We start from the raw sequence: 72089 nt of genomic DNA, 5'->3' as shown, positions 1-72089 counted from the left end.
TTCATGTCTTTAATATTTGACTTAAACAACATGTTTCTTGTAGTACTAGGCTTGAAGGATCTTTTATTATTCGTATACTCTAACTTTATTTTCTAGTGGATCGATTACCGCTTGGAGAGCGGCGAAGAGGTTTTTTACTGAGTTCTTCGGTTTCCTCTTCGATAACAAATCTCGGTGTTATCTAGTATTTGCATTTCTCTTCCCTACTCTTAAGCTTTACTTTATATTGTTGATAATGGATGAATATGGCTTAGGGTAGTGTTATTGGTTGTTTGCGCTCATTTACTCTTATTCCGTACTTAGTCTAAGTTAGGAGTAAAAGCAACCGAGCTGTAATTTTTATTTGAGGTCTAAACAAGCACTTGTGTTTATACACAAATCCAAGCTTTCAACACAAAATAAAGGGAAAATAAAGAAATACTACAATGTCAATTACAGGTGACCAAAATGGGAATATCGGCATAATAACTAGATTTTTTTTTTTTTAAATAATAATGTAGGGAGCTACTAGCAAGTTTCTGGGGGTACTGATCACCCACAAGGAATCGAGGTCGATCCTGACCAAATCAAGGCTATTCATAATCTAAGCCTCCGCAAAACCCCAAGGAAGTCCAAAAGCTTACCGGAATGATCGCGACCCTGAATCGATTTATTTCCAGGTCGGTTGACAGGTGCAGGCCCTTCTACCTCCTAATCAACAAGTGGAAGGGATTTGAGTGGTCCGAGGACTGTGTTGTAGCCTCTCAGCAACTCAAGGAGTACCTATCTCGGCCGCCTATCATGTCTAATTCTGAGGCCGACGAGGTCCTATACGCATACATCGTCGTAGCCCTCCATGTTGTGAGCCTGGTGCTAATACGGGACGACGATGGCATTCAAAAGCCGGTCTACTACATTAGCAAGTCGCTGCATAAAGCCGAGGTCAAATACATGCCCTTCGAGAAAGCCATACTGGCTATGGTCCACGCTACACAAAAGCTCTCCTATTACTTCCAGGCTCACATAGTGGTTGTCCTAACCTGATTACCCTTGAAGTCTGTGCTCCGAACCGTTGATTACACAGGAAGGATCGCCAAATAGAACACAATTCTAGGGGCTTTCGATGTGAAATACATGCCTCGGACCTCTATAAAAAGCTAGGTTCTGGCCGATTTGATGGCCGAGTTCGCTGAACCAACGGTAGAGGTGGCAGCCGAGGAGAGAAGCCTTCATGAAAAATCAGTCAGGGCAGTCTCTATCCTGGGGTCACCATGTTGGAAGGTATACGTTGATGGCGCGGCAAATCAAAAGGGGTCTGGAGTGGGGCTAGTCTTAGTATCCCCTGAATAGAATATCATTGAAAAATCCCTAAGGCTAGGGTTCTTGGCCACAAACAACAAAGCCAAGTACGAAGCATTACTGCAAGGGATGGTCACGGTATAGAAGTTGGGAGGAAAGTCGGTGGATATGTTCTCGGATTCGAGATTGGTGGTAGGCTAAGTAGAGGGAGAGCTGGAGGCCAGAGATTCAAGAATGCAAGAGTACCTGAGCTAGGTCAGGCGATTGCAGTCGGAATTTGACCTTTTCAGCTTGTCTCATATCCCCAGAAGTGGAAACACCCATGCCGATTCATTAGCCACACTCGCCACATCCTCGGCAGGGGATCTGCCTCGAACCATACTTGTAGAGCATCTGGAAAAAGTGAGTGAGGTGGCAAGGGACGCGGTCCACATCCATCAAGTTGGGGTGGGTCCCAACTAGATGGACCCATAGTGAGGTTCCTCAAAGATGATGTTTTGCCCGAAGAGAGGTCAGAGGCTGAAAAGATACAAACCTGAGTACTAGTTGTCTGAGGACCACAAGTTGTATAGGAGCTCCTACTCTGGACCATACCTTCTGTGTGTTCACCCCGAAGCAGTAGAGTTACCACTCGAGGAGTTGCACGAGGGAATCTGTGGGAGCCACACAGGAGGAAGATCCCTGTCCTATCGAGCCGTCACACAAGGATATTGGTGGCCGAGAATGCAAAAGGAGGCCCTGGAATATGTTAAGAAATGCGACCAGTGCCAAAGGTTCGCCCCAAATATTCATCAGCCTAGGGGGGTCCTCAACCCTTTGTCCAGCCCATAGTCGTTTGCCCAGTGGGGCTTGGACATTATAGACCATTTCCCCAAAGCACCAGGGAATAAGAGGTATCTGTTAGTTGCCACGGACTACTTCACCAAGTGGGTCGAAGCCGAGCCATTGGCCAACATCAGAGATGTGGATGCAAAGAAATTTCTTTGGAGAAATATTGTCACACGATTCGGGGTCCCTCACACCCTCATTTCAGATAATGGACTCCAATTCGACAGCAAGGCCTTCAGAAGATACTGTTGTGAACTTGGGATCACAAACAGGTACTCAACCCCAGCCTACCCTCAGGGAAATGGACAGGCCGAGGCTGTCAACAAGACCATCGTCAATGGCTTAAGAAGAGGCTGGATGACGCCAAGGAAAGATGGGTAGAGGAGCTGCCACACATTTTGTGGACATACCGGAGCACACCACGGCAGTCAACGGGGGAGACACCTTTTGCCATGACTTACAGGGTCGAGGCTGTTATCCCCCTGCAGATGAACTTCCCAACACTAAGGACGAGCGTTTTCACTTCAGGCAGTAATGATGAACTGCTGGGGAAAAGTCTAGATCTGATTGATGAACGAAGGGAACGAGCAATGATCCAGCTGGCCTATTACCACCTAAAGCTCAAACAGGGATACAATGCTAATGTGAGGCTCAGACCTCTAGCACTGGGGACCTCGTGCTGAGGAAAGTTGTAGGGGCTGCCAAGAACCCTTCCTGGGGAAAGCTGGGGCCCAACTGGGAGGGACCATATCGAATTACCTCGATAGCGGGGATAGGCGCGTACTACTTGGAAGACCTAGATGAAAAACCTGTACCTCGTCCGTGGAATGTAAACAACTTGAGGAGGTATTATTATTAATAAAAGCATCTTTTTCCTTGTGATTCAAATTTCAAATCTATTATGATTATATATCTTATGTTTTGGCGACTGCCTAAAGTACAAGACCTAACCACTTCAAGACAAACTTGAGTACTAGACTGAACTAAGGTCTTGCATGATCCTCAAACTCAAACCTATGGGGAAACTAACCACTTCAAGACAAACCTGAGTACTAGACTAAACCAAGGTCTTGCATAGTCCACGGACTCAAACCTATAGGGAAACTAGCTACTTACAAGGAAATCTAAGTGTTAGGCAAAACCAAGGTCTTGTACGATCCTCGGACTCAAACCTATGGGGAAGCTAGTTACTTACAGAGGAATCTAAGTGTTAGACAGAGTCAAGGTCTGGCCTGGTCCTCGGACTCAGGCCTCTGACAAAACGGGCTGCCCTCGGCAAAGGCATAAACAAACACGAGCCCATGAGCATCGCTTAAAGCGTTCTGAGGCACATTAGAACCTAACCCCTTATCACAGCCAGTAATTAATGGCTCCCTTAAGAATTTTTTACTATTACAGTATCTAATTCATGTGACGTAGAACCAATATGGTATAGTTATTCCCTCAGTACTCAACCTGATAAAGGTAGGACCTGGAATTAAGATGGTCCAACTATTGACCGAGGCCTAAGTGAAAACTAGCACTATGGCCTTTACATTTTCTTTTTGGCTACCAATTCAGAGTGGAAAGCATGTTAAGCTTCTAAGGTTGTGAAATTAATAGTTAGAGCCCAAGTTGTGTCAGCAGTAAAACTCATCACAATGATAATTAACGCATAAAGTAAAAAAGAGATGATTCATACATTCAACTTCGAAGTAGCANGAATCTTTCTAAAGAAGAGCCCTTTGAAATTGCCTCTAGCTATGAGCAATTGACCCCACTCATCAAAATCAGTTGCCGGGTAATCCATGGGCATTCACCCTTGACAGGCTAAGTAGTTTATGCTCATGCCCAAGAACACATGGCATAATAATTGGAACTCAACGGTCCCAAACAATCTCAAACAGTGACACCAATTCTATTACATCTCTTAGGATTATCAACAAAGCACTCATGAACAATGACACCCATGACCTTATCTGTTGATTATTGATTATATGGGTTCCAAATCAATAAAAAAAGATTCTTTTCTCTTTTGGAAAATGAGATAATCAATAAAAAAATTTCGTTTTCTTTACAATTATTGTTCTTTTGCTTTTCGAAAATTCTAGCTTTACAATGGGGGTCTTTTGAATTATTAGTGAAATGGCAAATGCTGATGGAGACGAGACCATGGCTACCACATATACATACAAATATATATATATATATATATATATATAAATTCTTTATTGAAAGCAAAAAAAAAAAAAAAAATTCTTTATTTCTCCCACTGTTGTCCGCCTTGTTTAGCCCTTCCTCTATAAATATTATGAGTCTAAAATAAAATTTATTTCTGTTTGAGATTTATAATTCTTCCAGTTTATTGGATGGAGTTTCAATGAATTCATTTATTTGAATCACCATTTTATAAAATATTTTAAATATTATTCAAATTCTATTTCTAATTTTATACATATATATATATATATATATATAATTAAATTCTAACCCATATATAAAATAAAACTTTTCAAATACATATCATTATTATTTTCTCTTTAGAATTATAATCTAAATATCTATGAAAATCTCGCAATACAACAGATTAGCAATCCAATGCATGGAAAAAAAAATTGAAATTAAAGTTGGGTTAAATAAATGAGCAGTGCTATGTCCACAACATAGCACAAATGGATTATATATATATATATGTGTGTGTGTGGGGGGGGGGGGCCCTAATAATCTGACAACCTCGGCCCATCTTATATCCAGCCCAAGGCCCATGCCGAGGATCATGAAATGTCCGAGAAGGAACACAGGTAGCCCAGCTGCCAGGAAACATCGCCGAGGACAACGTTGCCCTTGGCCAACCGAGATCGATTGAAGGAAGAAGTAATGAGCCACCAGAAGCAGCCTTCCTAAGCATCCTAAGAGAAAGGGCAAGCACAACGTGTCAGCCATGGAAGCATGGTGGAGGAGCAAGTCCAGGATGAACTGTCACCTCCACATTAAATGCCCACAACTAACGTCCTAGCCGCATTAATGAAGAGATGACCCTCGAACAGCGTTGCCTTGGTTGCCGCAACCCACATGAAGGATGGAAAGGTGACTGATGGGACAAGCACTCAAGTAGTGGCCTGGTTGATCAACAATTGTAGGGCTAAGATCAGTTGAGGGGGATATATAATGTAAAGAATCCTTCTAAAAAGAGAGAGGAAAAAAGAAGGACGAGAGCAACCTGTATCTTCCCAGAAACTCTTGTAACCAATCACGAAGGAAGTAATAAGAACCGCAAGCTCCCGAGAGAAGGGCCGAGGAGCACCATTGCCCATTTTAACCCATGTTCGTGCTATTCAATCCATTTGCAAGCATGCCTGGCCGTTGCTTCCCTCGCTAGGGCCTAGTTCTTGAACCCGCTCTCTACAAATTCATTGTACTGGGCTAACTGGGCTTGAGTCCACTCTCTCAACAGTAGAAGTGCTCAAACCCGATCCCTACAATTGGCGCTGTCTATAGGAAGAACTTATGCATTAGTAAGGGTAACGATCAAGCATGGTAGGATCCGGCCCTCACCAAGTAGGCCTCCATCAGCCTGAACCAGTCAAGCCCCCGCACTAGGGTAACTTCGCCAACCCTGAGCACGACCGAAATGAAGAGAATGGGAGATTCTGAGAAGGAAGTGTACAGACCACTCAAACCAGCAGCAGCTACTCGCGCGGGGACAGTCATGTGCCACAGAGACAAAACAACAACCGGGTCATACGACCAAAGAAGGCGGGGAGCCACATAACCCAAGGGCAGAACGATGAACAGGCCATGCAACGAGAGATAGATGATTTGAAAAGGAGGCTATTCCATGCGCAATGGAGGCGACCTCAACTTAGCCCTGACCTACCCTCTGACAATGAAAGTGATGGTGATTATCGGCAAAGATCAAGAACCCCTCCAAGCGAGACCTTCTCTCATGAAGAGGAGCACTATCGAAAGCGCAAGCGTAAAAGCCCATCCCCTAGGGGCTTGGGGTACGATGCCATGAGCAAGGCATTGGATCAACTGTCTAAATCACCATTCACATGCCATATAGAAGGGGCTGCACTTCCTCGGCAGTTCCAGCAGCCAATCTTCTCCATCTATAACGGCAAACGGACCCCGTAAAGCATGTGAGCCAGTTAAACCAGAGGATAGCCGTCCATTCTAAGAACGAAGCGTTGATGTACAAGGTTTTCCCTTTAGCTTGGGTCCAGTGGCGATGAGGTGGTTCAATGGCTTGAAGGCGGACTCCATAAGCTCGTATAGACTAGGAATGGCAACGGGTCGGGTTCGGGCCGAGTTTTTCTATACCTGGACTTGACCCGTGGCCAAGACCCGTGGCCCGAACCTGACCCGTTTACTAAGCGGATTTTTTTCCTAGGGCCCGAACCCGCCCTTACCGGGCCCCGTTAAGGATTGGGCCCAATTCGTGGCCAACCAAAAAAAAAAAAATTTTTGAAGCCTAATCAATTAAAAAAAAATTTGTTTTCCTGAGAAAAAAGAATCACAGCAACAGTGCAGCACAATCAACAAATCCAAATGAATCTCAAATCAAATCCACCATACCCATCCAAAATCACAAACATAGAAATCATTGAATACACATGTTTAAATAAAAATAATTACAACATTTTCTGGGCCATTTTCTTGCCATCCAAACAGATCCAAGATCTAGTAGACCAACCCACACAACATCTCAACCAAAATTGAATCACAAAAACAAATTACAACGAGACACTTTGCAGCAGCGATTTACGCTGCGACTCTTGTAGAACATCGCGAAGCTCTCTTTGTAAATGGTCGAAGAGAGTAGGATAGTGAGTGCTAGCTTTCAAGCAAACGGCTTCGAGGCCAACAGGCATAGGATTGCATTTTGATAAGGCTGATTTTGAATCACGAAAGTGAGTCCAGGCTCCATTCTTTGCCTCACCCCCATGAACTCTCCTTGAAGCTCCGCCAACGCAAAATCCGACGCCATGGCTTTCATTCCTTGGCCTATACAATTCACTACGCTCTTACCAAGGTCCCTTCGCCCCAACGGATCCCCATTCTGATACAAACCGCGCACGCTCTTCCCCATTCTGAGATGTTGCCATCGCTAGTGTACGGGTTTTCTGAGCTTGGTTAGGGCTGTCGTGGTGAGAAGAGAGGAGAGTGAGTGAGGATTGGTTGTGGCTGTGGTGGTTAGAGGAGAGGAGAGTGAGTGAGTGAGAGTGGGAGAGGAGAATGAGAGAGAGGGAGAGGAAAGTGAGGCAGTGAGGACTGAGGGAGGTGTGACTGAAGAAATGAGGGATTTAGTGATTTAGGGTTAGATTATTGCTATATATATATGGGGGTATTTTGTAATTTCAAGAAAACTGGGTTTTATCCTGGCCGGGTTTCGGGTCTTGTTTCGGATTTTTTGATAAAACCCAGACCCGCTTCGAGTTTTTTTTAAAAAACTCATACCCGACCGTATTCCTAATCAGACCGGGTAAAACCCGGCCCATTAGGGTTGGACCGGGCCGAGTACTCGTGGGTTGGGCAAATATTGCCATCCCTAGTATAGACAACTGACTAGGCCTTTGGCTCCCGCTTCGTTACAAATAGCATAGAGCCTCGGCCTTTGTGCGCACTACTGTCTTTGACCATGCATGACGGAGAAACTCTAAAGGCCTACTCGGGCCGATACTGGGAGGTGTATAATCAGCTGGAAGGCAATTTCGATGACGTCACCATCAGCACCTTTTAAAATGGTCTCCCAGCCGGACATGGCCCGAGGAAGTCCCTGACAGGCAAGCCTGCAACTAGTGTGCACCAACTAATGGATCGGATCAACAAGTACAAACGAATGGAGGAAGACCAGCTGTAGGATAGAAGAAAGGAGAAGGCCGCCCCTCAGGAGAGGAGGGACCCCAGCCGAACCGATATAATAGCACCCGCCCGAGAAGGGACTTTGCAGGGAAATCTAGAGCGGCCGACACACAGGCCGTCCATGCCGCATTCTGAGAGCCAGTACACAGGTGTTGGAGAAAATCGAGAACGAGCCATACTTCAATGCGCAGAGATGGGGAGAAATCCATAGTGCAACCAAACCTTTATTGCCAATACCATACGGACCATCGCATGCAGAATGCGGGCCTATCTGGAACACGATGCTGAGGATCATGAAAGGTGAAAAGCACCTTCTACATTCCCAACCATTAAGGTCAGGCCCGAGCGAGAAAGCGCATACGCCCTGCGACCAGGGAACTTGGCTGCACTAGGAAAGGGCACGCGCCTTTCACAAGTGTTGTCTATAGCCCAGCTGCCGGCGAGGAGTCCCAACCAAAGCCGAAAAGGACCAGGAAATTTTCACCCGACTTTGAGCTTCTCGGAGGGAGACAAGGTTGGACCCAGCACCCATGATGACGCCTTAGGATCACACTCAGAATTGGGGACTACGATGTGAGAAGGGAGATGGATGGTGGCAACGTGGCCGAGGTCATGTACCCAGACCTCTATAAGCTGGGCTAAAGCTGAAGACTGAGCTTTTTATGCTCTTTTCTGCCTCTATAGTCTTTGTCATCTTGGAATCTATCTAAGTGCACATCATACATTCAACTTCGAAGTAGCAGTACAATGCTTTAAAAAAAAAAAAAAAAAAAAAAAAGGAGAGAAAAGAGAAGCATCGACAACAAAAGCATGGAACAAAAGATGAAAGCTAGCTAAGGCAGCCCAATTCTTCAACTTGAGCTTTACTCCCCCTTGGGAGGCTGTCCGAAGGTGTCCTCGGGGTCCTCAGAGCTTTGACCTAGGGGAACTACTTGTAGAGGCATCACCGCGAGAGCTGTCTCCTTGGCTGGAGGGGCAACTCTAGGAAGGTCTCCTCAGTAGGAAGAGCCGGGGAGTCAGCAGCAGGGAGTTGAGGGCCAACAGGGGGCGCTTCCAAATCACCGGTTTGCCCTTCCTCTGGCGCCCTCTGATGCTCAGCCCCCTCGGCAGGCCTGTCAATGGAAGTGGGGTCCTCAGTGGCGCCGACCTAGCCCCTGTCTGCCATCTCGGGCCCTGTGTCGGCTTCAGAGGTGGTGGAGGTAACCTCTCAAATAGCGGGAGGATAGTACACCCTCTCGGCCCTCCTAAGGTTAGACGAGGCCTCGACCCCTGCTTGGTTGAGGGCTTCTTCCGAGAAGCTTTATTGGAGTAGGAGCTTGGAGGGCTTAGGTACATCGGGTAGATTAGGCTTGGAGGGTTTCTTGCTAACCCATGTATCCCAACTAATTGTCTAGTGGATCGATTACCACTTGGAGGGCGGCGGAGAGGTTTTTCGCCGAGTTCTTTGGTTTCCTCTTCGATAACACATCGGCGTGTTATCTTATGTTTTCATCTTTCTTCCTTACTCTTTTACTTTCCTTTTTACTACTGTGTTGCTTTAATTATGGATTAGAGTAGTTTTTTTGTTTATTCGCTCACTTTTACATTATTCCGCACTTAGTATTAAGTTAGTGTAAAATCAATCGAGCCGTAACTTTTAATTAGGGGTCCAAACAACTCTTGTGTTTTCAACACTTTTTTGAGCTTTCAGATCTAAACACAAAAGTGGCATAAAACCCTAAGCATGTAGATCGGGACAAATAAACATGTGAGCAAGCATAAAAGAACACAGATCTAAGCTAAGGACATGCTAGAAACAAGATAAAGCAAGAAACATGTCAAAAAAAGCAACAAGGCATATTATCATGGCAAAAAGAGCAAGAACATGCTAGCAAAAAGATTTAGAAGGTTAAGGGTGTGGATGATATCTAAAAACCTACATCAACACCCCTAAACCCCAAATCCAAAGTGTAGAACCAAGGAAAAGAAGATTAGGTAAAAAATCAATACCTTGTGTTCTTGGTAAAGATGTAAGAATCAAGATACTTTGATGTGTTTTTTGGAGTGTTTTTGGGTGTGTTTTGGTGTTTGGAAGAGAGAAAAAATGTAGAGACCAGCTGGGTAGAAGGAAAATTTCATAAAAATGTCTGTCCTCCCTATCTGAGGCATGTCTGGGGCGTGCCTGGGGCTATTTATAGCCCCAAGCGCGAAAATTGAGGTGGTGGCCATTGTAAGGCTGGCGGCGGCCTTTCAATGGCTGCCATCCTCAATCCTCCTCTGGTCGGGCAGATCTTAACTCCTTTGGATAGATCTTGATTTTTAGTTTCTAAAAAGGTATGGAACTCAAAAATCCAATGGCCGGATCAAAAGTTATGGCTCTCGAAAGTTTCGGTGCGTCATTCCAATTTTCGTGATATCTCGACCGTTCTAACTCCAATTTCAACCCATGAATAGTCTTTGGAACGAGAATTCAATAATCTTTGCAGTGGTGTTGATTTCAAACCATTCCAACAGCCAAATCAAAATTAGGGCCTTTAGGCTCACTAAGGATCGACTTTGGGTTAAACTTAGTCAAAGTTGTTTAAAAATCTCCAAGAAGCTCGGATTTGGTGTAAAGCTATGAAAAACATTGTTTTGTGGAAGTTTGGATCTCGTTTGACCTTTGGTCAACCCTAGGGCCGACCAGGGGCATTTTGGTCATTTTGACTGAAAAAGGCACTTTGGGTGCTCCAGTGTCCAATCAGGTTACGTCACGTCATTCTAGATGTTCTCATGGTCTTGTAGAGAGAAAATGATATTTTTGGATTTTTCGAGGTCCGGCACGCAAATCGAGGGCAGACAAAATACGATATCAACACTTCTTCAAGATTTAGGTTATGTTAAAAACCAAAACTGAAGGAAGATCGATACCAATCATAATGAACAAGATTGTTTTTGTACTAGAGGTTTTTATTTGAGAAATTAGTAAGAATCATGTTGGAGTAGTAGTAGTTGTTTTCTCAGCACTATACAAAAGAAATGTTCTTTGTTCCATCTAAAACGGCCCAAGCCTAGCCGCTTTTGTTTTTGTTTCAAAGAACCCTAGAACTTTTTGTTGGGTTAAGATAGCTTGACCTTGGTTAATTCATTAAATTATCCATGTTGATTAATTAAGTTCAATTGTATGCAAATTATGAAGGCACCAACAAATCACCAAAAACACTAAGTGCAGCGGGAAATAAATTAGACACAGTGATTTGTTAACAAATGGGGAAAACCTCGCAAGGCAAAAACCTCACCGGATGATTTTATGGCCACCACTCACAAAAATCCACTAATCAACAATCAAGCAGTTACAAGTATAAAGAATCTTACAAACTACCTTTTGCATGGATTACAGTACGTAACTAACTCCAGCAACTTGAACAGATGTTGTTGGTTGCAAAGTTCTTTACTTCATCAACAATGAAGATCAGGAAGCACTTGGTTACAAAACCCTATGGCGTACAAATGCAGTAGCTTCACACAGAAAACATAAGTTTCTTGGTATCCATATCCGTGTGTGACGGCTCTTAAAAATAAGCCTTATATATGTCTAGAGTTGTGAGAAAAGAAACCCTAAACAAATACACAAGCTTGGGCCAAATTTCAGACTTGGAAATACTAAAATTGTAATTCTTGATAGATAAAGCTACCGTCAAGCTATCTATCGAGTTTCACATTAAGTCTCAATAGCAGGCTTCTGTTGAGCTATCTATCGAGACTTAATAAACAGCTTTTCTTCACTTATTTCTTGAACCAATCTTCATGTCTTTAATACTTGACTTGAACAACATGTTTCTTGAAGTACTAAACCCATCTTAGATATACCCAATTACAAGTAAAGTTCATTATGTCAAAGAATTAGCCAATTACAATAAAATATAACCCTAACAATCCCCCTTTTGGCAATCCGTGACAAAATCACAAAAAGCAATTATGAGAGAAGATTGAAAATTACTTTTTATTTTTTTTCAACTCTCAATCTCAACCATTGAAAGATATCTTCGTCCGATGACCTTGATGCACTTATGGTGTCATATTTTTATCTAACTTCCAGTTGTCTTTCTATTGTTTTTGGATGATCTAATGATGTCTATAATTTAAATTATGTTAGTTTGCTGACATTGTAGTCCGGACTTAATAATTTTCCAATGAAAAAGGAAAACATGACTCTAATGAATTTGTAAAGCGTGCACATAAGTGAGTGAACCTCTGATATTCTCATTCGAAAGAAAAAGTACCACTAAAAAAAAAAAAAATAGTAATAAAGCTATTGGCTGGTGCTGGTTTCTGATCAGAAGTTATGATGGCTATCAAATAAGGGCCCCCATTAAAACAAACCTTAAATGTAACTTTCAATCTAGCGTGAAAGGAATCGAATATTTTATCAAAAAAGGAGGGGAAACTGGAACATGCTTTCGTGATCATGAAACATCTTCTAAACGTGTCCACATAATTTTCTGATGAATAAACAGGTCCACATAAATGACAGGCCACAAGCTGAGGTGGTGTATATGTGGCAGTATTGTTGCTGACATATATAGGAACGTAAAGCTATAAGAGTATTCACAACAAAAATGTTAAGAAATATAATTTTTTATAATTTAAAAAATTATTTTATCTATTTTAACAATTTACTTTTAAATACACCAAAAAGGTTTAAGATTTGAAGAATTTACTTGTGTACACATTAATCCTTTGGGGCGAATATGGAATTTACCAAAGAGATTGAAAGTTACATATAAAGTTTATTTTAATGGGGGCCCTTATTTTATAGCCAGCATAACGTTTAATCAGAAACCAGCACCATCACAAGCACCAGCCAATAGCTTTATTACTTTTTATTTTATTTTTTAGTGGTACTTTTTCTTACGAATGAGAATATTTGAGGTTAAATCACTTATGCCGTGAACTATTTTCTTGCAAAAATTTTTAAGAGTTTGTAGTAGGGATAGATTTTGTAATACAACAAGTGGTTATGAGTTTAGTGATTTCAGACTTATCTCATGATTATTTGTTTTGTTGTGGTTTTGTCACGGATTGCCAAATTAGAAGATTGTTAGGGACATATTTTATGTAATTGGTTAATCCTTTGACAAAATGCACTTTACTTATAATTGGGTGGATTTATGATGAGTTTAAGACTTCAAGAAACATTTTGTTCAAGTCAAGTGTTAAAGCCATGAAGATCTGACAAAGAAACAAGTGAAGAAAAACTGTTCATTAAAGCTTGACAGATACCTCGGCAGAAATAGTATTTATCGAGATTTAAGAACAAAGCTTGATAGAAGCTAAATTTGTCAAGATCTACGAAATCAGAATTTCCAGATTTAATTTTTGGCCCTGTCTGACATGTATGTGTAGGGTTTCTTTTCTCACAACCCTAGTCATATATAAAGCTTATTTTAAAGGCTGTTATATGAGGAGAACACATGCAGAAAGTGACCTAGTTCATTATTTTCTCTGAAGAAGCTACTGCATCTTTATGCTAAGAGTTTTGTAACCAAGAAACTTCCTGATCTTTATCATTGATGAACTGAAGAACTTTGCAGCCAACATGTTCTTCAAATTGTTGGTGTCAGTCACGTACTTGGATCCGTGCATCATTAGTTAGTCTAGGATTCGTGCATTGAACTGAAAGATTGCCACTATAATACAAGTTCAATTGGGTATTGGGGTAAGGGTTCAACTGTAGATTGGTATTTCAGGATAGGACAAAGGGTTTGGTAAGATTCCTTATACTTGTAACCGCTTGTGATTGATTAGTGGATTCTTGGGAGTAGTGACTTTAAATTCACCCGGTGGAGTTTTGCCTCGGTAGTTTTCCTCATTCGTAAACAAATCACCTGTGTCAAATTTATTATCTGCTGCATTTAGTATAATTGGTGATTTGTTTGTGCTACCACGCTATTGCATGTAATAGAACCTAATTAATTAACTTGGGTAATTAATTAATTTGCAAGGTATCAATTCATTGTAACCCAACAACTTATGTGCAGGGTAACGAGTATGATAGATTATCAAAATTATCTTAATTTTGTAATAAGTTTATTAGTGCTTCTCTTGTTTGTTTTTGTTTGGGGGATGATTTTGAGAGAGAGTGAGTGAGCAGGGAAATAATAGTGTTTTTGAGGTTGTCAAAGAGATGATATTTTTTCATTCTTATTTGGGACTTGTGTAAGTATTCTTTATTTGGGAATATTTTATCCAATTTTTTGTTGAAAGTACTATAAATAAAAGATAAAAATTAAATAAAATAAGCTGATTTTTTTTTTAATTATTGCTAAAAATACATAGCAAAAAATTTTAGGAAAAAAATAAAGTAAGACTCACAATAAGAAAAAATGTCAGAAAAAACATAAATTAAGATATGCAAACAATAGCTTTTTGACCAAAAACAGTAATTGGCCCTAGCTTTATTTTTTCTTTTTCTTTCTTTTTTTTTAATACCAAAAACAATATCAGTCCCGTGAAGAATAAGGTAAAAATAAGGTTCTTTGCCGCAAATTGACAATGACATGCATCTTGTAGGTGCAACTTTATCTTTACAGCACTTTGAGTAGGGCTTAAGTACTTCTACCTAGGGGTGTCCACGGGTCGGGTTTGTGCCCAACCCAGACCCGACCCGAATTATTCAGGTGAAAGAAAATATGGCCCGAAACCGACCTAGTGATTTGGTCGAATTTTTAGGTTCGGGTCTCGTCGGTTTTGAGTTGTATCGGTCCGAGTATCGGGTTTCATCGCTGGGAACAATTTTTGGACGGATCTGGCGAGATTTGGCCGAAATCTGGCAGATCCGTTAAGATCTGGCCTAAATCTAGTCGGAGCCGTCGAGATGTAGCCTAGATTTCGTTGAATAACGGCAATATCTCGTCGAATTTGGTTTGGGATGCTTAATATTTTGCCGGAAACATTAAAGGTATCGGAGATTTGGTTTGCGATGCTTAATATTTCGCCGGAAACATTAAAGGTATTGGTTTGGGTGGGGCTTCACGAGTTTTGAAATGCAAAACTGACAACCGACCCGCTGGGGTCGGGTTTGACACCGCCAGAGTCATCGGATCGGGTGGTAGCGAGTCGGACTCGGGCGGGTTGGCTGAGTTGAGTAGTTCAAGGTATCAATTCGGGTGGGGCTACACGAGTTTTGAAATGCAAAACCGACAACCGACCAACTGGGGTCGGGTTTAACAGTTCGGAACCCGCGTCCGACCGTCGGAGTCATCGGATCGGGTGATGGCAGGTCGGACTCGGGCAGGTTGGCTGAGTTGAGTAGTTCGGCGGGTCTCCACCCTACTTCTACCCAACTACAAGTAATCTCCAAAATTATATGAAAATTGAATATAAATTACAAGAAAATTTGCATGGAATTAAGCCAACAAAAAACAACAATCTAACATGTTATTTTGTTCTCATATTTTTTGAGATTGGCAAGTACATTGGTTTACTCTCTTTACATGAATGAGACAGTGCCTCATGTTTCTACGTATAAGACCCTGCTTATAGGCCAACTTCTAGATGAGAAGTCTTCCAACAACACTCTATAAGATTTTCAAAGTATAATGAACCCAAGAAACCTAATGGCCCGTTTGGATTGATGGCGAGAGAGGGAGAATAGAGTAGAGTAGAATTTGTCCAAAATTAACCTATTTTTAGCCAACTCTACTCTACTCTCCTCTGCTCTCCCTCCATTCTCTCTCAATCTAAACAGGCCCTAAGGATACATTAAGATTGGAGGGAAATGTGAGGAGATGAGGGAAAAGGCAATGTAACCAAAATTTACTTAATTAGAGTTCAAATGATTTTCTTTTATTCTTTTGTTTGTTATTTATATTTTTGAGAATGAAGTAAATTTGTTCTCTTTGGAATTACTGACCAGTTGCCAAGTAGTTATGTATTAACTTTCTATACATAAATTTTCAAACAATGGTTTTAGAGTGGAACATAAATCAAATTGGTTTTTGCATAACAAGCCTAAGAAATCTTGCACCATTATAGATTTATCAATATATGAACTCCATTTACGTAAGGTTCCAAGCTCCAACATAAATAGTTGGACTTCAAGATTTAGGTTATATTAAAAATCAAAATTGAATGGTAGATTGATACTAATCATAGTGATACTAAGGGTCCATTTAGATACAACTTATTGTTGCTGAAAATACGGTAGCAAAATAATTTTTAAATGTGTAAATAATACCGTGGGACCCATTTTTAATATTTTTTTAATGTATGAACAGTGCTACTACAATACGTGAACAGTGATAAATGTCTCTGCATAGTGTTTTTACTGTTCATGCATTGAAAAAAAGAAAAAAAAAAGTTCCGAAACGTGAAATTGGAAACGCACAACAACTTTGAGTGTTATCCAAACACATACTAAATCATTATGTGAACAAGATTTTTTTTTTTTTTCACTAGAGCTTTTTATTTGAGAAATCAGTAAGAATCACACCAGAGCAGTAGCTGGTATTTTTTCTAGCAGTTTTTTTTTTTTTTCAAGGGAACCTTAAAGCTTACATTTTTCACTTTATTTTTATAATTTTAAATTCACGTGGGCTCCAAAAATATTTGAGAACAACTGGCTAGGCCATTACTTTTTGGATTGAGATCCTCTCTCTTTCCTCTCACATCATTTTTCATTTTACGATTTCACTTTTTAATCATTATTTTTTTTATTCAATAATTAAAATTAATTTTTTTTAACTTTCAATCTCATTCAACAATGACATCAATTACAATACCCCTTATCTCCATTTAGTAGTATTATTTGGACAGCGAGCATTTTTATCTAGGGTCCGGTTAATGTGTGCCCCTAAAATCCTTTTCTCTAACTTCTTGTTGTCTTTCTATTGTTTTGAACTGATATCTAATGACGTCAGCATGATGATGTTAGCAAGCAGACGTTGTAATCCGGACCTAATAATTTTTCCAATGAATAAAGAAAACATGGCTCTACTATATTGGATGCTGTCAATGGCATGCACGTGGAAATGTTTCTTCTACCACATGAAAAAAAGAGGTCTGTAAAAAAAAAAAAACACTCAGGTCTTTATTATTAATTTTCTGGGCCAGAAATGCGCAGAAAGAGCATTCCTATAAGTCTATGTATAACAAAAAAATGTATAAAATTTACCTAAAACACTACACATCAATTATCTAAATTTACAAGTTTATTATAGTAATTGTGTAAATTTACACTGACACTATTTATTTTATATTTAGTTTTTTTTTTCTTTACTTATTTTGAGGACGAAGGAGAAAAGCATATTCTAGTTGTTATGGGTGAAAAAGAAAAACAATTAAAAAAAATAAAATTGATATTTTAATAAAATGTAGTATAAAATAGATAATATGTGTAGGGACTCGGTTTAGGAAAGTTCCCCAACAATACATTTTTAAAGAGTGGGTCGAAGGGTTAGGCCCTCACAGACTAACAACGGAGCACAAGCCACCTTTTTCCATTGAAGGGGAGTGAGCCCAACTTACAACTAAGGGCAGCTCCTTGGCCCTCGTCCGAGGAGGTTCCCCCCCTGAAACCAACATGACCTCCGAGTCATTCTATGTCCTCCTCTTGAGTAATGAAAAATCCCCCCCTAAACTGCTTTGCTCGCCTTTCTTATATGGTTCTCTCCCTCCTATCCTCTTCTTCCTTCTGTTGATCATCCATTGGCCTTCCCTCTGACCGTCCATCCTATCAGAGGCCTCATCCGTACTCGAGTGGCTCACAATAATCAATGTTACCCTGTCAAGGGGTTACATCCCCATTAATGCGGCCAGGGGAGTTAGATCAGCGCATTCAATGCAGAGGTGACAGCTCGCCTAAGGCTTGCTCCTTCGCCGTGCTCCCGGCACCAACGCGTGGCACTGGACCCTCTCCTCCTCGGATATTCAAGAAGTTCCCTCTTTGGCGGGGTGGTGCTCGTGTTCTTCCGAGGTCTCGGATGTCCAAGGACGGGGCCATCCTCAGATATGCTCCTCAGGGGTCGGTCCTCATGCTTCCATCCTCGGACCCCTCATGCATCCTCGGAGCGGGCCCTTGGGCCTAGCCTGGAGTGGGCCAAGGCTATTTGATTTTCTGGCCCTACAATAGCCCCTCAAAATCTTGCTACACGCATCCTCGGGTGGGGAGAAGGATTTTGACATCCTCGGGCTCGTTCCGTGCCCAGTCAAGCCTTACCCCCCATCAGCACTAGGGTCTATTCATCTGCCTAAGGCACGTTGCTGACGTTTCGGAGCGCATAACGTGCCCATCATTAAATTCAAGCGGCTCTGTGCTCCCCACGTCTAACGAGGCATTACCAATCCAACGGTGGAGGTTTGTCTCGCATTTATGGGCGGAAAAACCCGCATGGCTCTTCGATTTGGGGTATAAATACCCATACGAACCGCTTATTCCTGTTCTTTATTTGCAATCAAGAATTCTCGCGCGTCCTTCCTGAATTCAGCCACACTCTCACTTACATCTCCAACACAAAAAGCCTGTTCGAGGAGCTCCTCCTCTTCCCAGTAAGTCGCTTTATCCCTCTCTGAGCTCTCTCCCTCTTTACCCCTTCTTCTCCTTCACCTGTTCTTTCTTAGTTCCTTTAGGCGTCAACTGGGATGGGTAGGTTTAAGAAATACGTCTACACTGAGGAGGCGATGGAGAAATTCATCGCCGACTATAGAATTCCCAACAATGTAGGTCTGAGATATTGTGAGGATGGGGATTGGCTCTTACAAAGACGGGAGGGCGAAGTGGCAATTCCCATTGTCGCCTTCCTCGAAGGGGGGATGAGGATCCCTATTGGGCCGGTGATGAGGGACTACCTCACGCACTTTCGGTTGGCCCCTACCCAGTGTGGAATAAACGTCTTTAGGATTTTAGGCTGTGTGGACGCCCTGAACGAGAAGATGGGGCTAAGGTTGACCCACCATGACGTGAACTGGTGCTACAACCTTCAGCTCCTTAAGGGCAAGTCTTATTAGCTGAAGACGAGGGATGACAGGGTGCGGCTCATCTAGTGCCTCCCTGAGTCCAGCAAGGGGCTAAACGAGGATTTCCTCATCGTGTCCGGGGAGTGGCACGATGGCCTTCACTACCTAACAACGGAGGGAATACCAAGTGGGGCAGTGGGAGTAGGAGGGGTTTCAAGTTCTCTTGTCTCTTTTCTTCCCCCCTCCCCCCCTTTTTTTTAATGTGGTGGTGTTTCCCCTTGCAAACCCGCACGCTTTTGAGCGCTACTTCCACTTGGTCAACCGGGAAGATTTACAGAAGGTGCTGAAGGCGTCGGTTTATATAAACGAGGACAACAATCAAGTTAGGGCTGCCCACAAAATCTTGGGGTATACTCCTGTCCAGAAATCATTCCCGGTTCCAAAGCATGTGATCCGAGCCAATGATCCTCGGCTTCAGAAAATTATTGTGATCGAGGACGGATTTCAGTACCCCGAGGGGCTCTCCGAACCAGAAGTTGTTACTGTAGCCGTCCCTTCTTCTTCCCAAGTATTCGCCGAGGCTGTCGAGGAGGATCCAGGGAGGGAGGAGGACACGTTCGACATTTTCGCCCAGCTTGATCAGTCAAGGCTTATGAAGGATAAGCCAGAGTCCTCGCAGGAGGAGGACAACACTCTGCGGCCGTCCAAGTAGCTTAAGATAGGCGGCAAAAGTCAGGACAGGCAGGTCGACACCACCTCGTCCGAGGCCCATGCCTGGCTCCCAGCCCCAATGCTCCATAGGGAGCCCTTGAAGGATGATGCCTCCCTTAGGGACTTCAACGAGGGCGAAGGCGCGTATGTGGCCGACGCACTGGAGAGTTGCCTGCTGCTCCCAGAGGACATGGCCGAGCTGGACTCTATAAGGAGTAAGCAGGTCTTCCTCAGCCTTAAGCGGTATCTGGGGATGGTAAGGACTAGAACTTCTACTCTCTTTCCTTTCCTCTCATTTTCCCTTTTTTCTTTTGAGTTGGGCTCATAGTGCATTGGCTACCCTTGCAGGCTATCCAGGCCGTCTATAGGTTGGAGGGGGCGGCCAACGACCAGGGGAAGGCCCTCGACCAGGAGCGTAATAGGCAGTTTCAGGCTACCCAGACCCTGAAGAACTCCGAGGCTGACCTTGCCAAGGCCCTAGAGGACTTGAAGGCGATGACCAGGGCTCGGGACAGTGCAGTGTCTGGCCTTGAGGGTGCCCAGAACCAGGCCAAGGAGCAGACGAGGCGCCTGGGCGAGGCAGAGGAGCAGCTGGGGATCGCGAGGGAGCTGATTGCCGATCTTCAAGCTAAGGTGGCCATGGCTAAGGGGGCCCAGAGGGAGGCAGAGTGGGCCAGAGAAGAGGCTCGGCGGGCTAAGGTCGAGGCGGATTTTGGCAAGGAGATGGCCCTGACTGCCAAGGAGGAGGCCGAGACTGCAGCCTATGCTGATGGGGTGGCTGAGGTAGAGGCTCTCTATAAAGCTCAAGTTCCGGGGGTATGTAGGCGATACTGCTCCCAGGTCTGGGCTGAGGCCCTCAAACGAGCTGGGGTGGAGGCCACATCCGACCTGTGGAAGGCGGAGAGCGTGTACTACCCCCCTGCTATCCGTGAGGCCGCCCGTTGCGCCTGTCAGTGCACTAATCCTTCCCACAGACGGCGCCAATTATAGGGACTCGGTTTAGGAAGGTTCCCCAACAATACATTTTTAGAGAGTGGGTCGAAGGGTTAGGCCCTCACAGACTAATAACGGAGCACAAGCCACCTTTTTCCATTGAAGGGAAGTGAGCCCAACTTACAACTAAGGGCAGCTCTTCGGCCTTCGTCCAAGGAGGTTCCCCCCCTGAAACCAACATGACCTCCGAGTCATTCTATGTCCTCCTCTTGAGTAATGAAAAATCCCCCCCTAAACTACTTTGCTCGCCTTTCTTATATGGTTCTCTCCCTCCTATCCCCTTCTTCCTTCTGTTGATCATCCATTGGCCTTCCCTCTGACCGTCCGTCCCGTCAGAGGCCTTATCCATACTCGAGTGGCTCACAATAATCAATGTTACCCTGTCAAGGGGTTACATCCCTATTAATGCGGCCAGGGGGGTTAGATCAGCGCATTCAATGTAGAGGTGACAGCTCGCCTAAGGCTTGCTCCTTCGCCGTGCTCCCGGCACCGATGTATGGCACTGGACCCTTTCCTCCTCGGATATTCAAGAAGTTCCCTCTTTGGCGGGGCGGTGCTCGTGTTCTTCCGAGGTCTCGGATGTCTGAGGACGGGGCCATCCTCGGATATGCTCCTCAGGGGTTGGTCCTCACGCTTCCATCCTCGGACCCCTCATGCATCCTCGGAGCGGGCCCTTGGGCCTGGCCTGGAGTGGGCCAAGGCTATCTGATTTTCTGGCCCCACAATATGATATGAGGTGTTTTGAAAAGAAAGTATGTAAAATAGAAAAAACAGATTCTTATACTAAAATAGACTAAAATTTTCACATGAATGAATGTGAATGCTCTAACAACCAAGGAAAACCTAAAAAACAAAAAACAAAGAAAGTTTCATATATGCCCTACCCAAGTTGGAATTGTGTCTAGTGCATCAATTACACCAGACACATTAAAATACGGACACATGTCCAAAATCTATATACCAACATTTTCACTGCACTGCCCTTTATCTATATCACTTTTTAATTATTATTTAATATTATCATTTAATATGTGTGGCTAGAGAATAATATGATGCTAAAAAGTAAAAACACAAGCTTGGAAGAAGTAATGAAACTATGGACCATTAATATGTCTTTTGCAATCATAATTCTTTGCATTAATGACATAATAAAGATGTCATTTTATTTATTTTTATTTCTTCCCAGATACCAATAATCTAAGGTGCTATTTCTTAGATTTCTCTTTTAAAATTCAGTCATGTGACTTTTTTCTCATGGGATGAAAGTGTACTTTTAGTTAAGTACTACCAAGGCCCTAAGGCCCTACCACCAAAAAAAAAAAAAAATGGTAAAAGGCTCCTCTTGCACTGTCAAATGCCCAAAATTTTATAAAAGTATATGTGTATGTGTAACTATATATATATATATATATATATTAGTGTTTGTGCACTTAAAAAAAAAATAGTGATATAAAGAATACCACAAATTTTATTATAAGCTTACAAATTGGCATGTTACGGATCACAAAAAAAGTAATTTAAACATTCATTAATTTAAACATAAACTTTGTTACATCATATTGTGAACATTTTGTAATGCTTTTATTGCATTTTTCCTTTTCATTTCTATTAAGACTCCCAAAATACGAGGCCAATAGAAACCTAACCCAATTGAAATCCTAAAATGTTTCAAGAAAATATTGCAAATGTATTAAATTATCAATTATATATTAATCTCTCATATTAGGTTGAGACTTTAATTTTTGTGAACTTATATCCTACAAAGCCATAAACCAAATAACATCTATTTCTCTCTCTTCAAAACAAGATATAAAATTAAAAATTAGATTACAACTTTATTAATTATGCATTGTCATAAATCCAAAATAAAGTATTTTTTAATCATAATATATTTTTATTTCTTTTTTTAAAAATTTATGGTTCAACTATGATATTCAATTCTCTATATGACATTAACATTAGTTTAATTGGTATTATTTATCAATATATATCAAATTAACCTTGATTTAATTGGTATTAAAATTTTTTGTTTAATTAGTAATTACATATAATAGGACCCACATAAAATTTTTGTCTTAGGTCCCAAATTATGTTAGGCCACTCCTGAGTACTGTCACATGGTTGAATTTTGCCTAAGTTTATTTATTTATTTTGAGAAAGAATTGCTAATCCAAATTCCAAATGCACTATTCATATTGGCGTATACCTTATGCGTTTGGAAATGATTGAAAATATTTTTTGTTCTTTACTTTTTGTCTCAACTTTTTTTTGCCAATAAATTTTTATTTTTATTTTTAAATAAACTATTTTTTTTTTCTAACATGTTTAACATACCGTGTCATGCTTACTTCTTTTGGCAATATAAAATTAACTCAGTCAGAGCACTAGCATTAAGGTGTGAAAACCCCCTAATTACTATTTTAGCCACCAAAACCCAAGAAAGAGCTCCATCCGGGGATGGGAATCCGAAATTGTTAAGCATCCGTGAACAGTGAGTTTTCATATTTACAACTAACTGTTCATCAAACTGCAAACAAATGTAATATATTTTATTCTTTTTCTTTTTCTCTTACTTTTTATCTCTCTCTCTTATTAGTTCTCTGCGCTCTCTCTCCCTTCTCCTTTCTCTCTTCTCCCTCAGCCCCTCTCACTGATTGAATCTCTCCTCTCTCAGCTCGCCTCCCCTGTAAATCATTTTGCTCACTGTAATAGAAAACGGTTCGGTTGTGGTTGTTTTTTGGTGGGTTTGGGTCGGCATTTGGGTCGGATTTGGGTTGCATTTGGGTGGTGTTTGGGTCAGCATTTGGGTGGAGATTGGGTGGTTGGATTTAGGTTCGGTGGTTGTGATTTGTTCCGATGGTTTGGGGGATTTATTCCGATGGGTTTGGTGGTGGGTTTTGGTGTTTGCTGGGTCTGTTTGGTGGTGAGTTTCGATGCTTACTGCGGTGAAGAAGATGATGAGGTAGAGTTGGTGCGAGCAAAGAGGTTTGGGAAGCTTGAACTCCAAGCCAGCGTAGTTGAGACGTCCGAGTCTAACTCGGTCGGAAGAGCTTTCTCCGAGGTGGGTGGCGGAGCGGTTCAGCTTGGGTTTGGATATTGGGTTTGAGAGAGGAGAGAGAGAGAGAGAGAGAGAGAGAGAGAGAGAGAGAGAGAGAGAGAGAGAGAGAGAGAGAGAGAGAGAGAGAGAGAGAGAGAGAGAGAGAGAGAGAGAGTTAAGGATTTGTCATTGTCAGTAGACTCAATATAAAATGAAGGAGAAAGTATACCATGTTTCGGTAATACCAACTTAGTATCTGTTTTGGTATTTCCTACCTAATAAATGAATGACATCTATTTCAAAAAATCATATTAGAATACTCCAATAAATGATTAATTTATCTTCCCAGTAGTTTTGTCAGTGTCATTATCATTTATTGAAGTAGTCTGAGGTGATTCTTTGAAACAGGTGTCACTCATTTATTGAGTAAGAAATACCAAACAAATGCTAAGTTGGTATTACCGAAACATGATATACTTTCTCAAAATGAAGAGGGAAGATGGACATGCCTTTTTTGCCAAATAGTATAATTTTAGGAAAAAAATTAGAAAAAAGCACAAGGTCAAACTTATTTAGTTATGTTAACATGTTTTTTGGAACTTGAATTTGTCAAACTCGAGTTCCAATGAAACTCGAGTTTATCAAACCCAAGTTCAAGCATTATGGCAATTTGATCAAACATATATAATACTTGGAACTTGAGTTTGAAAACATGCTACATAACTAAATAAGTTTGACCATGTGCTATTTAGCAAATTTTTCTAAACAAACATGTAAAAGATAGGAAAGAAGCATTTAGTGGCATTCTTGGCTATAGAAAATTAGTATACGTGTGTAAACACTTCCCATTACTTAAATGGCTCAAAGCAGTATCCGGCTTAATTCATATTCCCACCAACACACTGTTGAAACTTGAAAATGAGATAAGATTTTTTTTTTTTTTTGAGCAAAAAAAGAAAAAAGGAAAAAGAAAATGAGATAACATGCTTTGGCAGTGGGTTGCTAACGAGTGTACCTATGGCACTAGTTAAAAATATAATTAAAAAAATTTTATATAATTTTTATGAAAAATAAAAAATATGTTAAAATATTAATTTTTTTTTTTATAAAAACTTTTTTAAAGTGAACTGTTTACCAGTGCTCTAAAGACGCTCGTTAACATAATCATTTATTAAAATAATATAATTACACAATAAAACAATATAAAAATAAAATAATATTCTCAAACTTCCTCTCAACTAATTTTGGTCTCTCTTCCTATCTCTCTCTTAGCCACCCACTGCCACCACCCATAACCACCGCCGAGCAATTCAAACTCAATACCAATACCCAGTACCCAAACAAAAGCCAATACCCAAACCCAAACTCAAACTCAAAACCCAAACCATCCGGTATTGTCACCATAGATCAACCCACTGCCACCACCCACAACCACCATTGATCAACCAAATCGTACCACCCACCACCGCCGAGCAATTCAAACTCAATACCAATACCCAAAAAAAAGCCAATACGCAAACTCAAACCCAAACTTAAACCCAAAACCCAAACCACCCACTGCCAGAGCAACCCACTGCCACCACCGATCAACCAAATTGCACCACCCACCACCGCCGAGCAATTCAAACCCAACAAAAACCCAATATCCAAACCCAAGCTNAGAACCTTCCAATTTCTATGTTCGTACATTATGCTGATAATTATTATTATTTTGGAATTTGTTTGTACTGCTTTTAATAAAGTGAAATCTTATTTTCATTTTTTTTTTTTTTTTGCTAACTTTTCAAGGTAAATAAATATGAAGGTGACTTTTCCTGCAATCTCCATTTTAATTGTTTATTTGTCAGAGCATGATAAACTGGAATGTAATTCTATGAAATGCGTGATGACTATACACATACAAAGATACATGCACGTACTATACATAAAGTTTTTCGATAACATAATTTAACATATGTTATCTTATTATATATAATAAAAATATTAATATCAAATTAATTAAGTTTTATATAATTCAAAATATTTTTTCTCATCTAGTCAATTTTGTAAGCTGTGAATTATCTTTTAAATCATATTGATCACAATTAACATTTTTTAACGTTTAAACATTTTAGAACAATATTTTTTGTTAAATGATTTAGGTATTATATGGTTAAAGTTTACTAATATTTTTAAAAGTTATGAAACATATACAGAAACTAATTTATGTTAAATAATTTCGATAATAAATCTCACTTTATGTATCTCTAAATTTATTCAAGTTAATATAAGAAAGGAAGAAAGATATATATATATATATATATATATATATTTTTTTTTCTTTTTTCGTAGATGACAAATACAATAAAGATCTCTAATTCTTATCCATAAAATTCACAATTGTTTACTCCTTTCTTTTTTTTTTTGGTATTGTGGGGCCAGAAAATCAGATGGCCTTGGCCCACTCCAAGCCAGGCCCAAGGGCCCGCTCCGAGGATGCATGAGGGGTCCGAGGATGGAAGCTGAGGACCCCTGAGGAGCATATCCGAGGATGGCCCATCCATGGACATCTGAGACCTCGGAAGACCACGAGCACCGCCCCGCCAAAGAGGGAACTTCTTGAATATTCGAGGAGGAGAGGGTCCAGTGCCACGCGTCGGTGCCGGGAGCACGGCGAAGGAGCAAGCCTTAGGCGAGCTGTCACCTCTGCATTGAATGCGCTTATCTAACCCCCTGGCCGCATTAATGGGGGTGTAACCCCTTGACAGGGTAACATTGATTATTGTGAGCCACTTGAGTACGGGTGAGGCCTCTGATGGGACGGACGGTCAGAGGGAAGGCCAATAGATGATCAACAGAAGGAAGAAAGGGATAGGAGGGAAAGAACCATATAAAAAAGGCGAGCAAAGCAGTTTGGGAGAGAGGATTATTTGGAGGATGGAAGAGAAGGAGATAGAATGACTGGGAGGTCATGTCAGTTTCAGGGGGGGAACCTCCTCGGACGAGGGCCAAGGAGCTACCCTTAGTTGTAAGTTAGGTTCACTCCCCTTCAATGGAAAAAGGCGACTTATGCTCTGTTGTTAGTCTGAGAGGGCCTAACCCTTCGACCCACTCTCTAAAAATGTATTGCTGGGGAACCTTCCTAAACTGAGTCCCTACAATTGGCGCCGTCTGTAGGAAGGATTAGTGCACTGGCAGGCGTAACGGGCAATCGTTCCTAAGTAGTCATTTTACGGAAGGTTGGTGGCGAGGCATCAAACAAAAAAAAAAAAAACACAAACAAACATTGCAGAAAAGTAGAAGGTCCAAAAATAGAAGATTCAACAGAAAAAAAAAAAAAAAAAAAAAAGGAACTTTATATTATTTTATTAAACAGAAAAGTACAAGATACAAACAGAGGCTCAAGCAGGCGTGTTTTAAAACTAATTCTACAAGCTAATTCCACAAACAGAGGCCCAGGTGGACCTGTTCTAAAACTAGCTAGAGGGAATGGGGCTGAGGCTAGTATACTCCAAGGCCACCAACAAAGAGAGGAGCCGACGCAGGGGCACCGAGACGCCCTCCCTCATGATGTTCCCTTGATTCTCTCCAATCCGCACGAGCGTTGGCCGTTGGAGATGGTAACACTCGGGCACCAGCCATGACGAGATTTTGCACGTCTCCTCCGGCAGGGGCGCGCCCTGGGAGGAGCGTTAGGTACTTCAGGGACATCCCTCCTGGCCACCGTGCATGGCGCTATTAGGGTTACGCCTAGACTCTGCTGCGCTGGAGGCCTAGTGGGGGCTGCGGTCACAACGGCTCTTGGCCAGGACGGTAGGGCATTTGGCTTGTGTGTCCTCACCCCCGCCCAGGGCCGCCCCATCTCTTCCAACTCTGGTCACAATCCTGGCAGGGTTATTGAAGGGGCTCGGGGAGCTGAAGGGACGTGTTTCTAGTTGTGTTAGGAAGTTCATGGAGTGCAGAGAAACGTTTCCCCCAGAAAGCCTTATATAAAGGTTGAAGACTGGTGGGAATTAATCCACATAAAGTTCGAAAAGAGAATTATCAACAGTACTAATCATGAGGGTACCACATCCCAAGCAGACCGTAGACCGCTGGATTTGTAGCAATTCGCGAGGATATTAATGAAGGCGTGTCTCGCGCATCGAAGCGTCAAGCGCGGAGCGCGAACGGCCAAGTGGCGCCTCGTAAATGAGGAAGATAGGAACTTGAATTGAAGACGAGGTCAATGCCACATGTAAGATCAAAGTCCGAACCACCCCTGCCCAAAGCACCGCAGAGTTAATAGTCCGACCCAAGGAGGAACCATCTCCAGTAAAGCGGTCTGAGGACAAACCCCTTCCTACAGAAGAATGGAAGTGTTAGACAGAACCAAGGCATTGCACGGTCCTCGGACTCAAGCCTATGGGGAAGCTAACCACTCGGCTATACCTGGGTACTAGACAGAACCAAGGTGTTGCATGGTCCTCGGACTCAAACCTGTGGGGAAACTAGATACTTACAGAAGAATGGAAGTGTTAGACAGAACCAAGGCATTGCATGGTCCCTGGACTCAAGCCTTTGGGAAGCTAACCACTCGGCTATACCTGGGTACTAGACAGAACCAAGGTGTTGCAAGGTCCTCGAACTCAAACCTATGGGGAAACTAGATACTTACAGAATAATGGAAGTGTTAGACAGAACCAAGGCATTGCATGGTCCTCGGACTCAAGCCTATGGGGAAACTAACCACTCGGCTATACCTGGGTACTAGACAGAACCAAGGTATTGCATGGTCCTCGGACCCAAACCTATGAGAAAACTAGATACTTACAGAAGAATGGAAGTGTTAGACAGAACCAAGGCATTGCATGGTCCTCGGACTCAAGCCTATAGGGAAACTAACTACTTCAAAATATCCTAAGTGTTAGACAGAACCAGGGCATTGCATGGTCCTCGGACTCAAGCCTATGGGGAAACTAACCACTCGGCTATACCTGGGTACTAGACAGAACCAAGGTATTGCATGGTCTTCGGACCCAAACCTATGGGGAAACTAGATACTTACAGAAGAATGGAAGTGTTAGACAGAACCAAGGCATTGCATGGTCCTCGGACTCAAGCCTATGGAGAAACTAACTACTTCAAAATATCCTAAGTGTTAGACAGAATCAGGGCATTGCATGGTCCTCGGACTTAAGCCTATGGGGAAGCTAACCACTCGGCTATACCTGAGTACTAGACAGAACCAAGGTATTGCATGGTCCTCGGACCCAAACCTATGGGGAAACTAGATACTTACAGAAGAATAGAAGTGTTAGACAGAACCAAGGTATTGCATGGTCCTCGGACTTAAGCCTATGGGGAAACTAACTACTTCAAAATATCCTAAGTGTTAGACAGAACCAGGGCATTGCATGGCCCTCGGACTCAAGCCTATGGGAAACTAACTACTTCAAAATATCTTAAGTTAGGAAATGATCGAAACCCTAACTAACCCTTGGACATAAGGGGACTGCCCATGCATACATTCTTGCCCCTTATCATTGTTACTGATGCAATTGGCCGACATATAATTCAAGCTAAAATCGTGCAAATAAAAAGAAAAGAGAGAAAGCAGGCAGCGTGTAAACAAATAAGCAATTAAAATAAATAGAAAGGGAAATTAAACTCTCATTACAACAAAGTGTCCATAGAAGTCGCATGGCAAGAGCCACCTTACATCAAAATAAAAGAGAGAAGAATAACAAAATAAAGTAAAATGACATAAAAGCATAGACAAATGTCAAGCAAGCGGCAAAAGCAGGATGAACCAAGACGCCAGGGAATCTGCTCCTTCTGCTCAGGCTGGACAGGGGCAACCTCTGAGTCCTCTGAGCCCTGGCCTAGGGGGACGGCCTGTAGGGGTATGGCGAGAATGGCTGCTTCCTCGGTGGTAGGGATTTGAGCATCGGATGGGGCCTCCGCTACCTCTTGGGGCACCTCCTCGCTCAGATTTTCCCTTAGTTCAGCAGCCTCCACCCCCTCAACAATCTCCCCAGCCTTAGCGCCATCAGGGGCGACCTCGCGGATAGCAGGGGGTAGTACACGCTCTCTGCCTTCCACAAGTCGGATGTGGGCTCCACCCCAGCTTGTTTGAGGGCCTCAACCCAGACCTGGGAGCAGTATCGCCTACATACCCCCGGAACTTGGGCTTTATAGAGAGCCTCTACCTCAGCCACCCCATCAGCGTAGGCTACAGTCTCGGCCTCCTCCTTGGCAGTCAGGCCATCTCCCTGCCAAAATCCGCCTCGACCTTAGCCGGCCGAACCTCCTATCTGGCCCACTCTGCTTCCCTCTGGGCCCCCTCAGCTGTGGCCACCTTAACTTGAAGATCGGCGATCAGCTCCCTCGCGATCCCCAGCTGCTCCTCCGCCCCGCCCAGGCGCCTCGTCTGCTCCTTGGCCTGGTTCTGGGCACCCTCAAGGCTAGACACTGCACTATCCCGCTCCAAAAAAAAAAAAAAAAAAATTTGGGATGTGTATATATATATATATATATTTCTTATATTAATGGGCTTCCCGTTATCCTATATATATATATATATATATATGAACCGCCATTGTTTAAGGACATTGCATTTGCAGCCTTGCAGGGTCCCTAAGCTAACCATTTTATGTAATTTATTTTTTGCTAAATAACCATATTATGTAATTTTCTTAGTGGTATATGGTCCTTTAGATTAGATTTATCAGTCAATAATTAAATTGGTATCATACAACTGCAGGCAAATGCGTGTCCATGGAGGAGGCTGGTCAAATTTAGTTTCTGGTCGTTAGCTCCATTTTGGTTCAAGCTACCTTTTTCATGGGAAATTAATTCGATTATATCAAATCTACACGACACGACTAGATTCTTCTTCACGGTTCAAACCAGCCACACAGATTTCCACAACATTCTCTATTTGACTGCCCCGAGATTTTGAAGAGCACCGAAAAAGAGGGAAAAAAAGCAAACTAATTAAGTGAATCTTTTGGGTTCTCACTGCATGGGGATGATGACTGATGAGTAGAAAACTTATCTCAGATTTGAGAAGTTATTTGAAATCAAATGATACTGTGTTAGTAATAAAAAATTCAATAATAATGAGAGAGAAGTGCGCAAAATATAATTACCAATTAACACCTTCGAAAGTATAATTACCAATTAACACCTTCGAAAGTAATTGTGAAATGTTGATTACGTTATTTTGCACCCACATCTTTCAATCATTGAATTTTAATATGACTAAAATAATATCATACTTTTCTTTTCTTTTAGAGTCATCTGGCCATGTTTCAACAAATCGATAGACATTGACAATTAATAAAACTGAAAAAAAAAAAAAAAAGAGTAAATACAGTGAAACTTTCGAGTTTCCATAACATATTATGCGTGAGGAAACTTCCCTCAGAATCAATGATGTCTTTGGCCGTGGTAAATGGTATGAACTATATATGAAGGGATTTTATATCATATCATATCCCATGCAACACGTAGACCATGTTTCAACCACTCGACAATTAATAACACTAAAAAAATAGGGAAGTCTGAAACTTTCGGTGGCTTTAGACCATGTTTCCGATGAATACTCCCGTTTTTCACAAGTCTTCTTTATCCAATTTTCACGTCCACTACCGTGTTAAGCAGAGATGAGAGAACCCACATATTATATATTAAAATAGAAAAATACAGAGTAGTGAAGCAAGAACACAAGAAATTATTATACAAACACTTTGTTTTAGTTTTTTTTTGGGATGGCTTGTTTCTCTCTGTTTGTTTTCTTTCTTCTCTCACACCTCTTTCTGCTTCACTCAGCTGAAGGAGTAAACAAAACACTCCAAACTTGTTCACCCTTTCAATGTGGAAAATTCGGTACCATTGGCTTTCCATTCACCAACATCTCTCAACCATTTTCCTTTTTATTGCCTATAAAATGTGACAAAATACCTCCAACGATCCAACTAGGGTTGAGTAGAGGACTATATGAAGTTATAAATATCTCTTACAGTTACACTAGCACCAAACAATCTACACGTATCAAGGACCTTTTACTTTCTAATGACTTGAGAAACCAAAAATGCGAATCCTTGACCAATTTTACTATTCCCAACTCTCCATTTATCTCTTTCAAACTTACCACACCCAGTCTGACCCTGTTTAAATGCAACCGCACTCTTGGTATTGCTTCCCCTAGAAATTTTACTTATACAAGCTGCGGAGACTATAATCTCTACTATAGCCATTCAAACGATAACTCTCCGAGTTTTCCTTCTGAATGTTCAATTATTCAGCTCCCAAAAAAAGAGCGTACAGATAATGATACACTGTTTTCACTCTTAAGTGCTGAGTTCGACCTTGAAGTGCATGTATCTGATGCTTGTAGCAGATGTTATGGTGGAGCAGGTCTATGTGTACTTGACAAGAATGGAAAATTCCAGTGTGCCATTGCAGAGAAAGGTATAGACATCGAATAACTCCAAAAATTTTGGGCCTACACACACATATATTGAAAATGCATGTAGAGTTCTTTACATATAAATTTATTTACATTCTTATGTTATGGTAAATCCTAATACAAGTGCTGCAAGTATTTCTGTTTCATGCCATGATGCATCCTAACGTGGCCCCCCCTCCCTCCAATCATGGCCCTTAAACCAAAATCTAACACAAATGGCATCACAAATTAGTCATCAGCCCACAAAATTTGATAAAAAATTGATATCCACAGTCCACAGATCAGCCCATTTTATCATGAGATATTGAAAAAAAAAATAGAAAAGAGAAAAGAGGCCAATAATATAGTTGTATAGACGAGAAAAATAGAGTCCAAGAGTCGAACGAGAAAATGGAGAGAGAGAGAGAGGCGGGGAGCTGCAACGCCGATGAACCACAAACCAAGATCGCTCCGCCACCAGCTACTCCTCAGTCCTCGCCTCGCCAGATCTGTGATTCTCAACTCCCATCTCACATTAAGTATTTCTCTCACTTCAAAGCCTATTTCTAATTTTCTGTTTGTGAATTGGTGAGTCTCTGTATTGTTGCCGGTGACTAACGTATATGTGTGTTTTGCTGAGCTGAGATGTGAGAAGCAAGATGTGGCAGTAGCCAGTAGTAGGGTAAAGTGTGGCAGACTATTTCTATGACTTTGTGTTTTGGAGACAGAGTTAGAATAAAGTAGTTAAGTTGTGTAATAGAAGGTAGTGTGTTATAAATTAAGGAAAATGTTAGAAAATACAAACTTTTTTAACAAAAGTTTTTATAAATTGTTGGTGTGATAAGTAATTATTGGTAAAAAAAAAAAATGATTTTATTAGTGGGTTTAGATAAAAATTAGTAAAAAGTTGACTACAACAATAATTTGTAAAAATATTGTAAAATAGTTTGTACATGTAAGATTATCATAGTATCGGTAGTGGGGTAACAGTGTGTGTGGGGCAACAGGTGAGTGATAGTGTGAGTGTAGACCACGTGCTTGAATAATTTATATAATATGTTCTAACTATTTCTAATTAATACACTATTCTAACTATTTTTGAGATAGAGACAAAAAACTAATAAAATAAAAATGTAACACAAATATAACAAAATAAAATTGTCACACTTGCCCACATTGCTAACTTAGAAATGCTATAACTAATTGATTGAAAACTAATAAATCTATAAATTGGGAAGTATGAAATTTATAATTAATGCATCATGCATATCAACTACATTATTGTATTTGTCTTTACATAGTAACAATAATTAGTCCTTTTTGTGAAATAATAAACGTGATTCTTATTTGATTTGTGTCACTGTCTTTATTGGTAGATGATTGCATTGTAATGTATTAAGAAATAATGATTTTGTTTTGTATTTTTGTTCAAAATTTGTTAATACTAAATTGATGCTTATTTGGAGCTTTATAATTTTTTTTTTTTTTTGGCACTTACACTCGAGCCCCCTAACTAGAAATCCTAGTTTCATTCTTGCTTGCCTGCACTATACATGATGCATCCTAAGGGGCACCAAATACACAAGCATTGCCTGCCCATACGGGCTGGTTTGGATTGGGTTGGGCATGTGCTAGACTGTGATTAATGATGATGAAGACATACTCAAGTATTTTATAGTATTTAACATCACGGCCTGTGGACCTATTTTTAAGGTGGTTGTGGTGAGTCAAATTGTGGCCCGCCAAAAAAAACCCCCTCTCATAATTATGCTTCTGCAACTCGAACTTATGTCCTTGGCTTTGATACCATTTGCCAGAACATGAGTTATGTCACTTTATTTCAAAACCAATTGGTAATGAGGAAGAAAAACTCGAATTCTTTATAACGTTCGACATTGGATCCCCCAATATATTCAAATTAAATCCTTTTAGATTAATAGAAAAAGTAAAAAAGAATGAACTTTCTTGTTATAAAATCTATATCAAATAATTGTAGACGGATCTTCCTTGTTCTTTTTTAAATACTATCGGGATTATAATAATAAAAAATAACAATTAAAAAAAAATGGCTCTGTTAATTTGTTACATTAAAATTTATTATTATTATTCAACTAACAGTGATGTTCTTTGGTGCTTTAGATACAAGGCGTCAGAAATTGAAAGCGATGGTGATAGGTAACATACTTCTTTAATCAAATTGTTTTGTTGATACTAATATACACATGTTTGCTTGGATAGCATATCCTATATAGAACGCAAATGATTCTGTATGGAAGTGATCTAACTGTCTTCAACACATAAAATGTGACCCCTTTTTTACCCCTTCACACAGTATGTCTAATAGTAATTATTGTATATTCATGCAATGATATAAGGTTCCACTCTCAGTTTTTTATGGTTCAATACGATGTATCAGTTATATGGATGGAATCCATTAGTACAATAGCTAAAATTTTCCAATAGTTCGTGATTTTCCACCAAGGCTCCCTATCTCCTGTCAATCAAAACCTAACTCCTTTATTCTACTTAAGGTAATAGATGCCAAATCATCCTTAGCATTTGCTTCTTCATTGTTAGTCATTTGTCACCACAAAGAAAATGCATTTTTATTGAGGGGCTCAAGACATTGTAAAATGCAATTTTATTGAGGCTCGAGACATTATCAATAAGTAGTTTTGAGTTTCTATCATGTCACCACATAACTTCATAAGCTTTTTTTTTTTTTTTTTTTTTTTTTTTTTTTATCACCACATAACTTCATAAGCTTTTTTTTTTTTTTTTTTTTTTTTTCAGTTACAATCACTTTATCTACTGGAATTGGAGCTCTGATGGTTATAGTCTGCTGCTTTTGGAGAAAGTTCTCATTAATTAAAATTATTAATTTTTGGAAGAAGAAAACTCTAACTCATAAGAGTGTCGAGGCCTTTCTAAGGAATCATGAACCTCTTGTTATTAGAAGATACAAATATTCAGATATAAAGTCAATGACCAAGTCCTTTAGTAATAAATTAGGCCAAGGGGGCTATGGTTGTGTCTATAAGGGGCAATTACAAGATGGTTGTTTTGTGGCAGTGAAGGTTTTGAAAGAATCGAAAGGTAATGGAGAGGAATTCATTAACGAGGTTGCAAGTATTAGTAGGACTTCCCATGTTAACATTGTCACTCTTAAGGGCTTTTGCTCTAAGGGATCTAAAAGAGCTCTTATCTATGAGCTTATGCCTAATGGATCTCTTGAGAAGTTCATATATAAAGGAAATCCTTCAAATTCTGATCATCAACTGGGGTGGGAAACATTATACAACATTGCAATTGGCATTGCACGAGGCTTAGAGTACTTGCATAGAGGTTGCAACACACAAATTTTGCATTTTGACATAAAGCCTCACAACATTCTATTAGATGAGAACTTCTGCCCAAAAATTTCTGATTTTGGCCTTGCAAAAATATTTCCTAGAGAAAAAAGTATTATATCAATGGTGGGTGCAAGGGGGACCACAGGATACATAGCTCCGGAAGTGTTTAGTAGAACTTTTGGAGGGATCTCTCACAAGTCAGACGTCTATAGCTATGGAATGATGGTCTTAGAAATGGTGGGAGGCCGAAAAAATGTTGATGTTACTATTGATTTTTCTAGTCAAATATATTTTCCACATTGGATTTACAAGCATCTTGAACTAAATGAAGAATTAGGACTGCTCCGCCTTTCAAAGGAAGGAGATGAAAACAGTGCAAGGAAGATGATAATAGTAAGTTTGTGGTGCATACAAACTGACCCCTCAAACCGACCATCAATGAGTAGAGTGGTAGAAATGTTGGAAGGGAGTCTCAACTCCTTGCAAATCCCCCCCAAACCTTTCCTGTTTTCTCCACCAAGAAGATCACCACAAGATTCTTCAACTGAAATGGTATCAATACAATAGGACTCTCTGTCCTAGATATAATACATCTCTTCTTTAAGGGAAACGTTGAATTTAGGAGGTATTGAACTTTGTGAACTGTATTTCGTTTTAGCTTGTCAGTGAACATTTTTTCATTATTACTTAAAATATTTGATGAAATATTTATGGCCTTAACAATGAAATCAGTAACGCTGACAGTCCAGTGCTAATTGAGAACTATGGTTTACTTAACAATACAATGAACACAAATAGTATCATAGGCAAACTATTAAGTTTTAGATTGGAGGATACATTTTATATCTTTTTTCCCTTTTCATCATGGAAAGTTGTGGACCTTATTTCTCTTGAGCGTTAGCTATTTCAAATTTTTATTCCTCAAACTGCATGAAATCTAGAAAATTGTGGACATATAATTTAAATTCCTCAATAGAATGGATCGGTAATATTGATCATTAAAACCAAAAATTTTAACAAATATCCAACTTTATTATTAAGAACACATAATTGGTAATGGATGCAATGTCAACATATATAAAGCTTAGTTGAACATATTAAAAAAAAAAGGCAACTTTTGTTTTCAGTTGAGATCTTGTAGTAACAATAATGATCCATAATGCATGAATCTTGATTCCCTATAAGAACCATGCATTTTCTCTATTGGATCATCAAAAGTTATGGCTCTTCTATGGTTGCTTTAAAATCTAGACTCGCTTCATTAAATTCAATCTCAGGATCTTGATTGGTGTTAGATTTCTTTTGTGTTGGCATATTCTATGTCAAAGTTTTGTTGTAATAAAACATTTGATTATTTTGTATATTGTGGATCAATTTGTAATTGGGTTGGGATTTCAAGAACTGAAATTGCAGTTGGACAAAAAGGAATTTCGATCTAGCAAATATGATTTGCTGTTCGGCAAAAAGGCATGTGAGAGAATTTTAAAAGAAGTTGAGGCAGTGATCTCGCAGGACACTTGGTAGACCGAAATGGTTAGAACTTGAGAGAATTTTGTTACAAACTCCTTTGCTGTTCCAACCTAAGTTCCGCCATTGATTTAGGAAGAACCAAAATTTTTCCCTACAATACATATTTAAGATATATGCTTTCCAAAGCTCAACTGAAACTATTCATTAATAGTGAGGGCAGCTCTCCTAGCAATTGAAGTTGCACCATGGTTCTAGCTTTGCCATTATCGAAGGTGATTCGTCTATTATACCATGTTCTCTCTCTAGTATTGTGGATGATGTGAAAACTATACTCTCTACTTTTGTTGCTTGGGACTTTGTCCATGTTGGCAAAGATGTTTATATTTTGGCCCATAGTGTGTGTTGGGTTAAATAAATTGACCATTTGCAATTAATTAATTAATTACTGAAGTTAATTAATTAGATCAAATTTCATGCAATAGCATGGTAGCACAAACAAGTCACCAAATAACTAAATGCAGCAGAAAATAAATTTGACACAGGTGATTTGTGTACGAATGGGGAAAACCATCGAGGCAAATCCCCACCGGGTGAATTTAAATGTACATTCTAAAGTAGGCTTAACTCATTATTTTGTATCTAATAGTGGTAATGACTTTTATTCCCACTGATGGGACAAGTTGATGATATGTAATTATATTTATTCAGACCTCCATTCTTTTGTGGCCAATGGGCGTTGTAATCATTGCATAGAGCTCTGACTTACTTTTAGAGTATTTTTAAAGAAATCATTATGATAATTCTTGATGTTAGTGCTTGATATAAATTATTTGGATTGAATTGTCAAAAAGGAAAAATCTACAAGTACTTTTGAGACGTTTTTCTCATGCTTTGGACCCTTTTCGATTTGGGGCGTGACAACTATGGTATTAGAGCTTAGGTCATGATTCTGTAGACTTTGAAATAGGAATTGATTTTGATATAAGTCAAAGCATTAATGGTTTAATGAATCATTTATTTAGTGCATTTGTTGAAGCTTCCACATGCTATTCCTTTATCCTTATCTAGCTTGTCTATGCTAACCTTCTATGTTGCTTTGTGATTTACTTGCTTTGTTTCTTGGGTATAGGTATAAGTACCTTTGTACACTATGCGTCTTAAAAAGAAAGCACGTAAAGTAAGGCACGTAGATGAGGTTACAGCTCCAAAACATGACCCTAGGCAACGCCAAGAGCGTGAGAGATCTATCACTCCTGATGGTGGTGAGATTGATAAGGTGGCAAACAGGATCTATGCTAAGATTGCTAGAGCGGTTCAAGGTGGTGAGCGTAGGAGGGAGGGTTGTTCTTTTGGGGATTTTCATAAGCAAAACCCTCCAACTTTTAATGTTGAACCTGACCCAATGGCAGCAAAGAATTGGCTGCTAAATATGGAAAAGTTATTGAGAGCTCTTGAATGCACTGATCCTCAAAAGGTGGTGTATGCTACTTTTGCTCTTCAAGATTCTGCTGTGAACTGGTGGATGAGCACTGAGCGCTTGTTGAGGATGGAGTTAGGAAAGGACACTTCTATTACTTGGGAGAAATTTAAGGAAGTCTTTAATGAGACTTATTTCCCTGATGTAGTTAGGGATTAAAAGGAGAGATAATTTTTTGATTTGGTTCAAGGGACTATGACTATGGACGAATATGTTGCAAAGTTTGTTGAGCTCTCCCGCTTTGCTCCCTATTTAATTCCAAATGGACCTAAGAAAGTAAGCAAGTTTCAAAAATGTCTTAATGATAAGATTCGCCTCCACATTATAGCCTCTGAGTTAGTACTTTTACTAAGATTGTGAAGCAATGAATCTTGAAGAGGACTTTAAGTGCAACCTTGATTCTAGGGAGGATGAAAAGAAGCAAGAACCCTTTTTTTTTCAACATGGAGAGGGTTCGGGGAAAATTTTCAAAAAGGGGTTCTTTAAGAAGTTTGGTAATGGGAATCATTCTTATGGGCAAGACAATGGTGCCTTGCCTCAATCAAGTGAAAAGAAGCTTTGCTCCCATTGTGATAGATTTCATAATGGTCATGCTTTTGGTGGAGTGAAGTTGTGCTACAATTGTAAGCAACTTGGGCACTTTGCTAGAGAATGCCCAATTGCTAAAGGCTCAAGTTCTTCTTTTTTGCCTCAAACTATTAAGGTTAATAACAATGGGAAGAAGGTGCAAGGTAGAATGTATGCATTGGCTGCTCAAGATGTTCAGGCCATAGACAACGTGGTGACAGGTATAGTTTCTTGCTCTCCGCACATGCTAGAAGAGTTCTTTTGAACTTGGTTCTATGCATTCTTTGTTTCTATTGCCTTACAAAAAGTTGTGATAAGAGCCTAGAACTCCTTGATTTTAAGTTATTAGCTTCTACCCCAATTGGTGATATTATATGGAATAATTTTGTGCTCAAGTCTTCTATCTTTTTATCGAGGGTAGAGAGTTATTGGCTAAAATGGTGTTACTAAATAAGCATGATTTTTATGTTATCCTAGGCATGGACCAGTTGGCTTCTTATCATGCTTGCATGCATTTTTAAGAAGAAGGATGAATCTATAAGGTTATGTACCAACTACCATGATCTAAATTGAGTTACCATTAAGAGTAAATATCATTTGCCTTGCAGTGATGATTTGCTTGACTAATGGCAAAGAGAACAAGTATTTTCTAAAATTGATCTTGTTTTGGTTACCAATAGTTGAAAATTTAAGACATACATACCAAAGGCACCCTTTTGGACTAGGTATGGTTATTATGAGTTTTTAATGATGCTATTTGGATTAGCTAATGCCCCTACTACCTTTATGGATTTGATGAATGTGGCATTTCATGATTACTTGGATCACTTTGTCATTGTGTTCATTGATGATATTTTGATTTATTCTAAGAGCCAAGAAGAGCATGAAGAACATTTGAGGATTGTTTTACAAATTCTAAGAGAATAAATTGTTTGCTAAATTGAGGAAATGTGAATTCTAGTGGAATCAAGTAATGTTGTTAGGTTATGTGATCTCTAAGGATGGAAATACATTGGATGTTGGAAGAATATAAGAATTACAAAAAAGATTACCCCACATGACTTGGAGTTGGCTACAATTTGTACGAGAGAGATGTGAGATTTTTATGGTTCATAAAATTTTAGAGTATTTCTTTAATTGGAATAAGCTAAATATGAGACAACGGCAATGGCTATAATTGTTTAAGGACTATAATTTCTTTATTAACTATCATCTCTATAAGGCTATGTCATTGTTAGTGAACTTAGTAGAAAGTCTCTGGTCATTTTTCAGCTACTTTGCATACCACTTAGAGGGAAATCATTATTGATTTAGAAAGGTTGGGAGTTGAGGTTGTATAAGTCATTTAGAGACCTACTTGGATAGTTGAGAGTTCAACCAACTCTAGTAAAAAGAATGAAATTGTTGCAAGGCAGTGACTCTCAATTAATATGGATAAGGTGCATAAAGGAAAGAGACCTAAGTTTAATATGTACAATTTCGAGGATGAAATTTTTATAAGAGGAGAAGAATGTGACGCCCTAGTCAAAAAGAAAAGAAAAAATGGAAGTTAGATTTTTTTTGGTGTCCCATGTGCCCTACCTACCCCTCTATCCCCCACCACTCATTCTCATAAATATCCCTCACTCTCTCATCCTCTCCCACCATTGTACCTCCTTTACCACCATCTCCACCATCATTGTTTTGGCAAGATTACCGGAAAATCCTTAAGAACCTCTCAGCACCTTCATATCTTTTATTTAAGATAAAATTTCTAATCTTTTTGGTGGGTTTATATGCTTTTGCTAGATGTTTTCTTTATCTAAGCTTTGATAATGATACCCATGTGATTTATGAGCTTTAAAAGTGATATTCATGTGTTTATATGTATGAGTTTTGTGTTGGTGGAATTATTTGATGAATGGGTTTAGAGTTTTTACAATGGTGGCTGATGGGGACTAAGTTAAGGATATTCGTCCATGATGATTGTCCACAGTCACCGCATCCATAATTTGACCACCTCCAGGAAACCTTAAGAAGAGGAGAACAAGAACATTGTACTTAGGAACAATACAAGACCCTTTATAAGAAGACCAAGTAGGTTGTCCATAGTACAAACATAAGGATGACCAAATAACACTTGGTGAATTCTACAAAAGGACTTCTCATAAACTTCCTTATGATTTGACCATAGTGTACTACCTCAAAACGTGGAAGGAGTTCCTTGTAATTCGCTCCACGTACTCCATTTACCCATTTTCTCCATTAACTACTCACATCACCAACGATGGTGATGGATCCAAACAAGTAGACTCACTTCTAACTCTCTATAAAAGGAACAAGTCCTATTCACTCAAGGTAAGTACCACCATTCATTATTTTTCCCTTCCTTATGTTCTAGAGAGAAAACTGACTTAACCATCAGAGGGTCTTTGGTCGAGTTACACCGTTCACCCTTGACAATTCTTTCTTTGCTTTTTAGGACCAAAAGCCATTACCATAGTCCAAAGCACTTCAGCCTACTGATTTTTGTGCATCATCAATGGCTATCTAAGTGGTGAAGATTTTTGGGGTTTTGGCTTTTTAATGTGAAATAGATGGTGAAAATAATTTTTATTGATTATTTAGAACTAGTTAAAGATTCTAATTGTTTGTCTTGGAGAATATTATGATTTTGGTGTTATGGGTCTCTTGATGATATTATATAAATCTTGTGGGAACTACTTATTAAGTGTTGAAGTTTGATGTTAGAGATAATACCTTAAATGATTTATGAGTATAGATTGGAGTTTATGCTGTATATTTTATATTGTTGAGAAACTTTAGATGTGGAATACATTATTTGTGAAACTAAATGCTAGGCTTGCCTAATTAAATGCTTATTTGGCAATTCCTAATTTGCAGCTAAATACAATTTCAAGTTTTATGTTTATTGTGATAGGTTTGCTTGGTATTGTTAAAGTTCTAGCTAATCTCTTTTGGAGCTTAGAGAATTAGGTTTTGCAGGTTGCAAGATAAGTAGTTTTTTTATAAGATTTTTGGAAAATAACCATGTTGCATAAATGTTTTTTTTTTTTTTTTGGTCAAACATAAAATTATTTGTGGGATTATGTTTTCTTAAAAAGTATTGCATTGTAACCCTATTATATATGAATATTTATGAAAAGTGCATCATATTTAGTAATGCATATAGGGAAATGCATAATTTGTTAGCATGGAAAAGATATGCATCTTTTATAAAATTCTTGGGAATAGATTTTATGGATTTATTGTATTATTTGCAAATTCTAAAAATGTTTTATCTTAGCTTGTATTATTTGGGAAATTTATGCAAAATATTTATGAGAAGAAATGATTTTGAGGACTTTGAGAATATTGTGGATATTTGGTTATGGAAATATTTTATGAAACTACTTGAAAGTGAACCATGTATTTCAAATACATTAGCTTGTGAGCTTTTGATGTAGTTTTGCCATTGTGCCATGATATTGGGAAGCTTGGTGTTACATGGAAATTCCCAAATTATAGCATGTTTTGTGAAATGCTCATTATCATGCAAGGTTGCAGACTTAAACCGAATCGGTTGATCCGACCTAGGCAACCTTGAGCTGAGTAGAAATTCGGTTTTTTAAGGGGAAGTTACAGTTCAGTCATTTTAAATATAAAAATTTCCAAATAGGTGTTGGCGAGGGATAGAACCAGGGATTAGTAGGTCAAAACTGGTGCAATAACCAATAGGCTATGCTCCTTTGTTGTGTCATTATTGGATTTAATATTTTATTTATTTACAATTTAGGTTATAGTTTTCCAATTTATTATATTACAAATCTCAATATATTATTATTTGATAATTTTATTATAGGTTCAAGAACTATACTTTTTACATGTGAATATACAATGTATTAATTTATGTTGAAAATGATTTTATTTTAGATCATTTTTTATTTGAAAGATTACTAAACACAATTTTTTTAATACTTGTTTATGCTTTATTATGTTCTATTAACCTTATAAAAATGGTGAAAGTTCATTTGAAAGTTGCTTAATTTTTTAGACATATTTTTAAGAAAAATTTGTTAATGTTTGCCATTTTAATACCTTTATTTGTATTTTATTATTAAATCAATTATGACATCATCACGGTTTGACATTCTTTGAACCTCGGTCAATCTTAAAAACCTTGAACCTCTCCCTTTTCCGATTCGTTAAACGATACGGGCCTGAAAACTGTGTTATCATGAGACTTTCATTTCCCCCACCCCCATTAATTATGCTACTTACTGGGTTCTGTCTCATCCCATTCTTTTACAAACTGTGAGAGTGCTTTTTTCTTAGCACACAGGTGGCCCAAGGATCTTGGGCCAAAAAAAAAGAAAAATATTTCTGGTGGACTGGGCTCGGTTCATCGCAGCTAAGAGGGCTGTTTTAGAACCGAGTGGTGCATAAAACAAACTTCCTACAATACAAATAACTAACAAAAAAGATATCTATACTGAATAGCTTTCAACAGTAAAGAGATGCACAATAAAATGAAATATAATGTAAGAACAAGTCAGGGATCCTCTAGTTAATGAGGTGTATTTTATTAATTTCCCTTAGTTGTGATTACAATGCTCACTAAGACGTGGTGCAAGGTTCAACTGAGTTCAAAAGTTACAGACTTTGATAGCTTTTCAAGCTTCAAAGGCTTGCAAAGTTTGAACTTGTTGAATCCAAGCATGTACTGTAGTGGCTGCCTCTGGGATACCAGGAACGGTTCCCCTGTTTTCTCTTAAGTTTACAGAATCTTTTCTATATTTTCAATGGACTTTAGAAAGACAATTGTGAATGCCTCAAATGATCTAATCGTAAATGAATTCTCTATCCCTTAGTCTCCATTCGAAGTCCCCTGTAGCATGGACCTCTTCCTCCTTTTATAGCACAACTTCGGGCTCTGGGGGTACTAACAATTTCTCCATTTTGCCCCTTAGAGCTCGTGCCGTGCCAGGTTGCCCAGGGTCATGTCTTTTCCCTTTTCTTCATAATTTCTTGCTTTTTGGCCCGACCAAGTGAAAGTTCCTTAGCTAGTTTTCTATTTCCGGATTTCTCCGTTGGTTTGTCTGAAGCGCTCCAGCCCTTTTTTTTTTCCAGTTGCACTCTTCCTTGTTACTTTCTCCAAATGGTTGAGATCACAGCTCATGCATTTTGTACTTCCTGGTCCCACTATATGTCTGGAGCATCAGAGCATGAGACTCGCATGCCTTTTTTGTCTTTTATCTCTCTTTACTTTAATCTCACTTCGCGCGTCCAGGGATCCCCTGACTCTGGGGGTTCTCTGGGATCCCGACCCAGTTCTTCTTTCTAGGCTTTTTTTGGGTCGCTAGTTCTGCCTGTTTTAGGCTTTTTTGCGGATCTCTGGATTCGATTTTCCTAGGCTTCTTCCCCTTTCTTTCTTTCTTCTCTCTTTTCTTTGTTATGAGAGCTCAGTCTTTCCAGTTTTTCATTATTTATTTATTTTTGTGTGAAATGGGCCCAACATTCTTTTACTTCTCTGGGCCATAGTTTGTGGCCATTTAATTTTGAACTTCAACACAAACTTTTTTAGAGCATGCAACAATCGTTTTGAGATAGGTTTATGTGACTAGCAGTAGTTAGACTAACTACTTATGGAGGCTGAACTATTGTTATGGTAATCTTTAGATGTACATCGTAAAGTAGGCTTGACTCATTCTTTTGTATCTAATAGCGGTGATGACTTTTATTCCTACTGATGAGACAAGTTGATGATATGTAATTATATTTATTCGGACCTCTATTCTTTTGTGGCCAATGGCCATTGTAATTATTGTATAGAGCTCTGACTTACTTTTGGAGTATTTAAAAAAAATATATATTATGATAATTCTTGATGTTGGTTCTTGATATGAATTATTTGGATTAAATCGTCAAAAAAGAAAAATCTACAAGTACCTTTGAGATGTTTTTCTCATGCTTTGAACCCTTTTGGTTTGGGGCGTGATAAGTACCTTTAGAACATTTATTAATAAACCATTTTATGAAAGCTTTGATACAACTTTCATAAAATTTATAAAAAATTATTAAAAAAAATCAGTTGCTTTTTCCTTTGTTTCATAAAAAGTTTTTAAAAATATTTCATAAACATTGCCCTTATTAAGGCATCAATTAACTTTTCATTTATTCAATTAAGAATGATCCTCTAAATAGTGAGAATCCTTTAAAAACCTGTGTGCCAAATATAGACAAAGTTTTCTTGAGCTTATGTTAGTTTTTTCCTGTCTCTGTTTTATATCAATCAAAGTATATATATTATTATATACTGAAGTCTTTTGCCGGTGCGAGCCACACGAAAGGAGGAAAAGACTAAGGCACAAAAAATCTGAAACACAATGATTTAACCACATTTCCAGAGATTATGAGAAGCAAACAGCCTCTCTTTTATCCCATGCACCCAATAAGAGCACGAAAAAAAATCTTTGGTTAAGACTAACCAGCCTCAATAGTAGAGACTTAATTTTCCTAGGAAAGACTTCTTTTATATGAGAGAATCCTAGGAAAGACTTCTAAATGTCCAGAAAGTGCATCCACACTTATCATTGGTTCACATTCAATATTAGTCCACACAAAAGTGCTCTAGCAATGCTGTTAATCCTACTGTGTCAATGTTTTCCACTTTATATAAATGACAGACGCATTAAATATTTTTCTTCTTATTACTTTTATACCATACATAGTTTTCATTAATTGAAGTGGTTAAGGTATATTTTACATAAATAATCGATGCAACAATTTTTTTTCTCTGATTATTCTTAATTTTCTTATAAATAGATAAATAAGTATTTTTTTAATAAAAGCCTTCTTTATTTTTTAAGAACAAAACTTTTTATTATTATTATTTTGCATTAGGAGAATTACATATATATATATATACACACACACATACACACAATTTTTTTAAAATACGAATGAACAATTGTAGATTTTATGGATATGAGTTAGAGATTCTTATTATATTTTTCATTTTTGAAAAATAATAAATATTTTAAATATTTTTCTAATATTGACTTGTATATATATGTTTATAAAGTGACATTTATTATTATTTAAATTTAATTAATTTTTTATAAGTTTCATAACATGTAAAACTATTAGTATACTCCTAACTGTATAATGTTTAAATTATTTTTCAAAAACTCTTGTTCTAAAATATTTAAACTTTAAAGAATGTTAATTGTGATCAATATGATTTAAAAGGTAGTTCACAGATTACAACACTGGCTAAATGTCATAAAATAACATATGTTAAATTATGTGATCAGCATACTTTATGCATAATCTGTTTGTGTGTGTTTATATATATATATACACACACACACACATATATAGATATGAATTTAAATTATCTTAATATATTTAGTTTGGCCCTCCTATAATAATAATAATAATACTGGCCTAATTTGACATCAACCCTCTTATCTGTCATCACGCATATCATAAAATTAGATTTCAATGTATCATGCTTTGAAAAATAAACAATCAAAATGGAGATTTCAGAGAAAGTCATCTTCATATTTACCTTGAAAAAGAAACATAAAGAAAATTGAAAGTGAGATTTCATTTGATTAATTAAAAGCAATATAAAGCAATTCCCCCCAAAAAAAAAAAATGCTGTGAGCTCAAGTATAATAAAAAACCAGATGTATGCCAACAATATATGCAATCTCCAAACCTCAACATAAACTATTCATAGAAATGGCACTTGCCCTTTACAAAAGGTGGACGAGATTACTGAGCCAGCTCACCAGAACCAGCGATTATGAGAGATTGTATGGACCTTGAGGTTTTGGCACTATGTAAATTGGGAGCTTAATGTACAAACCGAAGAGGAATAACTATAGATCATTGGGATGTGGCTATTTGCTTCCCATTATACCATATGAATCGTCATTGTTAAATGACATTGCAGGGTCGCTAATACTAACCTTGTATATAATTATTTAATTTTCTCAGTGGTATATACATGGTTTTAAAAACTGAACCGATCAAAGATCCAAAAAAGAGAGTGGTTCTCGGTTTTATAGTCTGATCAAGTTTGGACTGATAGTCAAACTGATGACATCATAATTAATAAAATAAATTTATTAATTTTTAAATTTATTTTTATGTAAACTTTCATATCTTATATTAAAATAATTATAAAATAGAAAGAATTTTTTCTAAATCTTTTTTTTTAGAGAGTTTTAACTTACAGCGTCTGCTTCTTATGATAGCTTTTGGTGTAGATAGGATTTGAACCCTAGAGTTCTTATTCAACCATCAAAAACTTTACTAGTTGAGTTAACTAAAGCCAACTTTTTTTTTTTAATATATATATATGAGACATCACAAAATTATACACATTTGCAAAAACAAATGTACAACATTATACAAATTAATGTCTTTTATTGTAGGGAATTAATGAGGTGTATTTTATTAATTTCCCTTAGTTGTGATTACAATGCTCACTAAGACGTGGTGCAAGGTTCAACTGAGTTCAAAAGTTACAGACTTTGATAGCTTTTCAAGCTTCAAAGGCTTGCAAAGTTTGAACTTGTTGAATCCAAGCATGTACTGTAGTGGCTGCCTCTGGGATACCAGGAACGGTTCCCCTGTTTTCTCTTAAGTTTACAGAATCTTTTCTATATTTTCAATGGACTTTAGAAAGACAATTGTGAATGCCTCAAATGATCTAATCGTAAATGAATTCTCTATCCCTTAGTCTCCATTCGAAGTCCCCTGTAGCATGGACCTCTTCCTCCTTTTATAGCACAACTTCGGGCTCTGGGGGTACTAACAATTTCTCCATTTTGCCCCTTAGAGCTCGTGCCGTGCCAGGTTGCCCAGGGTCATGTCTTTTCCCTTTTCTTCATAATTTCTTGCTTTTTGGCCCGACCAAGTGAAAGTTCCTTAGCTAGTTTTCTATTTCCGGATTTCTCCGTTGGTTTGTCTGAAGCGCTCCAGCCCTTTTTTTTTTCCAGTTGCACTCTTCCTTGTTACTTTCTCCAAATGGTTGAGATCACAGCTCATGCATTTTGTACTTCCTGGTCCCACTATATGTCTGGAGCATCAGAGCATGAGACTCGCATGCCTTTTTTGTCTTTTATCTCTCTTTACTTTAATCTCACTTCGCGCGTCCAGGGATCCCCTGACTCTGGGGGTTCTCTGGGATCCCGACCCAGTTCTTCTTTCTAGGCTTTTTTTGGGTCGCTAGTTCTGCCTGTTTTAGGCTTTTTTGCGGATCTCTGGATTCGATTTTCCTAGGCTTCTTCCCCTTTCTTTCTTTCTTCTCTCTTTTCTTTGTTATGAGAGCTCAGTCTTTCCAGTTTTTCATTATTTATTTATTTTTGTGTGAAATGGGCCCAACATTCTTTTACTTCTCTGGGCCATAGTTTGTGGCCATTTAATTTTGAACTTCAACACAAACTTTTTTAGAGCATGCAACAATCGTTTTGAGATAGGTTTATGTGACTAGCAGTAGTTAGACTAACTACTTATGGAGGCTGAACTATTGTTATGGTAATCTTTAGATGTACATCGTAAAGTAGGCTTGACTCATTCTTTTGTATCTAATAGCGGTGATGACTTTTATTCCTACTGATGAGACAAGTTGATGATATGTAATTATATTTATTCGGACCTCTATTCTTTTGTGGCCAATGGCCATTGTAATTATTGTATAGAGCTCTGACTTACTTTTGGAGTATTTAAAAAAAATATATATTATGATAATTCTTGATGTTGGTTCTTGATATGAATTATTTGGATTAAATCGTCAAAAAAGAAAAATCTACAAGTACCTTTGAGATGTTTTTCTCATGCTTTGAACCCTTTTGGTTTGGGGCGTGATAAGTACCTTTAGAACATTTATTAATAAACCATTTTATGAAAGCTTTGATACAACTTTCATAAAATTTATAAAAAATTATTAAAAAAAATCAGTTGCTTTTTCCTTTGTTCCATAAAAAGTTTTTAAAAATATTTCATAAACATTGCCCTTATTAAGGCATCAATTAACTTTTCATTTATTCAATTAAGAATGATCCTCTAAATAGTGAGAATCCTTTAAAAACCTGTGTGCCAAATATAGACAAAGTTTTCTTGAGCTTATGTTAGTTTTTTCCTGTCTCTGTTTTATATCAATCAAAGTATATATATTATTATATACTGAAGTCTTTTGCCGGTGCGAGCCACACTAAAGGAGGAAAAGACTAAGGCACAAAAAATCTGAAACACAATGATTTAACCACATTTCCAGAGATTATGAGAAGCAAACAGCCTCTCTTTTATCCCATGCACCCAATAAGAGCACGAAAAAAAGTCTTTGGTTAAGACTAACCAGCCTCAATAGTAGAGACTTAATTTTCCTAGGAAAGACTTCTTTTATATGAGAGAATCCTAGGAAAGACTTCTAAATGTCCAGAAAGTGCATCCACACTTATCATTGGTTCACATTCAATATTAGTCCACACAAAAGTGCTCTAGCAATGCTGTTAATCCTACTGTGTCAATGTTTTCCACTTTATATAAATGACAGACGCATTAAATATTTTTCTTCTTATTACTTTTATACCATACATAGTTTTCATTAATTGAAGTGGTTAAGGTATATTTTACATAAATAATCGATGCAACAATTTTTTTTCTCTGATTATTCTTAATTTTCTTATAAATAGATAAATAAGTATTTTTTTAATAAAAGCCTTCTTTATTTTTTAAGAACAAAACTTTTTATTATTATTATTTTGCATTAGGAGAATTACATATATATATATATACACACACACATACACACAATTTTTTTAAAATACGAATGAACAATTGTAGATTTTATGGATATGAGTTAGAGATTCTTATTATATTTTTCATTTTTGAAAAATAATAAATATTTTAAATATTTTTCTAATATTGACTTGTATATATATGTTTATAAAGTGACATTTATTATTATTTAAATTTAATTAATTTTTTATAAGTTTCATAACATGTAAAACTATTAGTATACTCCTAACTGTATAATGTTTAAATTATTTTTCAAAAACTCTTGTTCTAAAATATTTAAACTTTAAAGAATGTTAATTGTGATCAATATGATTTAAAAGGTAGTTCACAGATTACAACACTGGCTAAATGTCATAAAATAACATATGTTAAATTATGTGATCAGCATACTTTATGCATAATCTGTTTGTGTGTGTTTATATATATATATACACACACACACACATATATAGATATGAATTTAAATTATCTTAATATATTTAGTTTGGCCCTCCTATAATAATAATAATAATACTGGCCTAATTTGACATCAACCCTCTTATCTGTCATCACGCATATCATAAAATTAGATTTCAATGTATCATGCTTTGAAAAATAAACAATCAAAATGGAGATTTCAGAGAAAGTCATCTTCATATTTACCTTGAAAAAGAAACATAAAGAAAATTGAAAGTGAGATTTCATTTGATTAATTAAAAGCAATATAAAGCAATTCCCCCCAAAAAAAAAAAATGCTGTGAGCTCAAGTATAATAAAAAACCAGATGTATGCCAACAATATATGCAATCTCCAAACCTCAACATAAACTATTCATAGAAATGGCACTTGCCCTTTACAAAAGGTGGACGAGATTACTGAGCCAGCTCACCAGAACCAGCGATTATGAGAGATTGTATGGACCTTGAGGTTTTGGCACTATGTAAATTGGGAGCTTAATGTACAAACCGAAGAGGAATAACTATAGATCATTGGGATGTGGCTATTTGCTTCCCATTATACCATATGAATCGTCATTGTTAAATGACATTGCAGGGTCGCTAATACTAACCTTGTATATAATTATTTAATTTTCTCAGTGGTATATACATGGTTTTAAAAACTGAACCGATCAAAGATCCAAAAAAGAGAGTGGTTCTCGGTTTTATAGTCTGATCAAGTTTGGACTGATAGTCAAACTGATGACATCATAATTAATAAAATAAATTTATTAATTTTTAAATTTATTTTTATGTAAACTTTCATATCTTATATTAAAATAATTATAAAATAGAAAGAATTTTTTCTAAATCTTTTTTTTTAGAGAGTTTTAACTTACAGCGTCTGCTTCTTATGATAGCTTTTGGTGTAGATAGGATTTGAACCCTAGAGTTCTTATTCAACCATCAAAAACTTTACTAGTTGAGTTAACTAAAGCCAACTTTTTTTTTTTAATATATATATATGAGACATCACAAAATTATACACATTTGCAAAAACAAATGTACAACATTATACAAATTAATGTCTTTTATTGTAGGGACTCAATTCGGATTGACCCTGAATATGAATGGGTTTTCAGCCCAATCCAGCCCAAACAATAAATTTATAGAGAGTGGGTTAAAGGTTTAGGCGCTGGCCGTCGATCACCATGCATGAACTTTCCTTATAAAAAAAATACTAAGAGTTTTTTTACAAATGGGGGGATGCTCCTCGGCCTGTGGCCGAGGAGACCTTTTTGTTCTCTCTTTTTTTCCCCCCCATTTTACTTTACTTGCTTTTCTTATATAGTTTTCATCTTCCTATCTCCTTCTTCCATCTGTTGATCATCTATTTGCTTTTCTTCTGGCCGTCCGTCCCATCAGAGGCCTTATCAGTACTCAAGTGGTTCACTCTGATCAACGTTATCCTGCCAAGGGGTTGCCTCCCCATTAATGCGGCCAGGGGGGTTAGTTGAGTGCATTAAATGCGAGGGTGACAGCTTACTTTGGGGTTAGTCTTTCCCAAAAATCATCCTTGTCAGGCTGAGGACAAGGAGGTCCTCGGCGCGGATTGGGAAAAGAGGCTTTCCCCAATTTAGCCTTGAATGGTCTGTGCTCCTCGGCATGGGCCTTGGGCCTGCTACACGATGGGCCGAGGCTATCAGGCCCACGGGCCCCACATTTGTATATATAATTAATTAATTTCATGGGAAAATGTCTATTAACTTTTTTTTGGGTTTCATAAATTAATTTATTGTGAAATGTCTATAAGATCTCTATATTTATTTGGATTTTTTATTCAATTTTCTTAATTTTTTTTCAATTTTTACTAATTTAATCTATTTATTATGTTTTAAATAATTATTAAATTAATTATGACATTATTACGGTTTAATTTCGATTTGATCTCGGTTGGAACTCAAAAACCTTAAACTTTTCTTTTTTACGGTTTATTGAACGGTCCGGATTTGAAAACCATAATAGTGTATATAGACTGATCATCAATGATAAATGGAAAGAAGGTTTAGCAATAATACTACTATAATCGACAGATTCCATACTACTTTACTTAAGTCCTTTTCTTTTTTGCTGGATACTGTAATTAAAAATACTACTTCTCCTGTCTATCTCTTGGTTAATTGAAAAAAAAAATTAAAAATCTTCTTCTTCAACATTTATGCATAAAAAAAAAAAAATCATTTAAATATAACAAAATGAGTAGTTAAAAAAAAAAAAAAAAGTGTTTTATGGAAAATGGGTCGTTTTCTAAAAATGTTTTCCGTCCAAATAAATTGAGGATTAGTTTACTTATATCCATCAAAAGTTATCATATGCTCATCTTCATGAACATTTGAATTTGATAATAGTATGTAATAAATTTTCATGCAACATCTTTTGCGTGATTGATTTTGCAAACTTTCAATTACGAAGTAAAACAGATAATGCTGAAAAAGATAAGAAAAACATTGTTGTATTTTCTAAATGATATTTAAGAATCCCAAAGTTATATTGTCATCTTAAAGCTATAAGTATAAGATTTAGTTTTTTGAGGACGGTGTAATAAATTACCATTTCTCTAAAAAACCTAAACTATTAGAATATGATAAATTTAATTATTTAATCACGTAATTCTAATACTCGTCATTGTGAGTTCCAGTTAGTTCAATTGATAAAATTTCTGATAGTTGTATAAGAGATCTAAGATTCAATCTCCGCCTACACCAAAAACTGATTAATATATTGGTCTGATGATAAAGAGCTATTATCAGAAGTGGATGCTATAAGTTGAAACTCTCTTAAAAATAATAATAATAATAATAATAATAATAATAATAATAATAAAAACTCTCCCTTACATGTGGGCCCAAACTACTTTAATAGGAGAGCCCAACAAATGAGATTTTGAAAATGGGAGGAGATAAGGAATTAGGATTGAACTCAAAACTTTTTGCTCTAATATCATAATAAATTATCAATTCTCTTAAAAGCTTATTAAATTACCGAGTCTCCTAAAAATTTAAGCTATGAGATATGATAAATTATATTATTTGACCACATAATTCTAACATGGGAGAGTATTGTAATGGGACATGCATCTTGTATTTTTGCTGAAGCCAAACAATCCAACAAAAATATTTAAAACCTTTCCAAAACTTACCGAAATCAATATTTGGTAGACATGTTTGTGTTTGAAGTTTAATATAGATTGAGAGCTTAATTTGTTACATGCTTAAAATGAAATTTACCCCAAAAAAATAAAAATAAATACTTGCTAATTGGTCCAGTGGTTATATAGACAAGATATTTTTTTGTCTCAATTTTAATTTTTTATTGTAAAGTTTTGCTCTTGTCTCTACTAAAGTTTTTTGTCATTCATGTCTTTACAGATTTCATTTCAATTGAAATTTTTTTATTCACTGAGGAAAAAACTTTAGTAATTTATATTGAAAATGAAAATTTTTAATATTTTATTACGGAGATGTTAAAATATGATTTTTTTTTTTAAATGACTAGAATATGAATTTCATATTATGAAAGATTAACCATTGAGCATAAATTGATAGGATTCTTTTTTTACAGTTTTTTAATGATATATATATATATATATTTTTTTTTTTTGTATATATCTAACATTATTATACAATACAACTTTTTATACTCATTTGAGTTTAAAAACTTAGAAGTTTTCCTACAAAACTATTAATTAAAAATTTTAAAGTAAACATTGGGTTCAGGTTAGTTAGCTCCATTTTGTTACAGGCGTGTTGCCAATACTTTGGCCTCTGTGGCCAGGTAACAATTGCTGTTTGTTGTTTTGTATATGGACCTGATAAACCAAAAAAAAAGTTAGCTCCATTTTGCTTCAGGGGCGGCAGGGGCAATTAATTGTGTCGGATGAAAACGATTTGGTCAAGATTTAAAGCAGCAGCAAAGATTTCCATAACAAAGTTTTGAGTGTTTTGGGGTTTTGACTAAAGAGTCAAGGAGTCATATGGGTACCCTACCCACCTTGCTCTAATAATTTTAGCCTGCTTTCATAGTTCTTCCTTATCCAATATCCAAGTCAACTACCTGTTAATATATATTTTCTTTGTTATGAAAATAAGTGAGAGAAAGAAAGTTCTACTATTAAAATCATGCTTCTCAGATCCGGACAAGGCTGTACGGTCCAACCCGATTAATCGTGAACTTTCATTTTTTCGGTTCTTTTAACCTTAACTATCCGACCCGATTAACCGTGAACGCTCATCATTTCGGTTCTTTTAACCCTAAGAATTTCTCTTTGTGAAAAAAACATGGAACTGCTCGAACAACAATCAAACCATACGGTTTCAAGAACCGTGGCCAATTTTATTAGCGGTTCGCACGGTTCCAATTTTTTTACTATATTTTTTAAACGATAACTCTCTGTGTTTTCCTTTAGAATGTTCAATTATTCAGCTCCCAAAAAAAGAGCGTACAAATAATGATACATTGTTTTCACTCTTAAGTGCTGAGTTCGATCTTGAAGTGCATGTATACGATGCTTGTAGCAGATGTTATGGTGGAGCAGGCCTATGTGTACTTGACAAGAATGGAAAATTCCAGTGTGCCATTGCAAAGAAAGGTATGGACATCGAATAACTCGAAAAATTTTGGGCCTACACACATATATTGAAAATGCATGTAGAGTTCTTTACATATAAATTTATTTACATTCTTATGTTATGGTAAATCCTAATACAAGTGCTGCAAGTATCTTTGTTTCGAATTTGACTTACTTCTAGTAATTTTTTAACTGGATGTCTCTTTTTATTTTAAATATACAATGAGAAGTGGTAGTGGGTTTTAATCTCCACCTTTTATTTAGTTAATGGTTGATGTAGCAGTTTCTTATTAAAATAAAAGACGATTCCAGTTAAAAAAGTACTGGAGGTAAACCAAACCTTTTTGTTTCATGCCAATATGCTATGATGCATCCTAACATGCCCCCCCCCCCCCCCCTTCCCTCCAAAATCTTGAACCCTCCCTCCAATCTTGGCCCTTAACCAAAATCTAACATAAATAGCATCACAAATCAAACTAAACAATCACAAATCATTAGCCCACAAAATTTGATAAAAAAAATGGCAAAAATTAATTAAAAAAATTGATACCCGTAGTCCACATATCCATAGATCAGCCTATTTTATCATGAGATATTGACCAAAAAAAAAAAAAATTGTAAAGAGACTGTTAAATTACCGATTATCCTAAAAGCTTAAGCTATTGTGATACGGTAAATTTAATAATTTAACCATATACTTCTAACACTCCTCCTTGTAGACACCACATTTTGTACCTCTTACGACTCAAGCTCCTGTTCCCCAATGATGGTAAAATTCTAAAGCCCAAGGTTGGTTTAGGGCCGAATCATATTGAAATTGACTTGATGAAGGTTTTTATGAAAAATATAACTCTTTTATGAGCTGAATAAAACTATTTTTGGAAAATAAAGGCCACAGAAACCCTAAGGCATGCATACGCAAACACGCGTATGTGTACGCATGGTCCAAACTTGCGTATGCATGTTAGGGTTCCAGAAACTATGAAAGGCAAGTTTTTTGTATTAAAGCTGAGATTTGGAATGAATTTCACATCGTTTGGGAACCGTTCCAAACCCCCATTTTTCCAATATAAAAAACCATACATGATACCTATTCAAAACACATAGAAAATTTTATGGGAAAACACATGATTCACTAGAAATAGTGAATCAGAGAGAGAGTTTTTCACAAAACATCCTCAAGTCAATATTTTCTAATTGGGGCCTTTTTTGGCATTGATTTTCAAGTTTTAAGATTACTAATCACTTTTATATTTGATTGTGAATAGATTGATTGAGAGGAACGGTTAAAATCAAGCCAATGAGCTTTGTTCTTGAGGTAATACTCCAAGTCCTTTTTCTTTTCTTTAATTTGATTATTGTTTTCCTTGTTTTTCTTGTTTATATATGCTATAATATTTTTGTTTAGTTTAGGTTTACGTAGTTTTTTTGTTTTTAAGCATATTAGGCTGTTAGATTTATTAGTTTTAGTTTTTTCCTTGTTTCTGTTCTTGCTATTTCTGGGTTAGGGCTTGAGGTGTGTATGCGTACGCATGCGTTCTACATGCGCACGCATACTTGAAGTATGTGTACGTAAGCCCTATGTATGTACACGCATACTCAAGCCCAAAACCTCTGATCCAAATCTTTTTGCTTATGTTTCTTTGTTTCTTTGATACAACATGCTTCTGCCTTGTTCCTTTCTATGCTCATAAGTCTCTGTTTCTTTGTTTTTGTGTGTATGTTTATCTTTAACATGTTAGATTATGATAGGCCAAAAATATATTGACCCCTTGTGATAAATTAACCAATTAATTAGCCAAGTTGATTAATTAATCAGATTAACATACAATATGCGTGGCAGCACAAACAAATCACCAATTAAACTAAATGCAGCGGAAATTAAATTAACATGAGTGATTTTGTTTTTGAATGGGGAAAATCTACATGGCAAAAACCCCACCGGGTGATTTTAAGGTCACCACTTCCAAGAATCCACTATTATCAAAACAAACGATTACAAGTAAAGAAATCCCAGTATCTTATACCAACCTACAGTTAAACCCTTACCCCAATATCCAATTGGACTTGTTTCATAGTGACAATCTTTCCTTTCAATGCATGGCTCCCAATACGTGACAAACCAATAGATGCGCAGATCCTAGTATGCGACTTGATCACCAACTTAAGAAAGATGTTGGCTGCAAAGTTCTTCAATTTATCCAAAAAATGAAGATCATGAAACTCCTTGGTCACAAAACCCTAAGGTGTACAAACATAGCAACTTCTTTAAGAGAAAGATAAACTAGGGTAAATTCTGTCTCCGATCACAATTTGCATAACAAGACTTTGCTCTATACTTGTGCAACTATGCCACATTTGACGGCTCTAAAAATAATCCTTATATATGTTTAATGTTGTGAGAAAAGAAAGCCCGATTGGATGAAAAACAACTCTGAAAAATTGAGTTTTATAAATCTCGATAGATAGCCATCTATTGAGCTAGCTGTCGAGCCACGGGCTAAAACAACTTTTAAACCTCGATAAATGTTAGTTGTCGAGTTTTAAAAACTAGCACTTCTTCACTTGTGTCTTGTACAAACTTGCATGACTTTAAAACTTGAACTTGAAACCTTGTTCCTTGAAGTATTAAACATATCCTAGATCTACCCAATTACAAATAAAGTGCGTTTTGTCAAATAATTAACCAATTACTTAAAATATTGACATATGTTCCTAACATTGAATCACATTTCCTAACAGATTAAGGTCTTCCTTCAATGTTTTATTTAATATACCATGAACACGCATTCAAATGATCATGCATTGATGCATAGGTGCTATGATGCAGTGAGGTAAGTCATGCATTCACACGAACATGCATTTTGGATGATGAACATAATGAATATGTTTGTTTGATGCTTTGATACTATGCTTAGATGTTTGGGTTATATTTAATGTTAATACCTTACTACCATGTCTATGTTTCTGCTCTTGTAATATCTTGTTTGTTTGCTATCTTGGATGAGATAATATGATACGTATGATAGATGTATGCTAAGGTTTTGGAATGATTGTTGCCATGTTGATTGTTAGATGAATGTTAGTGTGTGTGTGTGTGAGTTCATGATGCAATATTAAACATGCATTTAATGAGATTAAGGCGTAAGATACAATAAGTGGAAGTCGACCCATGGGTTGGGTGGGGTTGGGTGCTTAACACCTTTTTATCCCCATACTTAAACTCCAAACCCATACTTTGGTAGTAAGATCAGTCCTTCCATGTAAAGGCACTATATTTATGATTCCCAGATTTAATTTAGGTGGCGACTCCATCTTTTTTTACGCCCCAGTCCACTCAGTCGAGGCGTACTCCCCTCTCTTAGGAGAAGACTTCTATGCCCACACCTCTCACATGTGGACCGAAACTACCTTTTAATAGGTGAGGCTCAACACATGGGAATTTTAAATGGGAGGTAGAGTGGAAAAGACAAGGATTGAACTCAGGGTCTTTTGTTCTAATACCATGCTAAATTACTGACTGCCCCAAAAGTTTAAGCTATTAGGATATATCATTTAACCACATACTTCTAACAGAGACCAACAATATTGTTGTATAGACTAGAAAAATAGAGTCCAAGAGTCGAACAAGAAAATGCAGAGAGAGAGAGAGAGAGAGAGAGAGAGAGAGATGAGGAGCTGCAACACCGACGAACCACGATCACGCTGCCACTAGCCACTCCTCGGTCCTCACCTCGCCAGATCTGTGATTCTCAACTCTCATCTCACAAGTATTTTCTCACTTCAAAGCCTCTTTCTAATTTTCTGTTTGTGAATTTACTGAATTGGCCAGTCTCTGTATTGTTAATGACTAACATATTTGTGTGTTTTGCTAAGCTGAGATGTGAGAAGTAAGATGTGGCAGACTATTTCTATGACTTTGTGTTTTAGAGACAGAGAGTTAGAATAAAGTAGTTAAGTTGTGTAATAGAAGGGTAGTGTGTTATTATAAATTAATAGTGTTGGTAGTGGGGTAACAGCATATGTGGGGGCAACAGGTGAGTGATAGAGTGAGTGTAGACCATGTGCTTGAATAATTTATATAGTGTATTCTAACTCTTTCTAATTAATACACTATTCTAACTATTTTTGAGATAGAGACAAAGAACTAATAAAATAAAAATGTAACACAAATATAACAAAGTAAAATTGTCACACTTACCCACATTGCTAACTCATAATGCTATAATTATTAATTGAAAACTAATAAATCTATAAATCGAGAAGTATGAAATTTATAATTAATGCATCATGCATATCACCTACATTCTTGTATTTGTCATTACTTGTGACAACAATCAAACCTTTTGTGAAATAATAAACGTAATTCTTATTTGATTTGTGTCGTTGTCTTTGTTGGTAGATTACATTGTAATGTATTAAGAAACAATGATTGTGTTTTGTATTTTTGTATATAGTTTGTTAATACTAAATGGATGCTTATTTGGAGCTCAATGATATTTTTTTTAGGGCTTATATCCGCCCCCCACCCCCCCCCCCACCCCCCCCACCCCCTCAAAAAAAACTAGAAATCCTAATTTTGTCCCTGCCCGCCTACACCATACATGATGCATCCTAAGGGGCACCATACACACAAGCATTGCTCGCCCATACAGGCCAAGTTTTATTGGGTTGGGCATGTGCTAGACCGTGATTAATGATGATGAAGACATACTTAAGTATTTTATAGCATTTAACATCGCGTCCTATGGGCCTTTTTTTAGAGCTGTTGTAGTGAGTAAAATTGTGGCCCACCTAACAATCCCTCTCTCATAATTACACTTCTGTGACTCGAACTCATGACCTTGGTTCTGATACCACTTGTCGGACCATGTTATGTCACTTCATTTCAAAACCAATTGATAATGAGGAAGACAAACTATAATTTTTTTTTTATAACATTCACCATCACATCCCCCAATATATTCAAATTAACTCCTTTTATATTAATAGAAAAAGTAAAAAATAATGAACTTTCTTGTTATTAAATCTATATCAAATAATTGTAGACGGATCTTCCTTGTTCTTTTTAAAATACTATCGGGATTATAATAATAAAAAATAACAATTAAAAAAAATTGGCTCTGTTAATCATGGTTTTCAGACCCGGACCGTTCATTGAACCGTAAAAGGGAGAGGTTCAAGGTTTTTGAGGTCGAACTGAGGTCGAACCGAAGTCGAACCGTGATGACGTCATAATTAATTTAATAATTATTTAAATTATAAATTAATATATTAAATAAATAAAAATTGAAAATTTAACTAGAAAACCCCAAAACAAATATAGATAGTATTTTTTGTAACATAACTTTCATAATGCAAATAAGATTTATTAAATTCTAAAAAAACATAAATAGCTATTGAATTTTTAAATTATTTTTAAGTCATGACAAAGTACACTTTAGTACTCAATAATTTTTACTTTATGAAACTCAATAAAATAGTTAAGAGACAAATTAGTTCATTTGCTCATGACCAAGCCCATTTGACCATGGATCTTTTTTTTTTTTTACCAACTCCCAAGCCCATTTGAATAGTCAATGTTCACCATTTATTATGAATTAAAAAAAAAAAAAAAAAAAAACAAAGCTAGATGAAGGTGTCCATGCATTTAAAAATTGTTAAAGTTAAATAAATAACAAAAGCTAAGAATGAAGTGCTTGACAGCAAGCAAGCATTACATGTAAGGAGTTGACAGCAAGCAAGCATTACGCACGCAGCTGCAAAGAAAAATTGTTCAAAAGCAGTGAAGAAGTTTACAACATTTTTAACAATATTTTCACAACAAAATTTATATAAAAAGTTATCACTAGTTTTAATTTGAACCCATTATTAAAATTATTTTTTTACTTATTAATATTAACTAATAACTATCTATTACTTAAAATTTATTGTAAAAATATTATGGTAACATTTTATTGTGATTTTTTATTCTTTTTCCTTTCTTTCTTTGCATCCATACGGACCATACGTTTTTCTTTTTCTTTTTTCTTTTTTTTTTTCTCTTATTTTTTATCCTCCACACACGTTTCCCCATTCCCCATCCCTATCCCACTCCTCTCATCTGACTCCTCAGTCTTCTCTACTTTTTTTGTCTTTCTTCACCTTTCTTTCTCATTTTTTTTCTCTCAAACTCTCACCGGCGGAGAACAAAAAAATAAGAGAACAAAGCCAGAGATGAAAGCAGTGAGGACTGAGAGCACTGGCCTTCCATCACCGGCGGAGAACAAAGCCAGAAGATCTCCCCTCTCATCTCCAGTTCCCTTCCTCCTCCAAACTCAACGAAGATCTCCCCTTCTTGCTCAAATCCCTAAATTACCCTTTCAAATTCAACAAATCCATTCTCAAAGCCCCTGGTACTCCTCACCACTGGCCTTCCATTCTCGCCATCATTCACTAGCTCGTCCGGATCGGTCTTTTCAACGACAATCTCTCCTCTTCTGTGTTTTTTTTTTTTTTTTTTTTTTTTTAATAAGGTCAGATTCAAAGAAAGCAGGGAACCGTGAGGAACAGTCTGATCACGGTTCTCAAAACCGTGAGGTCCGATCGCGGTTCTCATGGATCCCTGCTTTTTTCACATAGAACGGTTCTTGATGCTAAAAGAACCGCAAAAATGAGCGGTTTAGGTTTTCCCAGTCGGACCGTACGGTCCGGTCCGGGTCTGAAAACCATGCTGTTAATTTGTTACATTAATTTTTTTTTATTTAACTAAAAGTTGAGGAATTTCGATCAAGCAAATATGATTTGTTGTTCGGTAAAAAGGCATGTGAGAGAATTTGAAAAGAAGTTGAGGCAATGATCTCAGGGGACACTTGGTAGACCGAAATGGTTAGAACCTAAGAGAATTTTGTTACAAACTCCCTTGCTGTTCCAACCTTAGTTTCGCCATTGATTTAGGAAAAACCAAAATTTTGCCCAACAATACGTATTTAAGTGGGTTAATCCCACGTTGGAAAATGAATTTAAGTTAAAGAGCTAGGTTTAAAAACTGTGCTGTGTATTCAAGAGTTAGACCCTTTTAGATATACACCACTGTCAATTTTTTTAAGATCTTCTCCCCTCTCTTCATGTGTGTGTGTTAAAATATTTAACATTCTCAACCCAAAAAAAGAAAAAAAAAAAAGAAAAAAAAAAAGAAAAGATATATGCTTTCCAAAGCTCAACTGAAGCTATTCATTAGTAGCGAGGGCAGCTCTTCTATCAATTGAAGTTGCTCCATGGTTCTGGCTTTGCATTATCAGAGGTGATTCGGCTATTGTACCGTGGTCTCTCTCTAATATTTTAGATGATGTGAAAACTATTCTCTCTAATTTTGTTGCTTGGGACTTTGTTCATGTTGGTAGAGATGTTTATATTTTGGCCCATAGTGTGGCTTTCTTGGGCTATGTCCTGTTTACTAATGGGCTAGTTGCCATCTCTTCTCATCCCTCCTCTGTTTTGGACTTAGAAGAAGGAGATGGGCCTGGTCCTTCGGGTATTTTTGTAAAATAAAAATGATTATTCAACAAAAATATACCCTTAGAAACTATTTGTGTTTTAATAGAAAGAAACGACACTTTTTTTTTTTTATTACTGAGAAACGACAATTTCTTACCACCACAAAAGGTGTATGAGATTAAACCCTCTGAATCGGAAACTGAAGAGTTATGCTGAGATTATTGAGCCAGATCACTAATACCAGCGGTTATGATAATTTATATGGTCCTTGAGGTTTTGGCTCTAAATTGGTAGCTTACGGGCCATTTGGGTGATTTTGGGGTAGAGGAAAATATGGGAGAAAATGGGCTTTTTGATTGTTTGGTTGGGAGGGGAAAATGTGAAAGATTGTTGTGAGATCAGGATATTTTCTCTCCAGACTCACTAAAAATGAATTATCCCCCAAATGACTTGACTACCATTCTTCTCTGTTGTGATTCTTCTCTCGTGATTGCTTGTTTGCTTTTATTTATTTATTTTATTAGTAATGATTATTGGGTGTGATTGCTTTTTGATTGTTTGCTTTTATTTATTTATATTTTTACTGGGCATGATTACTTGTTTGTGTTGGCTGTTTGCCTTTTTTTTTTCCTTTTTAATGAGAAATACTACAAAAACAAACTATGTTACTACATTTTTTTACAAATTGCTAATGTGGCTTAATTATTTTCCAAATAATTATTGGTAAGTAAAAATATAATGTTAGTGGTGGCCCAAATTAAAACTAGTAAGAATTTGCCACATTAATAATTTGTAAAAATGTTATAAAATAGTTTGTGACTATAGCATTGCTCTTTTTTAATTTGGCAGATTGCTTCTTCTTCTTCTTTTGTTGTTTTTCCTATTTTAAACTGGGCATGAATTTTTTTCTAATAAGGTCAATGACTAAATTTATATAAACTACCTTTTTCATTCTCTCTTTTCTTCTCAACTATACAAATGAGTTTTAATCCCCCAACTTTTTCATTATCCTAACTAAACACACATAAGAGAAAATTAAAATTTTTTCCATTCTCCTACCATTTTCCATTCCCCCAACCAAGTAGAGACTTAATGTATGAACCGACCCATAAAATAGGGATTGATGTAAGTATGGGCTTCTCATTATCCCATATGAACCGCATTGTTAAAGGGCGTTGAAAGTCGCTAACATTTGATATTATGTAATATTAGGATCATACAATATTTTATGGAAGGACAATGTCTATTACAAACTTGTGTGGATGCACAAAAGTGTGTAACAAGTTTTCCCCTTTTTGGAATGACACCTCCAACCACAGGCTTGTCAGTGGAGGAGGATAGCATGTGGGCTGATGAAATTTAGGTTTAGGTTATCTCCATTTTGATTCAAGCTCCTCTTTTCTTGGGAAATTAATTGTACCAAAACACACATGACTCACACCACACATCTTCACGATTCTTATACAAATAATTATTAGATACTTCTAGAGTACGGTGATGTTGTATTCCCTTCTCTTATATTCTATTTTCTCACATTTATGATGAATCTCACTAATTAAATTCATAATACGATCTCTCACAAATGTGAAATGAAGAAGTACCACATCATTATTCCTGGAAAAAGGTATCTAATAATTTTCCTTCATAAACAAGTCACATAGATTTCTGCAAAAAAATTTTGACTGCGACGTTTTGAAGAGCTTAAAAGAAGTGAGTCTTTCATCTGCGCGTTAATGGGGATGATGATAAGGAACTTTCCTCGGTGGTGTCCCTAGCCGAGGGATGAAAGGGATATCCCCATGCAATGCACAGACCATGTTTCCAACAAGTACCTACAGACGGTAACAAGGACAATTGTAATACCTAAAAAATAGGGAGTCTGAAGCTTTTTGTGAAACTTTCGGTGGATTTAGACTTATTGCCATGTTTCGGATGAGTACCACCCTTTTTTCACAAGTCTACCTTAACCAAATTTCAAGTCTATTACCGTGTTAAACAGTGAACCCACATGATTAGCAAAAACAGAGAACCCACATATATTATATAAAATATGGGGAAATGACTAATGAAGCAAGAAGAAAATAAATTATACAAACACGTTGTTTTAGTCTTGTTGGGATGTCGTGTGTCTCTCTGTTTGTTTTCTTTCTTCTCTCTCACCTCTTGCTCCTTCACTCAGCTGAAGAAGTAAACAGAACACTCCCAAATTGTTCACCCATTCAATGTGGAAAACTCGGTATCATTGGTTTTCCATTCACAGATAGCTCACACCCACATTGCGGTTTATTGCCAGTAAAATGTGACGAAATACCTCCGACGATCCAATTAGGGTGGAGTAGAGGACCATATGAAGTTATAAATTTCTCTTACACTAACACCATACTGTTCACACGTATCAAGGACCTTTTACTTTCCGATGCATTGAATACCCAAAAATGCGAATCCGTAACCAATTTTACTCTTCCCAACTCTCCATTTATCTCTTTCAAACTCACCACACCTTGTCAGACACTGTATAAATGCAATCGCACTCTTAATATAACTTCCCCTAGAAATTTCACGTATAGGAGCTGCGGAGACTATAACCTCTACTATAGTCATTTAAACGATGACTCTCTGAGTTTTTCTTCTGATGAATGTTCCTTTATTCAGCTCCCAAGAAAAAAGCATTCAGATAAAGATACACTTTTTTCACTCGTAAGTGCTGAGTTCGACCTTCAAGTGTATGTATCTGATGCTTGCAGCAGTTGTTATGGTCGAGGAGGTCTATGTGAACGCGAACAGAATGGAAAGTTTCATTGTGCCATTGCAGACAAAGGTATATATAGACATCGAATAACTCAAAGCAAAATTGGACCTACATGTACACATATATTGAAAATGCATGTAGGGTTCTTTGCATATAAATTTCTTTACATTCTTATGTTATGGTAAATCCTAGTACAAGTACTGCAAATATTTCTGTTCCATTCTATATCAAATAATTGTAGACGGATCTTCCTTGTTCTTTTTTAAATACTATGGGGATTATAATAATAAAAAATAACAATTAAAAAAAATTGGCTCTGTTAATTTGTTACATTAAATTTTATTTTTATTATTCAACTAACAGTGATGTTCTTTGGTGCTTTAGATACAAGGCGTCAGAAATTGAAAGCGATGGTGATAGGTAACATACTTCTTTAATCAAATTGTTTTGTTGATACTAATGTACACATGTTTGCTTGGATAGCATATCCTATATAGAACCCAAATGATTCTATATGGAGGTGATCTAATCTGTCTTCAACACATAAAATGTGACCCCTTTTTTACCCCTTCACATAGTGTGTCTAATAGTAATTATTGTATATTCATGCAATGATATAAGGTTCCACTATCAGTTTTTTATGGTTCAATACGATGCACTTGTATCAGTTATATGGATGGAATCCATTAGTACAATAGCTAAAATTTTCATAGTTCATGATTTTCCACCAAGGCTCCCTATCTCCTGTCAATCAAAACCTAACTCCTTTATTCTGCTTAAGGTACTAGATGCCAAATCATCCTTAGCATTTGCTTCTTCATTGTTAGTCATTTGTCACCACAAAGAAAATGCATTTTTATTGAGCGGCTCAAGACATTGTAAAATGCAATTTTATTGAGGCTCGAGACATTATCAATAAGTAGTTTTGAGTTACTATCGTGTCACCACATAACTTCATAATCTCTATTTTTTTTTTTTTTTTCTTTTTTATTCCAGTTACAATCACTTTATCTACTGGAATTGGAGCTCTGATGGTTATAGTCTGCTGCTTTTGGAGAAAGTTCTCATCAATTAAGATTATTAATTTTTGGAAGAAGAAAACTCTAACTCATAAGAGTGTCGAGACCTTTCTAAGGAATCACGAACCTCTTGTTATTAGAAGATACAAGTATTCAGATATAAAGTCAATGACCAAGTCCTTTAGTAATAAATTAGGCCAAGGGGGCTATGGTTGTGTCTATAAGGGGCAATTACAAGATGGCTGTTTTGTGGCAGTGAAGGTTTTGGAAGAATCGAAAGGTAATGGAGAGGAATTCATTAACGAGGTTGCAAGTATTAGTAGGACTTCCCATGTTAACATTGTCACTCTTAAGGGTTTTTGCTCTGAGGGATCTAAAAGAGCTCTTATCTATGAGCTTATGCCTAATGGATCTCTTGAGAAGTTCATATATAAAGGAAATCCATCAAATTCTGATCATCAACTGGGGTGGGAAACATTACACAACATTGCAATTGGCATTGCACGAGGCTTAGAGTACTTGCATAGAGGTTGTAACACACAAATTTTGCATTTTGACATAAAGCCTCACAACATTCTATTAGATAAGAACTTCTGCCCAAAAATTTCTGATTTTGGCCTTGCAAAAATATGTCCTAGAGAAAAGAGTATTATATCAATGGTGGGTGCAAGGGGGACCACAGGATATATAGCTCCGGAAGTATTTAGTAGAACTTTTGGAGGGGTCTCTCACAAGTCAGATGTCTATAGCTATGGAATGATGGTCTTAGAAATGGTGGGAGGCCGAAAGAATGTTGATGTTACCGTTAATTTTTCAAGTGAAATATATTTTCCACATTGGATTTACAAGCATCTTGAACTAAATGAAGAATTGGGATTGCTTCGCCTTTTAAAGGAAGGAGATGAAGACAATGCAAGGAAGATGATAATAGTGAGTTTGTGGTGCATACAAACTGACCCCTCAAACCGACCATCAATGAGTAGAGTGGTGGAAATGTTGGAAGGAAGTCTCAACTCCTTGCAAATCCCCCCCAAACCTTTCCTATTTTCTCCACCAAGAAGATCATTGACGAATTCTTCAACTGAAATGGTATCAATACAATAGGACTCTCTGTCCTAGATATAATACATCTCTTCTTTAAGGGAAACATTGAATTTAGGAGGTATTGAACTTTGTGAACTGTATTTCATTTTAGCTCGTCAATGAACATTTTTTCATTATTGCTTAAAATATTTGATGAAATCTTTATGGCCTTAACAGTGAAATCAGTAATGTTGACAATCCAGTACTAATTGTGATGTACAATAGACAACACATGCCTTCCTGGAGCAGTAGGGGCGCAGGAAGTCACAACGCAAGATCAAAAAGAGGTACTAGTAGAGGCCATTGGGGTGACAATATTGGAATTGCATGAAATTTGGCAAGTTGAAGGGAAACGGCATTCTAATCCAAACTCATGCCATGAGCATCACCTAAATTTAGGCGAATTCCTTTGTTAAGGCCCCGATAATAATGTTTTTGCTATTTATAGTAATATTTGTTTTTCCTTAATAATTTTTAGTTTAAAAGTCAAAATAAGATCTTGTCTGTTTTGAGACGACCCTTAAGATCAGTAGTTTATGATTCTGCATTTAACTCAATTTTACAATTTTTGGTAAATTTTTGTATTTTGTCACCTAATCGCATAATTAGTGCGAATTAGGATTTTAGATGTTTTTCTCAGTATTTATATGTTTTGTAGCCGTCAGAGGCAAATTAGATTATTATCAATAAAAACAGATTTTTTGTCAAATTATTTCTAGATTCCAGTTATTCTCCTTGTGATCCAGGGAAACCCCTAGTGGATTCGAGGTTTACTACCAAAAGCTAATAGTTTAGTTTGTATTCCATTAAGAGAGTATCGTGTGTACTTCCTTTACGCTTCCGCGACATCAAATTGAGAACAATGGTTTACTTGACAGTACAATCAACGTAAATAGTATCATAGGCAAACTATTAAGTTTTAGATTGGAGGATACATTTTATATTCTTTTTCCCTTTTCATCGGGGAAAGTTGTGGACCTTATTTCTCTTGAGCGTTAGCTATTTCAAATTTTTATTCCTTAAACTGCATAAAATCTAGAAAATTGTGGACTTGATCGTAAAATATTTGATCTAGAACGCACATATAGTTTAAATTCCTCAATAGAATGGATCGGTAATATCGATCATTAAAACTAAAAATTTTAAAAAATATCCAACTTTATTATTAAGAACACAGAATTGGTAGTGGATGCAATGTCAACATATATAAAGCTTAGTTGAACATATAAAAAAAAAAAAGGCAAATTTTGTTTTCAGTTGACATCTTGTAGTAACAATATTGATCCATAATGCATGAATCTTGATTCCCTATAAGAACCATGCATTTTCTCTATTGGATCATCAAAATTTATGGCTCTTCTACGGTTACTTTAAAATCTAGACTCGCTTCATTAAATTCAATCTCAGGATCATGATTGGTGTTAGGTTTCTTTTGTGTTGACATATTATGCCAAAGTTTTCTTGTAATAAAACATTTGATTATTTTGTATATTGTGGATCAATTTGTAATTGGGTTGGGAATTGGGATTTCAAGAATTGAAATTGCAGTTGGACAAAAAGGAATTTCAATCGAGCAAATATGATTTGTTGTTCAGCAAAAAGGCATGTGAGAGAATTTGAAAAGAAGTTGAGGCAGTGATCTCGTAGGACACTTGGTAGACCTAAATGGTTAGAACCTGAGAGAATTTTGTTAGAAACTCCTTTCCTGTTCCAACCTTAGTTCCGCCATTGATTTAGGAAGAACCAAAATTTTTCCCTACAATACATATTTAAGATATATGCTTTCCAAAGCTCAACTGAAACTATTCATTAATAGCGAGGGCAGCTCTCATAGCAATTGAAGTTGCTCCATGGTTCTAGCTTTGCCATTATCGAAGGTGATTCGGCTATTGTATTGTGGTCTCTCTCTAGTATTGTGGATGATGTGAAAACTATTCTCTCTACTGTTAGGACATATGTGGTTTTCTCATTAAGAACATATGTCATTCTTTTATGTAATTAGCTAATCTTTTGACAAAATGCACTTTACTTGTAATTGGATAGTTCTAGGTGTTTTTAATACTTCAAGAAACAAGGTTTCAAGATCAAGTGTTAAAGTCATCAAGTCTGTCCAAGAAAAACAAGCTATAGTGCAATTTCATTAAATCTCGACAGCTGTATCTATCAAGGTTTAAGAAAGCTGCTCAAGCCCGAAAGCTCGACACCTGCTCGACAGCTTCTCGATACCTTTTATTTGTCAAGGTTTATAAAAATCAGAATTCTGATATGATTTCTTGGGATCCGTGAATATGTCTTTGAGCCTTCTTTTCTTCTAACCCTAAACATATAAAAGGATTGTTTTAAAGGCTATCAAAGAGTTCACAAGTTCCACAAGCATTGAGAAAACTCTGTTGGAGCAAATTGTGACCGGAGACGAAATTCTTGACCTAGTTCATCTCTTCTGAAGAAGTTGCTGTGTATTTTGCACCTTTGGGTTTTGTGATCAAGCATCTTCTTGATCTTCATCGTTTAGGATAAACTGAAGAACTTTGCAGCCAACCTCTCTTTTAGTTAGTGTCGAAGTCACGTACTAGGATTTGCGCATTGGTTAGTCATGTACTTGGGAGCCATGCATCAAAAGGGAGAACTGTCACTACAGAACAAGTCCAATTGAGTATTGGGGTAAGGATTCAACTGCAAGTTGGTAAGATACTTGGGATTCCTTTACTTGTAACCGCTTATTTTGATAATAGTGGAGTTTTGGGAGTGGTGACCTGAAAATCACCCGATGGGATTTTTGCCGCAAGGGTTTTCCCCATTCATAAACAAATCACCATGTCATTTAATTTCCGCTGCATAATTAGTTTATTGGTGATTTGTTTGTGCTTCCACGCGTTTGCATGATAAATTGATTAATTAATAACTTGGCTAATTAATTAATTGATTTAATCACAAAGGGTCATTCAGTTTGTGGCCTATCAAGTAGTATCAGAACAGGCACACTCTAATTAGGGTTAATCTTTGCTGTGTTGATCCATTGACCCTGTTGTCACGGTTGTAACCGGCTTAAAGAAATCGTTGTTTTCAAATACATCTTGTTTTTCTAATCATTATTTGCTTGAGTGTCTTAGAAAATACAAGTCTAAAAGTTATTTGATTTCTCTTATGATGACTATTGGAAAAGATCTCAGTTTGGCTACGAAGAAACTAGACTGTCTCAAAATGAAAATGTGAAAAGGAGTTCGTCTGAAAAGAGTGAAAGTTAAAGGTTTAGCTCATAAAAGGCAGTTGAGTGAAAGAACCATTCCCTCTGATTTGTTATCTAAACATGAAGTGTGTTTCATCATGAAGTCTACATACAAATTTATGGACACATGTCTGTGGTACCTTGACAGTAGTTGCTCAAGACACATGACTAGAGATGGATCTCTCTTCAAGGTTTTCGAGTCTAAGAAAGGTGGCAATGTTACTATTAGTGATGGAAGTAAGTCACAGATTAAAGGGAAGGGAATCATATCTCTACCAGGACTACCGAACATTGCAAATGTTCTTTATGTAGAAGGTCTAAGAGTAAACCTATTGATAAGTCAGATATGTGATCAAGACTTTATGGTACTATTCTCAAAGGGAAAGTGTCTTGTCATGGATGAGTCTGGAAAGAAGCTCGTTAGTGGGGTTCGCACTTTGGACAACTATTATGGATTGGTTCCTGATGCTAATATTGTCTGTAATAGCATTCGTTTGCCTAATGAAGATCTATGGCATCAACGAATGGGACATGCTAGTTACAAGCATCTATCTATTGTATCTAAGCATGAATCAGTCTTGGGAATACCAAAGCTTAGCAGAATGAGCAATATGGTGTGTAGACCATGTCAGCTTGGGAAACAGACGAAAGTTAAGCATCCAAGTACTCAGACATCAGCTACATCAAGACCATTGGAGCTTCTACATTTAGATCTTATGGGTCCAACCAGAACCAAGTCTCTTGGTGGTAAGAGATACATCATGGTTGTGGTAGACGACTTCACTAGATATATTTGGGTCATTCTACTACGATCCAAGTTTGATGCTCCTGAGCACATTGAGGCTTTGTGCACAAGACGGCAGAATGAAAAGAGCCTAAAGATTGATTGAATTCGAAGTAATCATGGTAAAGAATTTGAGAACTCATACATGGAGTCTTTTTGCATAAGATCAGGTATATCTCAAGAATTCTCTTCTCCTATTACGCCTCAGCAAAATGGTGTGGTAGAAAGGAAGAATAGGGTTATTTAAGAGATGGCCAGAGCCATGTTGCATAACAAAGATGTGGCTAGAAACTTGTGGGGAGAAGCCGTAAACACTGCATGTCATACAGTTAATAAGGTATACTTCAGACCCGGTACCAAAAAGACTCCCTATGAGTTATGGAAAGGAAGGAAGCCAAATGTGAAGTACTTCAGAATCTTTGGAAGTACTTGCTTCATTCTCAAGGATAGAGAGAATATGGGAAAATTTGACTCTCGGAGCGATGAAGGCATATTTCTGGACTACTCTTCTACAAGCAAGGCTTATCAAGTATACAACAAAAGAACTATGAAGGTAATGGAGATAGTAAATGTCGTCATTGATGAGTCTTCAGATTTCAGTTCTGAGAAAAGCATTGAGGAACTCTCCAAAGAAATTCTTCCTCCTGAGCCTAGGGAAGTTCAAGATATTATTGAACAAGAACCTGCATCTCCAAGTACTCCCTGTACTCTGAGTGTTGTAGAAGACTCTGAAGACATACCCACTTCACCAGATTCTGAATCTCATGAAGAGAAGGGAGCTTTCTCTAGAATCAAATTAAATCATCCTCCAGAAGTTATTGTGGGAAATACGAATGAACTCACATTAAGGAAACGCACAGTTGATAAATGTGTTGCTAATTTTGTATCTTATTCCTGCTACTGGTCACAGGTTGAACCCAAGAAAGTTGAGGAAGTATTACAAGATGAAAGTTGTGTCGAAGCAATGCATGACGAACTACTTCAGTTTCAGAGGAATGATGTTTGGACTCTAGTACCTAGACCGGAAGAT

General features: G+C 37.3%; 2 protein-coding genes across 2 annotated transcripts; both read left to right on the top strand.

The window, feature by feature from the left end:
* The first annotated feature begins 19654 nt into the window (after positions 1-19654).
* Positions 19655-35938, top strand: LOC112001823 (LEAF RUST 10 DISEASE-RESISTANCE LOCUS RECEPTOR-LIKE PROTEIN KINASE-like 2.5). The gene is made up of 3 exons (XM_065775162.1): positions 19655-19831; positions 19924-20524; positions 34812-35938. The coding sequence occupies exons 1-3, from the start codon at positions 19655-19657 to the stop codon at positions 35936-35938; spliced, it is 1905 nt and encodes a 634-aa protein (XP_065631234.1).
* A 2744-nt stretch (positions 35939-38682) lies between these two features.
* On the top strand, positions 38683-67070 carry LOC112001824 (rust resistance kinase Lr10-like). The gene is made up of 5 exons (XM_065775161.1): positions 38683-39106; positions 39652-39788; positions 64851-65016; positions 65311-65367; positions 65944-67070. The coding sequence occupies exons 1-5, from the start codon at positions 38683-38685 to the stop codon at positions 67068-67070; spliced, it is 1911 nt and encodes a 636-aa protein (XP_065631233.1).
* The last annotated feature ends 5019 nt before the right edge of the window (positions 67071-72089 follow it).

The sequence above is a fragment of the Quercus suber genome, unplaced genomic scaffold, assembly GCF_002906115.3.
Source record: "Quercus suber isolate HL8 unplaced genomic scaffold, Cork oak 2.0 scaffold_106, whole genome shotgun sequence".
NCBI lineage: Eukaryota > Viridiplantae > Streptophyta > Magnoliopsida > Fagales > Fagaceae > Quercus > Quercus suber.
The sequence above is the reverse complement of the archived record's forward strand: the minus strand, read 5'-3'. Positions and strand labels throughout refer to the sequence as shown.

Bases quoted from the DNA above. Each gene is read 5' to 3' on its own strand.
- LOC112001823 (XM_065775162.1), top strand. From the start codon at position 19,655: ATGCTCCATAGGGAGCCCTTGAAGGATGATGCCTCCCTTAGGGACTTC. The intron at 19,832-19,923 runs GTAAGGACTAGA...CTACCCTTGCAG, and splicing joins TTAAGCGGTATCTGGGGATG to GCTATCCAGGCCGTCTATAG. The intron at 20,525-34,811 runs GTCAGTGCACTA...TTTTTTTTTCAG, and splicing joins TGAGGCCGCCCGTTGCGCCT to TTACAATCACTTTATCTACT.
- LOC112001824 (XM_065775161.1), top strand. From the start codon at position 38,683: ATGAATCTTGAAGAGGACTTTAAGTGCAACCTTGATTCTAGGGAGGAT. The intron at 39,107-39,651 runs GTATAGTTTCTT...TATTTGGATTAG, and splicing joins CATAGACAACGTGGTGACAG to CTAATGCCCCTACTACCTTT. The intron at 65,368-65,943 runs GTAACATACTTC...TTTTTATTCCAG, and splicing joins ATTGAAAGCGATGGTGATAG to TTACAATCACTTTATCTACT.